The following is a 72089-nucleotide window of genomic DNA, read 5'->3' on the forward strand; positions in this document are numbered from 1 at the left end:
CGCTTCGACCATTTTAGGTCTAATATAAGCTTCTTTCAAATTTCAAATCAAAAAGAAGTCTTCTCTTTATTTGGTGGGCAAAATTCCACAAACATCCATCTTATACGAATTTGGACATCGGCGCACGCTACCATGTTCACAGTTTCCACACAAGAATACACCAAAGGCCAATGTTTTCAAAACTAGGCTAATAATCAAATCAAAATTTTGCTTAATTAATTGGAGTAGAGCTCGATCAATTTGTAATTATTAAATAAATATTAGATATATAAAAATTAGAAATCAATCAAGACAAAAAACAAAAAGAAAGAATAATGATGAATGCACACGGTTGGCTATGCAGCTGACATGACAAGGGTACAGAACCGTACATTTTTTTCCTTATGTATCCCGATGAAAAAGATCTATGGTGCTGTATCCTTGCCGCATCAGACACCTACCAAAACCTAAAAATTTATATAAATAATAAAAGCAAATTAAAGGATCTTTTCAGGTGTTGAGACTTGGGACCCTTCATCGTTATCCTTGATCCTAGATATTTAAAATTCTTTCTAGAGATCAGCATTACTCCATCTCAACCGTTCGCTTGATAGAGAACCTCAAATATTCGTTCAGTGCGCTCTATCAAATGAACGGTTGATATTTGATAATCTTATACGGATTCCCCTAAGTATCCCTAGAATCTCTTTAAATTCTGGAAATGTTACCTTGCAACGCGGAACACTCGCTTTCCGTACGATCAACGAATCCAACGGTGTAGTTTGGATCTGAAATCGATCTCAACATATAGTGTTTCTTCCCAGCCGACTCGTTAGGTACAATACAAGCCTGTAACTCAACAAACTCGTCTTGACCACGTCTGACTCGGACGTGGATCGAGGTCTCCTTCTTCTTGAACGAGTCATGAAGGATCTTCTGCACTCCGTTCTTTCCATTCTTGAAAGGAGATCGAACACACAAATAATTACCGATCCTTAACTCTTCAACAACATCTCCTGTTTGAAGCATATCTCCATTCCATTCGTCTGCTTTAGAACTCCCTTTTAAGCACTCGATCGCTAAAACTGGAACTCCTTTAGCTTCAGAGATCATCTCTATTTGGTTGTTAATTTGAAGAATCGAAGCATCGAAACTAATTTGAAATTCGGAGATTTGAAAAAAACCTACTTAAAAACTATGAAATTCGAGGAGAAATCCATGAATTTCAGCGAAGAACTGGTTTTTATGAAAAAAAAAAAATCGAACCTCTCTGAAACTCGGAGATAGACGAAAACCTAATCAGAAACTATGAAATTTGAGGAGAAATCCTTGAATTTCAATGAAGAATAAGGTTTTTTTCTTTCCTTTTTTGAAGAATTAGAGTATCGAACCTCTTCAGATTCTACCAGAAATGAATGAGAGAGAGAGAGAGAGCGTTGAGTGTGGGCTACTAGAAGTTTCGTTGGAAAAAGAGAGGACGCGTTCAAACGGTCACGCAAAACCGTTGATTTTATGGATTCCGTAATGCTGTAATACTTAATACACGAGCATATACAGCTAAAAGATTTCTAAGCTGCCCAAGCTGAGTACAGAAACTTGAAGCGAAAGGGATTTTAGTAAATTGTGATGTCGCCACGTATGAAGTCATCCACATTAAATCATGTGGGGCCTAGTCTGATGCATCACTGTGTCGGTTGAAAGATACCTTTAGCTGTCCCTTGAGCGTTTGCAAGAATAATTTTCAAATGCCGTACCATTCCTTGAATCATGGGATATAATTGTTAAGTAGCACAAAAGTCAGAATATCCAAAATGGCCCTCACACGCTTCTTTGGCTAAAATTTGGGGAAAATTACTTTAAGGACCTGAGGGAGAGAGTTAGGTAATTTTGGACAATTTAATCGGGTTGGACTCCTTGAATAACCCTAACTTCATTTAATTAGCTAATAAATTTTTTTTTTTTTTTAAATACAACGAAAAAAATAAAATCACTAGTAAATAAAACCGTACACAACCTTCAAATCCATCAATGAAGAATATTTAGATAAATGTTATTTTAAAGCCCATATTAACAATATTCAATTGTCCGAATGCCATATTAATATTAATAAATAAATAAAAATTTATAACTAATATAAAAATATGTATATATTAGTATAAAGTATCGGATTCATGTTGAGTTGGTTGTTTGAACCCTCAACTTGAATTGAGGTTAGATTGAGATATTCTAATTCATGCTTAACTCATCTTTTAAATAACTCAGGTCATGCTCGTCTATCAATCAGGTTGAGTTCAAGCCAACCCACTCAAATTGCAGTCCTATATGAAGCATTCTTAAAAAATGGTCAGTCTCTTTGATATATGAAAATTCAATAATCGTGAATTTTGAAATCCACAAAGAAATAGTGATAGAAACTGGATAGAGTGGAATAACAAATATTTGGTGTTTGATTAAATTTAAATAAAAAAAAAAGGTCAAATGGATTGTCTTGTCCGAGACGTCAAAACTAATTTTGAAACCATGGGCCGAATAGCAAAAAAATACATACTATCAACACCGACATACAAAACATTATGAATGTGATTTGATTGTCACTTCAAGAGTGGTTCTTAGAGGTTACAAGAGAACATTATTTGCCAACATATATATGTAAGAAAATCGTGGAGTGACTATGCTATTCATCGTGTTTCACATTGTGCTAATGTGGAGGTGTGTTTAGAATCATAGATGATTTTCCTTGAGATACAAGTAAGAAGCATCTATGGTTCTGTGCGCACCTCCACATCCGCGTAGTGTTAACCACAATCACTCCAACATGACTGGTACATGTAATCTCTCCCTTGAAGGCTGTAAAAGGGGTAGAAGGAAAATAAGGAAGGATCTATCAAAAATTCATGTAATTTCAAGGGTTATAAAAGAAAAAAAATATGAATTCTAATTGACAAAAAAGATTATTTTATAATTAATGGGTAAAAAATAATGTTTTAAGAAGCTAACTTTTCCCACCAACCATCTTCAACTTATTAGTTATATTTTCCTCATTAAATGTCATTTTCATGAATAGTTCTTCATTCATTTGGGGCTAAGCATGCTCTATTTTAATGATTCATAAAGATTTTGTCTTTTGCTTCATTTTCACTTTATCATTTAGTATATTAAATTACTTTCTACAATGAAATTGTTAATGAACTTTATCCACATAGATAAAGGAAACTTAAAGGAGTGTTTGGTTGGATTTTAGCATTTGAAATGTCAGAATCAATTATAAAAATTGATTTTCAAAATTTAAAATCTCGTTTGGCTAACAATATAATGACGGATTAATTTTATGAACAAAAAAATTATCGAATTATACGTCTTGATTGAAAATAAAAATAAAATATTTATCTTAAAGAGAGATTTACTTTTGAGATTAAATAGTTAAGTTTCCAAAATATTTAAAGCAACCCTATCCCCAAAACTTCAAGTTAATAATTTTACAATTAAAAAATTAAAATTTTTTGATTTTAAAATAAAAATAAGTAATAACATTTACAAAATTCCTTTTACATTAGTTTCCACCTCATATCTCTCAATCTCAAAACAAATATACAATACTCCATCTCTCTCAAATCTCTCGCTTTTTCTTTCTCTCTCTCCATTTTACTATCTCTTTACAAATTTTTGCCAAACCGTGATTTTTGATCAATCTATTGGCATTTAAATTTACAATTATTCATCGATTATTTGATTTTCACAATGCCATTTTCTATCGTTTTTAAAATTTTATATTTACTCATCCATCAAAGTGATTGCATTTATTTGGTAATATTTTGTTTTTACTTATAAATATATCTTCTAGGGTATGAAAAATTAAATAGATAAATATTATTATTTATAATAAAATAATAAATATATAATAAGTAAATAAAAAACCTCATATTGAAGTTTCGCTTTTGGCCTCAATTTGTATCGAACTAGCCTGAGTAGCACCACATGAATGTATTATGAGCAAAAAGTAATTAAAATTCTTTTGATAGCTATGAATGAAAGTCATAGCTATTGAGAAACCAAGCAAACATGAATGTATTATGACACTATGAAATTCAATAGATTCGAATTTGGTACTATTTTATCTAGTGTTGTAGGTATGATTATGCTTTTATCTATTCGAATCTTATCCTATTATATAGTGTAGGATAAATATTGGTGTCAACGTCAATTAGCCTTTTAATAATTGTCCATTTTTCATATTATTATCCATAGTTAACAAAATTTCCAATAATTCATAAACCATCCAATTCAATTCCTCGGAAAAATTTACAATTTTTTCTTTTATATTATCAAATTTTTTGTTATTTATTAAAATTTTAAATTATGCAAATCACAAAAATCATGCAAAGATGAGTAATAACATGAAAGCAATTCGAACCAGAGGCTTCAAATTGGCATCGTATGAACCACTTTTGAACTCCAACTAGCCCAAACTTCAAAATCATTATGCATCTCTAATACACTATTCACCCACTCACAAAAATAAAGGGAATATAATAGGGTGGGGGATAAAAACATATTTAAAACATATTAAAAAAAAAAAAAAAAAAAGGACATAGGATTTATAATAGACATTTAAAAAAGATAAACAGTGATACAGATAGGGACTTCAAAATTCTCTCCAGACTCTATATATGAAGATGTGAACGATGATATTGAGCCCAAATCTTCAAAATGAAGTTCGATTGAAATTTGATTCAGAGGGCTCATCTCTACATATAGAGATTTGAAGCCCGGTTGGACTTGCTCTAAGTCTTAATTTTTATTTTATTTTTCTCTATCAATATCGCTTGGTAATGCCTTACTCTCTTTAAACTTCTCGACTTCATCATTAGATAGATGCCAACCATGATCTAAGTCAAAAAAAAAAAAAAAAAAAAAAAAAACCTAAATCATTATTTTTTCCTCTCATCCCCTTAGATTTTTTGAAAAAGGAGTTTTGATGGAAAACCTAATTCAATAAAGAAAGTCAATGCTTTGCCTTAATGTAGCTTTGAATAAATAGTACGATTAGCTCAGTAAAATTTAATGAAATTTTTACTGTTAAATCTGTTTCATGCCATGTTAGAATACAAGAATTAAAATGTCTTAAAAACATATGTAGAAAAGTATCCAAGTGTTCTTCCATAAGGTTTTAATTGTTCTCTTGAGCTCATGTTCAAAAGATTTGTATTTATATTTGAATATAGTTCAAATTCTTATATGGAGTGTTTAATTTCAATTATACCTAAACAATTTTTTTCCCTCATCTACCTTTATAATCGAAGTTTTAAAGGAATTGTTAATTGCCTATTATGAATGATATATATATATATATATATATATATATATATATATATATATATGGATGGTGTTATTACGATCCCTATTACGACTCACCGTTTGTCTTATATGGGCAAAAATGTTTGGAATGGGCTGATTTTTTGTGAGAATGATCTCTGTGATAAGGGGATCATCCTGGCAAAAAATCATCCCATTCCAAAACTTCTAACCCCATCAAAATTGATTTACAAAAATTGGACGGTCTAAATTTTTTCAACTTGTAAACATGGGGCTAGAAGTTTCATAATGAGCTGATTTTTGGCAAGGATGATCTCCTCACCATAGAGATCATCCTCACAAAAAATCAGCCCATTCCAAACATTTTTGCCCATATAAGATAAAACGGTGTGTCGCAATGTGAGTCGTAATAGGGGTATACGGAACCCGACCCTATATATATATAGGGAAATGTTCAGCAACAAACATTTTGGCAAAACATGGGTTAGAGGCTTTGGAATGGGCTGATTTTTGGTGAGGATGATCTGTACGGTGAGGAGATCATCATCACCAAAAATCAGCCCATTCCAAAACTTCTAACCCCATCAAAAATGGTTTACAAAAAATAGACGGTCCACAATTTTTCAACTTGTAAACTGGGGCTAGAAGTTTTGGAATGGGCTGATTTTTGGTGAGGATGATCTTCTCACCGTAGAGATCATCCTCACAAAAAATCAGCCCATTCCAAAACCTCTAACCCATGTTTTGAAAAATGTGTTTGCCAAAATGTTTGCCATTGAACGCTACCCTCTATATATATATATATAGAGGGTAGCGTTCAATGGCAAACATTTTGGCAAACACATTTTCAAAACATGGGTTAGAGGTTTTGGAATGGGCTGATTTTTGGTGAGGATGATCTCTACACCGAGGAGATCATCCTCACCAAAAATCAGCCCATTCAAAACTTCTAACCTCATCAAAAAATGGTTTACAAAAAATGGACGGTCCACAATTTTTCAACTTGTAAACTGGGGCTAGAAGTTTTGGAATGGGCTGATTTTTGGTGAGGATGAATCTCCTCACCGTAGAGATCATCCTCACCAAAAATCAGCCCATTCCAAAACCTCTAACCCATGTTTTGAAAAATGTTTTGCCAAAATGTTTGTTGCTGAACGGGACCCATATATATATATATATATATATATATATATATGGATTAGGATCCGTATACACACATATCCCCACAAAAAATCAGTTAATTCTAAAACTTCTAACCTCATATTTATGAGTTGAAGAATTGTGGACTGTCCATTTTTTGAAAATCACTTTTGACGAGGTTAAAACTTTCAGATTGAGCTGATTTTTGATGAGGATGATCTCCTCATCATAGTGATCATCATCGCCAAAAATCAACTCAATCCAAAACTTTTAACCACTAGGACAAAACTCATTGTAGATATATGAGTAGACGTGTGTCTACACAAACCCAACCCTATACATATATATATGGGGTGGTTCATGGGACATATGTAAAAGCATATGTAAAAACAATGGTTTTTCAAAATATGGGTCAAAGGTTTTGGATTGAGCTGATTTTTTGCGAGGATGGTCACTATGATGAGAAAATCATCCGCACAAAAAATCAGCTCATTCTGAAATTTCTAAATCTATCAAAAGTGATTTACAAATTATTGACAAAAAATCAACAATCCACATTCTAAATCACTTTTAATGGGGTTAGAAGTTTCAGATTGGACTGATTTTTTTTTTTTTTTTTGGATGATCTTCCCATCATAGAGATCATCCTCACAAAAAATCAGCTCAATCCGAAACTTCTAACCCATATTTTGAAAATTTATTAATGTTACATTGTTTTTACATGTCCCTCGATCCTGACCCTTTATATATATATATATAATCTACAAGTGAAAAAGCATCTACGATTCGTATCCACTTTCACATCAGGGTGTGCCATATGAGGTCCAGTCTTGAGATGACACCCCAGCACGGCTCTTTTTTTTTTTTTTTTTGATAAATTACATTCTGGCCATTTTAATAGAACAGTTGGAAGTAATTTTATCAAACAATAATCTCAATTTCTGCATACAACACAAAAATAGGCGTAAATTCTTATATAACGTTTTACCTTACTCAAGAGGCATCATTACATGGTTTGGCATCCATTAATCTTCATGCTTACAATGTGACTTAGTGCAGATAGTCCATCAAATTCAGAAATAGATCACGTTTTTGTAATCCGAGCAAATAGGTTCTTCACATTTGTTGTGTGTGAAAAAGTGAACAATCCTTCAAATTTAACCCAAAATCAATAACATTTTGCAGTATGAGCAGTTCAAAATCTGTTGCACCGATGGGTTTACATGATGATGCACAGAAAAAAGTGTTGGGTGATTTCAATTCAAATGTAAAAAAATCCGTAGATCGAAACAACAAGAAGAAAATAAAAGCACAACAATTCCGAACATAGAAAAGGAAAAATAACTCGAAAAGAGTTAGTGATTGATCACAGTACGCATGTGAAACGATACTGGGTCTATGAGGACACACAACAGATGGCCTTCCTTCTGCCAGGATCTGGCTCCTGGCCCGGGACAACTATCTTGGTTCCCTTGAGAAGTGCTGAATTCCCCGCAGATTCCGGTTCTTCATTGGCAATTAGGGCTTTCTTGCTGATGATCCGATAAATCTCAGTCAAGATCGTCAAGAATGCGGACTCAACGTTGGTGGCCTCAAGAGCCGATGTTTCCATAAAGAAGAGGTTCTCTCTCTGTGCAAATTCCTTGGCATCTTCAGTGGGGACCGCTCGAAGAGTCCCGAGGTCGGACTTGTTGCCAATGAGCATTATGACGATGTTCTTATCGGCATGTCCGCGCAACTCTTCGAGCCATCTTGCTACGTGGTCGAATGATTGACGCTTGGTCATGTCGTATACCAGCATTGCCCCCACTGCTCCTCGATAGTATGCACTTGTAACTGCTCGGTACCTTAAACCACCATTAGAGGTGTATTAGCAAAGCAAACAAGTAGCTATGGAGATGACTCAGAGAGACCAGAACCAGATGTTAGGATCAATTTAAAGATTACAGCAAAAAAGTTGTAAAAAGAGGATGGAGGAAATATTCATGTACCATGGACCAACTTTAAAAGAGAGATTCTATTGCCACACCAACTTTTGCTAATCGCATCCCAATTCATATGTGAATCACGAAAGAATTTGCACACATCTTGGGGTGCCATTAGAAAAAATTGGTGCTGTTAAAAATGGAAAAACCATGTCACGCCAATTTTCTCTATTTAAAGATTACAGTTAGTTCCCAAGGAAGCAGGAGTACGGTTAATCGAGTACACAAAAGACTTGATGTCTCACATTTCTGTGTGTATCCCAACAGATGGAAAACCTAGAAATGTAAATCCTCTGATGTTGAGATCAACGAAGGAAAAAATATTAATTAAAAAAAAAAAATTCAGTATTAAAAAAAAAAAAATTCAGTATTTTCTCTATCAATTTTCTCTATTAAAAAAAAAAAAATTCTTCAGATATAAATTCAGTACCCAAAGAGGCCAAAGCTAGGAGACCCATAGATATCTTGCTTACAAATATTTGGATGAGAACAAAAACCCCATCCCACATCGAACACACTGTAGACACAAGCATATCTGTTTTTGTATTTAAAACACCAGTCTATAACCCACTTCGAAACCAATTCAAGATGGACAACTCTTGTTACAACTCAACAGGAAGACCAATTGAAGATCCAGATAGCTCTAGATTTTGGAGATGAAGGTAAGGTGAACTGTTCAGAGAGTGAAAAATGCAATTTAAATTTTACATTTTCCAATTTATTTTTTTCGATTCCAAGGTGATACCGCTGCGCAGGTGGGGTGGGGTGGGGCGGCAGAGGCTTACTTCGGTTTAATTTGGATAGGTCCAGGAAATCTTCAGTAAAATAGCAGGAAAATTTCAGGGATTATAAAATATTACTCTAGAGGTTTTTAGGGATTCTACCATGTAAAAGCTATCACTAACTTAGCATAGACAACTATAATAAAAAATTGCTTATCTTTGCATTTGGTGTTCTCTACCATGAAAACTTCTCTGCAGTCAGTTCTTACTGGGTTCTAAAACTAGAAATCCAAAACATTGACATGTTTATTTACCAAATAATAATATAAAAAAATACATATCTTTTCAGACATCTAAAAATAGCGAGACAGAAAGGATGGCACAAACAGTACAGTTCTTGGCACCAATTTCTCCCTAAATAAAGTTTCATTCTTCACTAAACCCCTTAAAATTGAATTAGTAATAAAATAAGGAAAGACTTGTAAGCATCCATCAAAACACTTCAGCAAAAAGAAACAAAAAAAAAAAAAAATTCAGCTTCTCAGCTCAGCCAACTTCTTTTGGCAACAAGGCAACATCAGTGAAAAAGTTGTCTTTTAGTGCAGCGGCAACTTAATGGTGGAAGCTATAACACCAAAACAAGTTTAATATCATTTCCCATAGACCCAAGAATCCTTCTCCATACAATTAACTTCTTTTCAAATTTCCAGTGCACTAGCCAATAAACTGGAAATAGTGTTTCCCCACCATCATTTCTAATGTCACTGAGAAAAGTGCCTATTTGAAATAAAGAGTGGAAAAGAGAAAAAATAATCTGGCAACAGAAAAGCCTAATGGAAAAAAGAAATAACTCACTCCCAACCAATATGAGAAAGTTTGTGTGGAATACTATACTTCAGTACATGTTCTTTGCCATACAATGATTCCATCACCACCACAAAATTAATTACCTCAAAATGTTGGAAACAACATTAAGATCGCTTAACTCAAGAAAGAACCAAGATGTTCTACAATGGATTGTCAACATTTCCACCTGTAGAATTCTAGATTAATAAAGAAGAGGAGAGAAGAAGAAAATTGTAGAATTCTAGGTTAATGAAGAAGAGGGGAGAAGAAGAAGAAAATAGAGGAGAAAAGATATTAGAGAGAGGCCTCCTCTCTCCCTATTATATTAATTTTGGTCAAAAGACCAATATGCCCTTTTACAAAAATATAAATTCTAACACCACCATTCTCAAAATTGCCTTAAAATTTGACTTAATGCAACCCATAGTTACATTGGCAAGAGGTATAGATTATAGCCTGCAACAGAATCTAAGGCCATTGGTGACAGGCTAAACTTGGTGTCCAAGGGGAATGAAGGTAGGCACTAGAGTTCCAGGGTACCTCCATGAATTGTGGACCCTCCAAGGCACCCTACAAAGGGTGTCTTGGGAAAAGTCGCCATCCAGGTCAGGGCACCTCTTACAAGAGATCTTGGACAACTAAAGACATGACCCACAATCAGCAACTCATATACAGAAGGGAAGATGTTTCATAGTTCATACTATACAACAAAGTCATCAGCTGATTTGGCAGTGGTAGCCATTCTTGTGATAGCACTATTTCAATAATTACTAGCTACCCAACAGCTCCATAAATCACTCCGCCTTCCCTCTCACAAAGAAAGAAATTAGTGCTCACACAAACATTCACACAGGGGGCATCTCAATTTGATGGATGGGAAATAGAGACTAGAAGAGAAGGCTCTGGTTTTCCTAACCTAAAAATGAATCTAATGGTGTGGTCAGATGGCCACAAAGACATTCAACGGCATTAGTACGTGTCCATAGGGATTCACAAAAATATTGATATCTTCCGCTGAAGGAAAAAAAGCGAATTTTGCAACTTATGAAGTATATTTCTCTGCTTTGACATTTCCTATTGCGCTTCCCATACCATTATGGAACGAGTGGTCAACCACAAGAGACCAAAATGCCCTATACAGGTTGCAGTTCTTGGAAATGACAGTTACTACCTCAAAACATTATTAGATAGGCAAAATTGATGCATTTTTCCATAAGAGAATGTGAGAGGAACCAAACAGAAGATAAGTGAAAAATCGCAGCAATTGGTTTATATCAGTCTGGTCTTCCCTCAATAAAAATAGAGATGGATTATAGAAGTTCCCAGGTTTAGCTGCTTTATTGAGAACTTCATTAACGCAGTTCAATCTTTTGGAGGGTAAGTCTCCAAGTTCTTGAAGGCATGTATGTTTGGTAGAACTACTTGGCGCCTGATCTACCTCCAATTGGAGGGATATGGTCAATGCCATCTGTAAAAAGTTTTTTTTTTCCTTCTTTTTTTTTTTGTTTTAAACTTTTTCTCAGGGGTGATATCACATGTAGATGTCAAACAAGTATCACGGCGTCAGTCCTACGTTGTCCAGAGAGGAGTTTGGAAATTTGAGCTTGACGACAGCCTTAGTTCGGTAACTGGAGAGATATCTAAGAGATGAGGATCCAGAGACAGGAACCCTTGGGGTCAAGTTAAGGGATCCTGTCTCTTGAGAAGGAGAGCATATTTCTTTGTGAGTGGGAGTAGGAGGTATTGACATAGTAGTTGGGTAAGCATGTTTCAGCACAAGGAATGCTCCACTGCTCTAAAATTCCAGGAAGGGCCTTTTCAACCAAGATAAGTCTGGCCAGTACAAAATGGCCTCTTGTTGATGGGAAGGACATGAACCCCTCATATTGCAGTCTTAACAACAGTGAACAATGGTTTAGTATGCCCTAATACATCAAGGTAATAAAGGTGGTCACCTTCTTATTGTCCCCTGTATTAGTTGCCTCCTATGAGGTCATGTCCCTTACTCTCTTTTCTTAGATTAGTCTAGGATCACATGTATGGGGTGTTGTGGCCCAGGCAAATTGTTCACACAAGGTCCCCAGCCTACAGTATCTGACCCAAAGCATCGTATCAACGCACCTTGGATTTTTTTTTTTTTTTATAGGTAAAATATCATTTCATTAAGATGGTCAAGATGACTGATGAAAAGAAACAATACAAAAGGACTCAATCAAGCAGACGCAATGCTACAATTTGATCCCATCTTACTACAAAATCTTCAAAAAAGACCCCCCTAAACTCCTTGAATGCCTACACAAAAGAACAACAAACCCAAAATCGATATTACAATATTGTCTTCCATCTAGCATCTTCCTTCAATGTACAATTATTGCGCTCCAACCATTTTTTTTATCGATATTGCGCTCCAACCATAGCCCCCAACATATTGCAAATGGAACAACAATGCAAAAGTCTCTTGGAATCTCCAAAGGAATTGCCCCACCGCCCCCAAGCCTCGAAGATGCTTTGAATTGACCAAGGCATGCATCCCTCAACGCTAAATAAACGTAAAAAATACCTCCAAATACAAATTTGCCACGGTGCAATGTATCAATACTTGATTAGCGAACTCCTCGCACCACAAGCATAGGGGACACACATTGGGGTTACCACCCGAACGGCTCATTGGTCACTATCCTTGGGGTTACCATCCCAAAATGACAAGAGGTCCTGGAAGAATTCCAGAACCTTAGCCATTTTGTGGATGGTGAACCCAACGATAGCCTCCATTGGGTACTTTGGATTTCATAATTAGAAGCAGCTCTATGATAGAATTGAAGCATTATAAAGGACTAGAAATTGAGTTATTATACGATTGGATGAAAGATCCTTTGACTCAACCACCCTAAAAGCAATGCTTCCCCATCATCAAAGCCAAGGCCATATCATCAAAATAAGTCCCAAAACCATAAAATTAAAGCTCTAAAATAATAAAAAAAACTAAATAAAAACTAAAATCTACTCTTCAATATTTCATATCCCCATCATAAGGCCAATAGGATAAGGTGCATCCAGTATGGTACCCGGGAATCCCATATTCTATATGTTGTGCTACGTGCGGCAATTATGATGAATGGTATGGAAAAGAAAAAAGAAAAAAAAATTAAAAACACACAAAATTTAACGTGGTTTGGCAATATGCCTACATCCACAGGAGCAAGGGACTGAATTTTCACTATATGTCAAATTAGGGTTACATCATATGAATTTATAGTAAACCCTAGCTGTACAAGATACTACTACAATATCCACCCCTTAGGAGAAAAAAAAAACATAACCTAGAATTCCACCTGGGACAATAGGTTGGGGCGTCTCACATCTAGCACTTGGAGACATTAATCAATCCAAGCAATGCTTGAACTTATCTATGGTAACAGGCTTTGTCAACATGTCTGCTGCATTCTCAAAAGTGTGAACTTTCTCAAGCAAAAGTTCACCAGAAAAAACCAATTCCCTGATTTGTAAAATCTCACATCTATGTTTGATCCTTGCATGATACACCTGGTTTTTTTGCCAAATAAATGGCACTCTGACTATCACAATGCAACTGAACTCCACCTTGTTGAATACCTAGCTCATTGACCAACCTGTAAGCCACAAAGCTTCCTTGGCAGCCTCAGCCACTGTCATATATTCTGACTCAGTTGTAGATAGTGCAACTAGAGACTGAACCATGGACTTCCAACAAATAACCCCCCCCCCCCACACGAGTGAATACATAACCTATGGTAGACCTCCTGTCATCCAAATCCCCTGCATAGTCTGCATCCACATATCCTACAACTGAAGGATCACCCTGTTGTCTGCTAAACATGATGCCATAGTCTGTAATACCCCTCAAGTATCTAAATATCCACTTGACTGCATCCCAATGTTGTCGTCCTGGATTTGATAGAAGCTTGCTCACCACACTGACTACTTGTGCCAAATCTAGTCTTGTACAAACCATAGCATACATCAAGCACCCTACTGCACTAGCATATGGGACCTTTGACATGTCTTGTACTTCATCATCTATCTTCGGGCACTAAGCTATAAATAATCCAAAATGATTCGCCAAAGGTGCTCACTAGTTTTGCATTATCCATGCTGAACCTTTCCAACTCTCTCTCAATATAGCTATGTTGAGATAACCATAAATTCCTGGAAGCTCTGTCCCTCTCCATCCCAAGAATCTTCTTAACCGCACCCAAATCCTTCATGTCAAATTCTCTATTCAACAAAGTCTTCAACTTGTTGACCTCACTCATACTCTTTGCAGCAATCAACGTATCATCCACATAAAATAACAAAATAAATAAATGAATCATCATCATGGCTCTTTACATAAACACAAAAGTCATACTCACATCTCTTGTAGCCAATCCGAATCATGTAAGAGTCAAATCCTTTGTACCACTACCTCAGAGACTGCTTCAGCCCATAAAGTGATTTACTCAATTTACAGACCAAGTGTTCCTGTCCAGATTGACTAAACCCTTCTGGCTGTACCATGCAAATATGTTCCTCCAAATCACCATAGAGAAAAGTTATCTTGACATCCATTTGTTCCAACTGCATATCAAAATGTGTTATCAAACCCAACACTGCCCTGATGGAAGTGTATCTGACCACAAGGGAAAAGATCTCATTATAATCAACCCCTTTCCTCTGTGAGTAACCCTTTGCTACTAAACGAGCCATAAACTTCTCACCCTCTTTTTTTTATACTGCTTCTTTCTTCTTATACACCCATTTGCATCCTATCGCCCTCTTCCCCTCTAGAAGCTCCACCAACTCCCATGTCTGGTTCTTATGCAGAAACTGCATTTCTTCCTTCATAGCACCCATCCATATACTTTTCTCGACTGTGTAATGCCTCCTGAAAAATTGTAGGATCCCCGCTACTAGTAATAAGTGCATAAGAAACCAAATCTTCAAAACCATACCTGGTGGGTGGCCTAATAATGCATCTGGGTCTATCTGTAGTTGTATTGTGATGCTGTTGATCCTCTAAGTTAGAATTTCCTGCATTCTGAGCATTTTCTTCTCTATCATGGGTTTTTAGCTTCACCTGCACCACATGCTCATTGTTGCTGCAATTTTCTAGCACCTGTTTCTCTTCTTCCCGAGTACGCTGCAATATGGCTTTCTCTTTAAAAATCGCATCTCTACTGATCACCACCTTGTTTGCCTTTGGATCCCAGAGCTTGAAACCTTTCACCCCTTTCTAATACCCCAGAAAAATACACTATCTAGACTTCGCATCAAGCTTTGACCTCTCCTCACTAGAAACATGCACATAGGTTGGACATCCAAATACTTTCAAACCAGAATAGTCTACTACGTTGCCTGTCCATACCTCATCTGCTACTTTCCCATCTAGTACTGCCTTAGGTGATTTGTTAATTAAGTAACATGCCATATTCACTACTTCTGCCCAGAAGTTCTTGGCAAGCCCTGCATTCAACCTGAGACACCTTGTTTTTTCAGCTATTGTTCTGTTCATCATTTCCGTTACACCGTTCTGTTGTGGTGTCTTGCATACTGTGAAGTGTCTCTTGATCCCATGCTACTCACACAATTCCATGAAGTTTGACTCTGTGTACTCAGTACCATTGTCTGACCTGAGGCATTTGATCTTCCTCCCTATCTGGTTTTCTACTTCAATTTTCCACAACTTGAACTTGGAAAATGTTTTTGACTTGTGTCACATGAAGTACACCTAAACCTTTTGTGAGAAGTCATCAATGAAAATCACGAAATACATATGTCTTCCCCGTGATGCTACCCTTACAGGCCCCCAAACATCTGTATGAACATAGTCAAAAATCCCATCTTTCCTGTGTGTGGCTGTCATGAATTGCACCTTATTCTGTTTTTCAAGAACACAATACCTGCAGAAATCAAGCTTGCATGTTTTGACACCCTTCAATAGATTTTTCTTATGAAGTTCCATTATCCTATGCTCACCCATATGGCTTAACCACATATGCCACAAGACTGTGCTATCTGACTCAGATTTTATGGCTAGAGGTCCACCTACAACTGTGGTACCTAGTAGTCTATAAATATTTCATGCTAATTTATGCCCCTTCATTACTGTCATAACACCTTTTCTCACCTTCATTACTCCACTTTCAAACTTGTAACTAAACCCATTACAAAATAAAGTGCCTAATGAATCAGATTCTTCCTCAAATCCGATATATATCTAACATCACACAATGTTCTAACAACACCATCAAACATTTTAATTTTGATATTCCCCATTCCAACAATTTTGCATGAAGCATCATTATCTATCAGAACAGAACCAGAATTAACTAACCTATAGGTGTCAAACCAATCTTTATTGAGTGTCATGTGATAAGAGCATGCCGAATCCAGTATCCAAGAGTCTGTGAGATGATCTGAACTGGATGAAACAAAAAGCATATCCCCGTCACCGTTCTCTGAGTCTACTTCTTCCACTACATTCGCAAACTTTGATGAACCTTCTTTATTCTTTGTATCCCCCTTCTTTTTCTCTGGACATTCTCGTTTTATGTACCCCTTTTTCTCGCACTTATAACACTGTATGTCCTTCCTCTTCCTAGATTTAAACCGAGCTTTATTGTTACTCAACCGCTCCGGGACTTGTTTCTCCCACGTTTCTGATTACTCCTCACCACAAGTCCTTCACCTTGTGAATTCTCATCACCGGCTTTCTTCCTCAAATTAAAGCCTAATAGGACACTTGTGATCTCCTCCAATTCAAGAGTTTTTTTCCCCCACATCAGAGTTGTAACCAAATTTTCATACGTAGGAGAAGTAGGTAAGGAATTCAATAATATCAATGCCTTGTCTTCATCATCGAACTTCACATCAACTCGCTTCAAATCACTAACAATCTGATTGAACACATTGATATATTGATTCAGATTTGTGCCCTTTGACATCTTAAGACCATACAGTTTCTGCTTAAGATAAACCTTGTTCGTCAACAACTTGGACATATACCGACTTTCCAGTTTTGACTAAACTGTCGCCAGTGATTCCTCATCCATGACGTGATACATCACGTCATTAGCCAGACAAAGCCTGATATAGTTGCCACAACCTTCGCTTCCAATTCCTTCCAATCTATGTCGTCCATGCCTTTCGGTTGCCTTCCGTATAAAGCCTTCACCATGTCCTACTGCACTAACAGATCCTTCACCCTCTTCTGCTATAATTGGAAATTATCAGATCCATCGAACTTGACCATGTCGAATTTTGCAGAAAAAATCCCAAACATTGTGACTTGAGCTCTGATACCAAATTGTTGTGCTACGTGTGGCAATTATGATGAATAGTACAAAAAAAAGAAAACAAAAAAAACACACACACACACACATAGATTTAATGTGGTTTGGCAGTGTGCTTACATTCACAAGAGTAAGGGGCTAAATTTTTACTATATGTCAAATTAGGGTTGCATCATATGAATTTATAGTAAACCCTAGCCGTACAAAAGGTATTAGAAAATTCCAATGATACCCTTGTACCGTACCGCGGGGCGTTGCCCCCACACCCCCAACTTATTAATCGTCCTTGGCAATAAAACAGTAAATATCCTTACTAAAATGGGGATATTAGGTTTACTCCTCAGAAAATGCAAAATTGAGCTTGCCCCCTTCACCTAAAAGTCAATGTCTCTTTTTATTGATATAGCATGTTCCTATGGCTCGGGCATCCTCTTTGGGGTTAATGAGGTAAAAACGAGAAAATAATAATGTTGGATGGTGTCTTATTAAAAATCTTTAAGGTTAATGAGGTAAAAACAGGAAAGAATAATAAAGTTTGAGAGATTATTAAGAAAGGGGGAGAAAAAGGGAAGACAATAAAGTGATTTAAAGGAATAGAAGAGGAAATATAGTAAAGTTAGATGGGTATTATTGAAAAATGGGGTGAAAAAGAAAGTTAGAAAAGTTGAAAGGATATTATTGAAAAGGGGTGTTTAAATGAAAGGAATAAAGTGGAGGTAGTGTGGACATCACTCCACTCAAGCTAGAAGGGGCATTTATCCCTCATAACTGTAGGTCCACAATTGTTTTTTGTTACATTGATTTTTTTTATTTATTTTTAAACATCCTTCAACAGACTAAATGATTAAATCAAAGTTTGAATAGAATCAAAATTTCATTGTTAATTCACTCCGCTCGGTACGCTACACTCCACTCCGCTTCACTCTCGGCATCAGCCTGCTTTCTCTATATACGTGTTCCACTCAATATGAGCCACATACTACAACACCATACAAATAGAAGATATAATACATGACATAAGAAGGGAAAACTTAGAATGAGGAAATATATTTAGTACCAGCATAGATGAGGGTATATGATGTCACTCCGCATAAGAAGGGAAAAGTCATAAATGCTCATTAAGCAATCGGATCTTCCACTAAGGCTTTGAAAAAGACCAAGCATGTATAAACTTGTGGTGGCATGTCCCCTCTCTGCAATAACTCTTGTTAAGATAGTAAGCCATCCTAAATTATATAATACTAGCAAACACATATTTTTTCCCATCTTGAAATTGATCATTATTTTTTCCTAAATTTCTCCTTAATATATCCTAATATTGATCTACTTTTAATGCTCATTGAAAAGGCGTGTTGTGAGGATTACACCTCAAGTTCTCCTTAGTATATCCTAATATTGATCTACTTTTAATGCTCATTGAAAAGGCGTGCTGTGAGGATTACATTTCATACTTTGGGACATTGAAGCAACTCAACAATGCCTTCACATTTAAAATGTAGTTCTACAGACACATCCTCCTTCCCACTCACAAAAGAACCCCCCTCCCAAAGAACTCTTAACCCTTTTCCAAATCTCACACTCATATCTCGAACTACAAAATATGATTGAATGGAAATTTACCCAGTTTCAATAGTTACACATAATTCTTCTACAATAAAGAGGAAAAGACAAATGAAGAGTCCCTAAACAGGTTTCAATGGTACTCATTAATATTCTTTTGATAACCTATTAATAATTCATTCATGTTTAAAGACCAAATATCAGCAATAGGTTTGAGCTAAGTACACCATTTAGGTATGTGAGTGATATGATTAGAGCATACTTCTGTAGATAAAATCTCTCTTTTTCAGCTGATTGTCCTTGGTGAAGTAAACAATAAGAATACATTTTATACTAGTTAATTGATTATAACTTCTAGGGTTTCAATAGCGATTTTCATCTTAAATTCAAAGATCTAGCATTCCTCTCCTTACATCTATGACAGGTGGTTGCACTGAAAGCTACCACTTTTTTTAATCAGTAAAAATGATTGCATTAAAAAAAAGTGAAAAAAAGAAGCATATGCAAGAGAATATGTTCGAATGAAGATCAAGGAAACCTACCAAAGAAACAATCAAAGCACAACCAACAATAAACTAAAGACAAACAACGAAACTAAAGCAAGAACAAAACACAACCACAAAGCAACTCACAGTACCAAAGAATCCCATCTAAAAACAAGGTCCTCACAAAATATCCTTTTGAAATCATTTTGGATCTTGGACCAAAAAAGTATAATGGCTTTGATTTCCATTATTGAGGCTTCGCCTTTTCCCCTTGAACATTTTGGCATTCCGTTCCTTTCAAATAATCCAGCAAATCACAATTGATAAGAGGCTCCACACAATTTTTCTCTTAGCACTAAAAAGTAGATACAGACCGGCAAGCATGAAGGGACTACACTGAGAAAGTAAGAGTCCAGAGGATACGTGCAACAAGAAGAAGAAATGAGACCAAATGGATTATGCTATAGGACAATCAGGAAGAAAACTGTTAATACACGTCCATCATTCTCCTTACACATAATGCAGAAGTACAGAACAATCATTTATGAACAATGAGAGTGTGAATGATTGGAATTTTTCCAAGAGTAGAAGAGTAAACAGAGAAGGCTAACTTAGATGACACTTTTGACACCCCATATTAATGCATCCAGAAATGAAAAGTATAGGTGCCCGAGGATGGGAGAGTAAAGAGTACAAAGACTTGGCTGAGAATTTACCGTATGGACTCTTTAACCAAATAAGTCTTATCTTCTGTTGAAGAGGAAATTGCATAAGCTGAGATAAGGTCCATCGTTCTTGCAATAGAGTCCACCTCCCATCCATTCAAATTCCTCCTAAGATTAAGATCACAATTCATCTCCGCACTTGCTCCCCCAATAGTATTGTGAATTGAATGGCTCTTTTTGGTAGGAAAGAAAGAGAGGAAATTGAGGTCTAAGAATAGAATTCCTGCACCACCTAGTTTCCCAAATCTCACCCTATCACCCCTCCCTCCCTCAAAACCTAATTCCTCTATTGAATTTATCTTTTTCTCCATCAAGGATGCCATGCTACACTCTGCACCCATAAGGGTACAAGCTTGACAACTCCCCCATCCCAAATCATCACATCCAATCTTTTTTGTATGTCATTTCCCAAAAATTGGAATCCTCCACACACCAAATCTCCATTATTAGCCAAGTAACACTTGATTCAACTCGTTGAGCCACCTAACCCCTAACTCCCCATTCTTCTGGGGAGATATACACCTTCTCCCACCTAACTAAGTGTAACTTAAACGACTATCGGCCCTCCATAGGAAATACCTCACTTTCCTTTCATTGGTCTTAGCCAACTACATTGTCATCAAAAACGAGAACATGATAGACACCAGGAAACTAAACAGAACGCTTTTGATGAGACTATGAGAGTCCACCATTAGAAAGGTCCCTTGTATTCCAAGAGGGTATCATTCTGTCCACTTTTTAAACAATCAGGTCCCATAAAAACTTCACCCAATACCCAGAACCAAGAGACATTCCGGATATGAGGAGGGAAAGGATCCAACCTTATAACCCAAAGCTTGGGCGAAACTTACAACCTCCTACTCCATAAAGCTTGCTTTTAAAAAAATTGATTACCAACCCAGACACACACTCAAAACAACCTAGAAGGGCTCTTAAATATAAATGATCCTACAAAGATCCATTAAAGAACATGACAGTATCATAAGAAACAATAATCAATCGAAAGGTAATGCAAATTTTCAGCAAGTTCCCAACATAGAATACATTTTAAATTCCAAGCAGTTGATCTTGAGTATTAAAGCAACCGTGATCTGTCATCCTAGCTTTATAAGTGTGATGATGGATTCAAAAAGGAAACAAATAACCCTTTTTTGATACCGATGTATCTGGGCCTCTTAGAGCACCCATCAAATCCTTGTCCATCTGCCGTTCTCTCCCCCCACATGCACCGGGTAATTTCTGGTATTGGTGGACCCTAACGGGCGAATTTGAAATCAAGACATCCGCTTCCTAAGACGATGTCATGGCCATCTCACCAACCCTTTTGGGTTGATATTAACCCATTTGACTTGTTAATTAGGAGTATTAATCCAATTAGTCTCTTCTAATTCATGTTCAAGTACAAGCACCAAATAGCTAATTTTTCTCTCTAATAACCAATTGATGATCCCAGGAAATTTGAAATTAAGCTCCAAATACAACAGTAAACCCATAAATTCTGAAGATCAAATAATTTGATCCAACAAACACAAGAACAAAGGAGAAGAAAAATTACACCTTTCTTGCCCAGCAGTATCCCATATCTGTGCCTTAACTGTTTTGTGATCGATAACGAGCGTCCTCGTCTGGAATTCAACCCCAATAGTAGCTTTCGAATCCAAACTGAATTCGTTCCGGGCGAACCGTGCAAGAAGCTGAGATTTACCAACAGCCGAATCCCCAATTAAGACAACCTTAAATACATAATCGATCTTCTGATTGAAATCTCCATATAAATTCGACATCTTTTTGCAATCAAATCTCTTCTCGATCACCCAATTCAAGGAATAATTGAAAAACCCAAGGTCAATCAAGCAAAAATGGGATCATGTGCAGAGAAATTAAGGTTTGATGATTGCTCCGGTGTGAAGAGAAGAGAAGAAATTGAGGGACTTGAAGCATGTCATGAGATCTGTATCGAATTAGGGTTATGTTAGGGTTTCGGAAGAAATGGGGAAAGAAGACTTGAGATGTGATTTTGACGTGGTGACGTTGTTGCAATCTCTCTCTCTCTCTCTAAACTATGGAATTTAGAGAGGAGAGAGAGAGAGAGAGAGACCAACGGCTTCTGCGGGCACAGGTTTAACGGGTTTTTTTTGTTTCTATGTGAGATTCTGTACTCGACGGAGACCAATAGCTATCCAACACCATACATTTCTTTGTGTGCCACGTTGCCTACGCTTTGGGATATATGGCCAAATTTATTTTGGCACCCCTTGCACCAAAACTTAACCTCAGCCCTGCTTGATGAACTACAAATCATTTGCAAATGTAAATGATTTACATTGCAAATGTATTGTATTGTAAAACTTTTGAGATGAAAATTTTAATATTGTCTGGTTGCCACGGAAAATCTCTTGCGAAATCATATTTTATGTGTTTAGTTGATATTTGCAATGCTTTCTTCTTAAAATATGAAGAAGAAAAAAATTAACACATTCAATCTCATCAAAGAAATTATTCCAACGACAGGAACCAAAATCGAATCGAACCAAAATTATTGAGTCTAATTTCGATTCAAGTAAATTGAAATATTTGAAATTTGATTTTTTTAAATAAATATTTAAAAATCATTTATAACTTATATAAACTTGAATTTTGAATTTTATAACTTATATAAATTTACATAAACTTCAATTTTGCTCAAATTTGTTTTTAAATAAATATTTAAAAATCATTTATAACTCATATAAACTTGAAATTTGAAATTTTTAACTAGTATATAACTAGTATAAATTTATAAATAACTTTAAAAATTATTTATATAACTTATGTAAATTATACTAATATAATGTATAAAATAACTTACATAATAAAGCACTTATATCATAAGATTTAATTTTAAACAACTAATTATAAATAATTAAAAAGACATCATAAAATGAATAACTAAAACTTCTACCATACTTGTATTAATAGAAATGTAAAGTTACATTAAAAATAAGTGCATTACATTGATTGATTACATTATATTTGTAAAATTAAATTGTAAAAAGGGGAGGTACTACATGACTATAGTATTAGTACATCTATCTATTATATGCACAACTCAATAAAAAAAAAAACTAATTCTTCAAATGTTTCTTTTAATTGTGTTTGTTTTTCTCTTTTTTGTTCCCCGCTCTCGACTTCTCATCAACCTCTTAAGTAAATTAGAACCTCCACCATTTCTGAAATTAGACAACTTCGAATCGAAGTTAAAACTCTTCCTCTTGCACTAAAAGTCTATTCAGAAGCAACTATAGAGACATGAATTATTGGTAGATTATGTGCCATCACAAATAATGCATGATATTACGCATTATAGCCCTTCCACCAATCTAATACATTATATGTACTCTCATCCCAAATTTCTATAGGATTATAATTCAAATAACGTTGTAATTCTGATATTAGAGTATTTTGAAAATGGATTGTAGGTGTGTTTGTTAATAATCGTTAAAAGTTATATTTAAAACCACTAAATGTTGATGATGGTGGTGGTGGTAAATTAGTTACACAAAATTTAATTTCATAAACTTTATAAAGATTAAATAATTTATTTTTAATTTTATCTAATTATATTTGAGCATCAATTTCAAGATGTAAACTCCAAATAATTTGTAAAATTCTAACTTTATACATATAATCCATAATTGAAGCAAATGCTAATTTTGTAAGAATTGTACCCCCAGTGTTTATTAAAATTTGAAATCATTTGAAATAATTTTAGATTATGAGAATTGCGATTTAAAATATCTTTAATTGAAGTAAAGTGTAAATAAAACTCCACAGATTAACATATTTTACTTTCAAAAAAAATGGTAGTTCCGACAAACTAATGAAAAAATTCACAAATATTTGATGGATTTCTCAATCTTCATCATTTATTTATATTTCACTATTTAATTCGAATAATAAAGTATTAATTAGATTTTTATAAGGAATTAATTTTTTTTAAATAATATAAATTACATTCCACCTATGTGGCATATTTAATAGTAATCTAATAGATTTTAAATGACTTAATTCACAAAGTTCATTAAATCGTTTTTTGTTTAATATGTGATAATCTAATAAAATTAATAGTTTATCTAATATTTTCAATTATTTTACCTATATACAAAACATCAGATTGTACAATTAAGTTTAAAATATGTGCGGTACAACAAACATTAGATAATTTTTTAATATTTTTTATAGTTAATAAATAATCTTTAAGAAAAGATATAATTACATCGTTATTTTTGCATTATCCAAAATAATAGTAAAAAATTTATTAGAAATTTTATATTCTCTTATAATATTATTTATGGTTTTGCCAATTACGACCCCACTATATTTTGAAGAAAATTATTCAAAAGATATTATTCTTTTATTAATAATCGAGTTATGATCAATAAAATGTGTTGTAACACACACACACACACACACACACACACACACACACACACACACACACATATATATATATATATATGGTACATTTTCATCAGAAAATCATAAATCGAAAATTAAACAAATTTTACCGAATACATTTCATAAAATACTTTTTATTTTTATTTTATGATTTAAATATTTTCAGTACATTTCTTCCTTAAGTATTTCTAGAAATACCTTCATGATTAGAAAAATAAGTTTTTTTTAATGTATGATTTAAATGTTACTTTTTCAACAATTAAAACTATCATTTCTTCCTTAATAAAAAATTCCACCATTTCAAATCATGTTATGTGTTCTAAATAAGACCACGTGCTTACATTACCCGCACTTTATCAACTAATTAAATTGTGACAAAGATTGGATTGATGCCTTTAAAAAATATGTTTGTAAACACCCCAATTTGATCAAACAAGCCCGAAAGCTCATTCGAATCTAGTGTTAAGGATCAAATCAATAAAATTTTGACCAATCGAATGGGACCTACTCAAACCAATAAACAAATAATAAAAATTAGGTTTTTTTCCTAGCCTTCAGTAACAAACGGCAATTAAAGCATATGCATAGTAATTAAAGCATATGCATAGTCTGGTTGTTGGGCAAATATGGACAAGTCATGTTTTGTTTTGATTTCTTGTTGTGTAGTGCATAGGTATAAATTGCTATGGTCGTTCCTTACATATGGCCAGATTAGTTAGGTAGTTAGCCTACTTATGTGTACACGAGATTCTTCAAGAAAATGACCTCATCAAACTTCTTAAATTGGATTTTCCCTCATCTAATCCTTTCTTAATTCCTTAAGTACTCATGCCATAAATCTCATAATTCTCCCCCACCCAGGTGTTTTGATAATCTTCATTGTCCCCTAATATTGACTCAAAATCACCTTTGGTCCCTACTTAAGATAAATTAGTTCCTTTAACCTTGATTTATTGAGACTCATTAGAAATAATTCACCATTTTACCCTTCACTATTCCTCAAGAACCAAAAAGATTCCATAACATTCAAAGTAAAATAACTTAATTTTAGAGATTATGAAAATTTTGACCATCTAAAAGAAGACCATAGAACTTGTGGGTAAAAACACTCTTATCCTTAAGTTGTTAAAAGCCAATATAAGTAGACAGTCTAAAATGTCCAAAATTATATGTTATTTGGCCCAATTATCTAAAAATTATTGAGTTTTTACTAACATATCATTTGATCATCTTGATTAGTTAAACTCATGGGTTAGTAAAAAACCATTAAGGTTAAGTTAAGGAAGAGTAAATGAAATCATTCTATATGATTTTCTTGAGAATATTAGGTATTCTAGGTTTTAGAACCAAACTATCTCCAAAGGTCTCTCAAAATCTTATAAATATGAAACCTATCTAAGGCAAAAATGAAGAGCTCAAGTGTGATCTAAAATTCTATCCAACTTGCCTCTCAAAGTTCTCTAGCTTTTCAATTATCTCAAATTTCTCTTAAAATTCATAAAAACTAAAAAACTAAGAAGAAGAAAAAGAAGGCTAAGGTGGGACCAATAAAGCCCCTTCTAATCCTTCCTACTCTCACTTTCTTCCTTTTTACTTTTAAGTATTTTTCCTTATTTGCAAGTTTATTTTCTAGCTTAAAAATGTAATTCTTTAAATTCCTAGTCTAAAGGCTAAGGGAGAGATAGTAATCCCTCTATGAGGTAATCTCCCCCTAGAAGTCTTTTAGAAGCTCCTTAAGAGCCTTAGATGTTCTTATTTTGATGTAATTTAAATTCATAAATTAGTTGTTTTACTTTTACTTACATTTTCTTGCAATTTAATTTCCTAGACTAGATATTTTATTTTTAATTTCCTTGATGGAAACAAAGTTAGAGAATAAACCCTCATTGGAGGTGATCTTCTCTTAGTAAGTCCTTTACGTACATATACATTTGCACACCATCACATCTTATTTTCCAAAGAGGTTAGGAGTCAAAGGTGATGATCTCTCTAGATCACTACCTAACTCTCTAAACCAATACAAAAATAGTCCCACGAGGACACAACCCACGTATAAAGGTCCATAGTCTTTCTTATGATGGTGGTATTCAATTCATAGATACCTTTTAAAGGCTATACCAATAAAAATATGCTCCCAAGTAAGCACATAAGCCTCTAAAAGAGTTTTTGGGTCCAAAATGGTGAAATACAAGTGAATTCCTACTAAAATCCTAATTTCACCAAAATTATAGCAAGCTCATTTTTCCATTTAGCTTGCTCATTAGTTTAATTTGTCTATTTTCTAAAATTAAACTATAGGCAATTTTTTTTAAAACTCTTTATAACTCCATCTACTTTCAAAATCTCAAATAAAATTTAAAATTTCATCTATGTTAATCATCTTTGGATGGGAGGAACAAGGTGCCTGACATCTTCTTTGTCCCTCAACCGAACTCCCTCACCTTAGAATTTTTAAGAAGACTTTTCCCCTTTATCTTTTGGATATGTAAGTCACTACAAGTCAAGAATACCAAAATTTTAAAATATTTTTGTGATGTCCATTCACACTTTAATTGAATGGTGGAACCTCCTTGACCCAAGTAGATGAGCTCAAACCTCCCCAAAGGTTTTGAAACCCAAACATCTACAGCTTGGCAACTCCGTTGGGGAGGTGCTAATCAGGTTTAAACCAAATTCTTTCAATTATTTATGAAGCAAAACAAAATAGCAACTACATTTGTGTTTCTTATTATCTCTTTGTTATTCTTGTGTGGGAATGCTTATGATTTTTTTTGTTTGACACTATATTTTTCAATTACATGTAGTGAGTTATTATTTAAATTTCAATTATAATGCCATACCATACAAATTAAAAAAAAAAAAAAAAAAAACTATGCATTTTTTTCAACTTGACGGAATGACCAGTTGTATGCAAACAACTTGAACTTAGCATCAAAGATTCATAATTGTCTCATTTCATAATGAAAGTAGGGCAAAATACCATAATTTCAGGTTTGGTCATGTTTTTACTAAATTTTCTATATAGTAAAATAAAAAACTATAGATGAGGGTCATACATCATTTTTTTTTATAAAGATTATCCAAGTTAAGATAGACCCAAACCAGCAACAACCTAAGACAAATACTCTTCTTTTATCCCAACTCAAGATATTACAATGTTCGTTAGGCAAGTTACTCCTATCAATAGCTAATACTACCAATGGACAAAGACAAACTAGTTAGACCATCAACCATTCTAATAGCCTCCCTATAAACATGTAGAGAGAAGTCACAAAGGAGATATGGTGGTGGAACAATTTTATGTTCACCAATCATCTTCTGCAGTTGGAATAATATGAATCATAAATAAAATATTGATGATGGAAGATTAGAACTATAGTCATTTCCAATGTTTAATCTCAATCATAATATAAATAGTATTTTGACTAAAAATGATGAATATGGTACAAGTTCTATCAAAGAAAGTAAGCATTATTTTCCCCTAAGATTGATTATAACGCTTGTTCAAGCAATTTCAGTAGTTGTTTACAATTATGATTTCGCTCATATAAATCCTAAACCCAAAAAATAGAAATCTAGCAAAAAAATGGGAGTTTGACACACAACTTCAACTTATTCTCAACCGTTTACTTATTTTTTTTATTTTTAATTGAAGTGTAATAAGTAAAGGGTGCCAATATTAATTCTCTTATATTAGTTTTCAATAATTTCCATTGAAAGAATATCATTCTCAACCATAATATATATCACAAAGTTAGGCAGAGTGGGTAAAATCGTGTAAATCTCTTGAAATAAAAGATTTGCTTGTTTTAAAGTCTTTTTAGGATGATCTTACAAGTTCAAGTTCTAATTTTGTCCCATATGACTTAAACTCTGAGAAACAATTTTGGCCCATGTGTAAAAAAGGGAAGAAAATGAACAATCAAATTGTAGAATAGATCAAATTTTTTTTTTGCAAATATTAATCTCACTTACGTAAACTATGAGGATAGCTTGTCATTATCACATCTATTATGACTTTTCAATTGAGATTTATCATTTTTTAAATTTTACATTAGAAGGTGGCATGTGCAAATGCACATATATTAAAAGGGCTTATTTTTAATTTAAGATATTAACTAAAGGATTTTTGAAGATTATACAACATGCAAGTAGCAATAATCTTGAATTTTAATCGAAACAACCCTGATTATATTAAATTTAAATATAAAAGTGGGGGCATTTATGGCAACTTAAATTTTGATGTCTAGCCACTTCTACTCTACCTTTTCTCATTATGATAGTAAAGATATTATATATTATTATGTTTAGTAGATACAAATATAAATCATATTTCATACAGAATAAATAATTTAACTAATTACATGTAATCGTTGTAAGGGAAAAAAAGAATGACGTATGATTTCAACTCCATCTTATTTTGATGTCTGAAAAAATAATTATGATTCAAAAAACAAAATTAATGAGACTTTGCACAATTTTTTTATATAGTCATTTTACAATATTCCACGTGCACTTTACTACTAGATTAAAAGTAAAATTTATGACACTACCCCTTTACTTGTCCCACCTTTTTTTTGGAAAAAACTTTGAAGCAAGCGTGCTACTTCAACATTTTGAAGAAACCCTCTCTATTGAATTACACATGGTATTCCCAAAGAGGTATTCCAAATTTTGGTTGAAATGTGAAGATGTGAAATAAATTCAAAATGCCATGTGTCTTATACTGAGGAGGGTTTCTTCAAATTTTTGAAGTGGCCTATCCTCTTCAAAGTTAGACTCTTTTATTATTTTCCTTTCCACCCAACAAATACTTTTACTTTTTAATAGCTACTATTTCTTAAATAAAAGCTAGGCACCTTCCTTTGGTAGCGGCAAATCTCTACTCCCATAAAGAGCCCAGATATGCCATTAAAGCTATTATGCCATTAAATAATAGCAAACAGTCAAGTGGACATCATAATTATTACAAGAGTCATTTAGACATGTCCCTCAACTTTTTGGCTTAATGTTAGAGATATCCACAGTTAATATTAAAGTTTCCCATGTGACGTGCCCGACCTAGGATTTGTCTAAAAGACCATTATACAGGAGTAGTGATAATCTGACTTACCCACATGACATATTCAATCGACGACCCTAGCATGACATGTTCGGGAATCGTAGATTTGCATTCCTCAAGATATATAACTGTAGTTTTTTATGGGAAAGTAGAGTTCTATACCTCAAGGAGTGCAGATCAACAGTTCCCAAACATGTCACGTCAAGGGTGTCGATTACATATGCCATGTGAGTAAGTCAGATTATCACAATGCATTATAAAATGATATAAATGCCTTTTTCTTTGACCTCTAATCAAAATCCCTTGATTTTTCTCCTAAAAATGTCATCTTCAAATCTTTAATGTATTATAAAAAGTTCTTGATTTTTTTTTATATACCCAAAGTCCCATTCTTTTCCTCCAAAAATCTTCTTGAAGTTTGAATGAGATAGAATCTTTCGGTTGAACAAAAGGTACAATAAATCTCTAAAAATCTTTTATCTTCAAATTGTTAACATCTTAGGTAAATTATTTTTAACCTATTCAATTTCATCTTCAATGTTCTACAGAAATACTTTAGTTTTCTATAAAAAAAAATTCCTTGATCATTGCCTTCTCTTGAAATTCCATCTTGCTCTTGAGGTTCATGGTTGAATTGATAAGATCTTAAGGTCGAAGAGGAGGGTAAAAAAAAAATACAACTTTACCCTAAGGTTCAAGAATGATTGGTTTTGGAGAGAAAATTAGCTACAAAATTAAGACGGAGGCATTTAGATCATTATGTTAGTCTATCAAAGAAAACCTAGGTCAAGGAGTGATTCTTCCACAATGAAATTTGATACGTGAGATTTTGAGTAAGTGTTTACATAATCTTCTCCTGTCTAAAGAAATGATTCATCAAAAGAATGAGATGCATTCCATTAATAAAGGCTTATTTGAGATCATAATATGCTTGGAAGTTCCTCTATTCATTAATCATTTTCCTTTTTCTTGTTGCTAGATATCTCATGTCAACAATTTGAAAACACTAAGGTATCTAATCTTCTACAAATGTTTAAGATGAGGTTGAAAAAGATGGATTGAAGATGATGTTGGATGGATTAAAAATAATTTTCCATAAATATTGAAGAGCTTGAGGATAGTGTTTTTGAAAGAACAATCAAGGACTTCTTTTAGTCAAAGGTTGAAGATGAGGGCACTTAGGTAATTTTTTATTAGTTTATCATAGAAGACTAAGCTCAAAAGGGAATATCACCGAGACATGAAGCAGTATGTCAAAATCAGAACAAAATGATCATGGAGTTGGTTAGCTATACAACTCCCTGTCCTACAGGATCAGGATTTTCTTATATGAAAGCTCAAACTTCCGTTCCTTCCCACCCCTCACTCTCCCATCAATCTTCTTCAAAATTCAAATTAACGGCTACATATACCTGATGATCCTTCTCTTTCTCATCAGCCATAGGCCTTTACGTTTAATTCCCAAATCTTTCTCAACTGCACTGTTTTCTCATCTCCATACTCTCCTACCACACAAAGAAAAACCCAATTGGAACACAACCCACAGCCTTGTTCTTTCACACCCCCTCCTCTCTCTCCTTGAAAAATGCAAATCTATGAACCAATTGAAACAAATTCAATCTCAAATGACCGTAACAGGTCTAATCCTTGATGGGTTCGCTTTGAGCCGTCTCATTGCCTTTTGTTCAATCTCGGAATCGGGTAGTCTTGAATATTGTAGAACAATTATAAACAACACCCAAAACCCAAACACATTTTCATGGAATATAGCCATTAGGGGGTATTCCGAGAGGGTAAATCCTAAAGAAGCAATAATGCTATACAAGCAAATGTTACAAAGTGGGGGATCCCGACCTGACAATTACACCTACCCAATCTTACTCAAATCTTGTGCTCAGTTTTCAGTAATTGGGATCGGTTATGAGATTTTTGTTCATATCGTGGAATTGGGTTTTGATTCGGATATTTTCGTTCACAATGCGATGATTCATATGTTGGTAGAATGTGGAGAAGTGGAGGTTGCACGCCGGTTGTTCGATGTAAGTTGTTTGAGAGATTTGGTTTCTTGGAATTCCATTATAAATGGTTATGTTCGGAGTGGACGACCTAGTGAAGCGCTAAGGCTTTTTCGAGATATGGAATTGGAGTATGTTAAACCCGATGAGGTGACGATGATTGGGGTAGTTTCATCATGTGCCCAAATGGAAGATTTGCATCTTGGACGAGAGTTTCAACGATACATTGAAGAAAACGGACTGAAATTAACAATTCCGCTTAGTAATGCACTAATGGACATGTATGTGAAGTGTGGGAGTCTAGAGCCAGCACAAATTTTGTTCAACAAGATGACTAAGAGAACCATGGTTTCGTGGACTACGATGCTTGTGGGTTATGCGAAGTTTGGCTTCTTGAGTGATGCTCGGAAGCTTTTTGATGAGATGCCGGAACGAGATGTTGTTCCATGGAATGCCTTAATTGCGGGTTATGTGCAATGCAAGCGTGCCAAAGATGCTCTTGCTTTATTTCATGAAATGCAAGCCATGAATATAAAACCCGACAAAGTTACGATGGTTAGTTTGTTGTCTGCGTGCTCGCAACTTGGAGCACTCGATATAGGGAAATGGGTTCATCATTATATTGATAAACACAATTTTTCTATAAATGTTACTTTAGGAACGGCTCTAGTTGACATGTATGCGAAGTGCGGGAACATCAAAAAGGCACTTCAAGTGTTTCGGGAGATGCCCGGGCGGAATGCTTTGACTTGGACAGCCATGATTGGTGGTTTGGCTCTTAACGGTCACGCTCACGATGCCATATCTTTCTTCTTGGAGATGATCAGTATTGACTTGGTGCCAGACGAAGTCACCTTCATTGGGGTCTTATCGGCTTGTTGTCACGCAGGCTTAGTTGATGAAGGTCAACGATTTTTTGCACTAATGAGCTCGAAATTCAAGATTTCACCCAAAATTAAACATTATTCATGCATGGTGGATCTTCTTGGTAGGGCCGGCCTCTTGGATGAAGCGGAACGGCTAATCGAAAGGATGCCCATGAAGCCTGATGCCGTGGTATGGGGGGCATTGTTCTTTGCTTGTAGGATTCATGGTAATGTTGAAATAGGGGAACATGTAGCGTCGAAACTTCTTGAGTTGGACCCTCGTGACAGTGGGATTTATGTGTTGCTTGCAAATATGTACTTGGAAGCGAAAATGTGGGATAAAGCTAGGAAGGTGAGGATGATGATGAAGGAAAGAGGAGTAGAGAAGACTCCTGGTTGTAGTTCCATAGAAGTGAATGGTTTTGTTCATGAATTTATAGTTAGAGAAAAATCACACCCAAAATCCCAAGAAATTTATGAGTGTTTGATACAATTGACAAGGCAATTAGAAATAGTTGGTTACATCCCTAGTGTTTCTCAACTGAATGTATGCAGATAGCTTGCTCCTTTAGTCTTTCCTGTCAAATAGAGTTTGTAAAGCCCAACAAATGCAGAGGCCTCAAAGTGTAAGTCACCATATGAAGGGCCTTGTGTAGGAATTTATGATGTTATGACTATACAATTGAATGAAGGAGGACAATTCATTCAAACCACACCAATCTAGTTGATATTGGTGGGACATCTGTCCCGTTGCCCTGATTCCCCAATGTTGCGGTGTCACCATGTCCATGGAACTAAATCGACAGAGCCCGGAAAATTATCGAACAAAGAACCACTCCAAATGATTGGGCATCGGGAATCGTCTCTTCATGAAAGTTGAATTATAGACGATGATTCTCTCATCAGGATAACTTATACAAGAGTTGTAAAAGGATGCATTTTCATCTTATATATTTTGGTTTCCTTCATTTAATTATCTCATGTATGACTAATTGGATTTTTATGGGAGAAGAACCCGTAAGAATATACCATAGTTCAATGAAACAAATTATTACAATGAGATACTTTATACAGACATCTCTTCAAAGGAATAGAGCAATAAGGAAATTAAATTAAAACCATGAAACCATTTGTACTTGACTTAAAATAGGGAACGTTGAAGACCTCTCCTGTATTATTCTCATAACATGCTGTCGGTTTTCGCAGGCAATCTCTTGAAGAAATTGCTGGGCACAGAAGGCAACTTACTACGAAATCTGGGGTGACGAAGCATGTATAGGCCAGCAATTAAAGCCATTGCTCTGAATGGTGTCACATACAGCACCACAGCTGCACAAAGACAAAACACAATGAACAGACTACTTGCTCTTGGATCTCTCCAGCTGAGCAAAGACTGGAATCTCTCCCCTTGTGTTGCCATATCTCCCACCACGGTCTGAATCCTTCCCGCGACACTTCTAAGCCTATCATACCGCATTCGTACTATGTCTTGGGGCTTCGACGTCGGGAAAGTATCAAACTCTTCGTCCATCTCATCCGGGTGGACTGCCTCGGCCCATGAAAGTCTAGTGTCCATGTGTGGTGGGTGCCTTGGTCGGAACCTATAGTTCCATATGCCAATAAGGAACATATACAGAAAGATTGTCGGAAGTATTAGTTCGGGGTACCAAATCAATATCAAGAACAGAACATGAACTAACACCGACGTGATTGGGTTCTTCCAATTACACACATCATCGAACCATCTACTGACGGCGATGACACCTGACAGTAACGACATTATCCTAAAGAAGTTAGCTTTACTTCTTCTCATACTCCACATGTGAGAATCGACGTCCAACATGTACTCGACAACCTCTTTCCTAAGTGGCGGTTCAGCCCGTGCTAGCCTCGCCGCTACTATGCTCATCGCTTGGTATCTTAGGCTGTCTAATTGGTTAACTGTGAAGGGGTGGAGATAATGCATCTTCGGTAGTAGTGGATGACCATAGAGGTATATCATGTTAGCGAGAGACAGACACGTGAAACGCACAGCCAACTGGAGATCCCCCATCTTCTTCACCCCTGATGGGTGCAAAACAAGGAGTGGGTACGAGTGTGTGTAAATCTTATCAGTTTGTAGTGTTGATAGTCGAATTCTCACCTTTCCGATCCTCGAGTCTTTTGCAGAGCCACCACCACCACCTGGTTTTTCGCTGGCACCCAAGTGGCAATTATCGAATACTCCTAATGTGATCACTGTGCACGGGTCATACACCTCCCATGTGTATTGCTCATTCCATTTAGGACTAAAGCTGTCGATCATGGTTCTCGTTCGTACCCACTTCTGTCCATACCTCGCTACACAATAAGCATCTGTTGTACCTCTTCCATCCTTCATCTTCATTGGAAGCAATCCTTGTGCACCAAGGATACCTACTTCCAATATACCAAATGGTTGCTTCCATAGTTGTCGTGCAGTTGGGCGTTGATCGCTTATGTACAAAGTTGATTCATCAAGTACATGATAACCCCCTTCGAGACACACTCTTAGGTGGACTCTGCTTGCAAATTGGTGTTCCTTCCTCTTATCGGCTTCCAAGATACCAAACCCAAATTTTTCGAGGTTGAACCAACGGGTATCAACTGGCCGGTGGTCCAAGCGTTTTTCGAACAAGTTGAGTGGCAAACTTATCTTCCCGAGAACCTCGTCTTTCGATTGGTGCACTCGATCCTCAACCGTGAGGACCAATTGTTCTTCAAAGGGTTCTGCCACTACAAAGACAAGATCTTCGTTCCAAAGTGGGCTTGTGGTGCGTGTCGGGCATAGCTTTGTTTTCAGCACTTGGCTACCAACCTGAGCCTTCACAAAGGCCTCTGGGAGACGGCTTTTGTCATTCGGTTGTACGTCTTGAGCTTCAATCACGTTAACCCTAAGGTACCACAATTTGGGTGAGACATAGACCTTAGATCTAATATTGAACACTCCCTCTCCATGTATGGAAGATGCATAGGAGTGCCAAGCCTCTGGAAAGGCTTCATCGGCCTGTGTTCCCATCCAAACAGCTAACATGATCTCACCTCTCACCTTTCCCTCTCCCCGCCGGTCCTCGAGCCTATACCACTGTGGTGCTAACGGGCTGTCAGGTGGCACCCGAGTTGGCACCTCATGCAAGTCGAATACCACTTTCCCAAGATAATCATCTCTCCCCACCATTTCTCTCTCTCTTATGAAAACCTCTAACGTCGATGATTGAATCTTGTCTTTGGAGAAAGCGAAAACTTCATTCCACTCCGGGTTGGTCTTCTTCTCAAAGTGCCTTGTCGTCCCTTTATAGTTCCCGAGTTTCACCTCTGCGTATGGATCGCAACTTCCGGTGATCACATTGGTGGGTAGTTCTTTGGCTTTGACCACTCGAACATACAAATAGTACATTTGTTCAACAAGGTCGTACGTGCTCGTGAATTTGTCTCCCGTCATCCAGCCTCCTCCACCTCGGACTCCTCCGTTTGGCCATCGTTCTCCAAGTTGTGGGCTTGTGTTCTTCAATTGGAAATCTTCTTGGTTGGGATGGGCTTGTGGGTTGGTCTGGTTCATGATGAATGACACTTTTGCCCTTCACTTTGATGGTTTGCACCAAAACAGTTTCAGCTACTGCAGAGTAGCATAAGCATTAGTTCATGACATAGTAACATTAATTATACAAGAGAAACTACTTCTGTTCTAATATGGTACTATTGTAAAGTTTCATTCTTTTTAAATATATATACTTGAGCCATGAATTCTTACCTTTTTAAGAAAACTGCGACAAAGGAACGACTTAGATGAAGAGCTTGATTATATGGGAATGGAGGCTCTTGGTATCGTTGAAAGCTCGACTTCTGCAAGTGGTTTGGATGACCATTCTTTGTTGTTTGTCGTACAAACATGGATGTCTTCTACATGCACAACCAACTTCACGATCCTTCAAGAAATCCGAAGCTCGATTCCAAAGCAAAGGTAAAGAAAGGAATACTTTGGTTTTGGGTCTCTTTAATTTTTTTCTTTTATATATGTCAAGCTTTCTTTCAATGGAGAAGATAAAAGTGAGTGTTTTGATGCAGAAGTTCTCTGAAAATGTTCAAAGCCCACGAAGGCGAAGTTGGAGGGAGATGGAGGGAAAGGTATAAACTTTGTTTAAAAAGCAATAAAGCAAATCGAAAACCCATTTTATTAGTCCATAATTATAGCAAAACAAATGGGTTAGTTCCCAAAATCTCCTTTCTTCCTAACTATTCTAGCCAAATATGATTGAGCTTGAAGTCCATGTTTCATTATCATTGGAGACTCCAATAATGCCCTTCATTTTAGTTTAAAAATGAGAGCTGCTATTGGCACCCCAACTTTTACTTATTACACCACCATTTCTTAAATTATTTATCACACCCCAATTAAAGATTAAAACACACTATTCAAACATTACAAAGGTTTGGCTCAAATTATAATCTCAACGTGACAAAACATCATAACGCTTGTTCAAACAATTCATAGTTGTTTACGATTATGATTAGGCTCATATAAACGCAAAACCCAGAAATCCTGCCCCCCCACCAAAAAAAAAAAAAAAAAAAAAACGAGAGAACTTCTATTGGCACCCCAACTTTTACTTATTCTCAATCATTCATTTATTTTCTTTATTTTTAATTGAGGTGTAACAAGTTAAAGTTGGAGTGCCAATAGCAACTCTATAAAAAATTGGCAATTATTCTCTTTAGGTGGAGTATTTAATACAGGGATATTTGTGGCAATTGTTGGAACTTGTAGTGCTTGACCCTTGTGCATGATTTGGGGGCATTCCTTTCTTCCTTGGACAGCAATGTCAATGTGAGGAAAAGTAAGTTAGAACAAATTAAAGACTTAAAGCATAAGGGGGACGGGACTCCAGAAAAAGCAAAGATGAAAGATTAAGAATTGGTGTACTTGCCAAAGATGCTTTTGCTCTGCTTTATTCTCTTATACTTTAAATCTTTATATTTTCAGGTTAAATTCTCTTTATTCTTCCAATGCTATTAAGTCCAAAAACACCCTTTCTTTGACACCTCACCTCTATAATTTTGTATTATAAGTGTTATCTTTACTCATGTGAGATTAGATTCCATAATGAAATATCTTCTACTTGTGAAGAATCATATTGGGTTGGGTTGGAATCCTTTAAATATAAAGAGTAGAACAGAGGCTGGGAAATTAATGTATGCAACCTGTGGTTTCAAAACTTGTCTGAGACCGAGACATATCAACCGAGTCATCTCAGTATTGCCCAACAATGAGAGGGACAAGTCAATGTATTGAAAACCCACGTTCATTTTTCTCATTGTTGAACGAGAAGTCTCAAACAACTCGTCTGAGATGATATGGACGAGACGAGACATCAAAATGGGTTTTAAAACCATGATGAAACTGCAACTATGGGGTTAATTTGGTTTAATTATGGACTCACCACTTAATTAGATGCTTTGAAAAATGCCTAAGAGTTGATTCTATCACCTTATAAACATGCCATGTGTACGTGATGGAAATTTTTTAAGTCATATGGGTTCATGGTTTAAAACTTGTTTTGACGTCTCGTCTCGTCTGTGAACGAGACAGAGTCATCTCGGATGAGTTTTCCGATACGTTTGAGATGTTTCATTCAACAATGAGAAAAATGAACGTGGATTTTTAATCTTGACCTATACATTGACTTGTCCGTCCGTCTCGTTGTTGGGTGCTACATCTCAGTCTGGGATGAGTTTTGAAACCATGTATGGGTTCCCATTTGTCCATGTCCTTTTGGGGCATTTTCTTGTCGTGTCAATATCGAGAATTTCTATTGGCACACCAATTTTTATTTATACAACCAATGTTTTAAATTATATAGCTCTCACCGAATAAGTTGCCGAGCAGGTCCATATTTTCTCTGTAATCTGTTACCGATTGGAGTTCTGTTTTGAGAAGGGCAGGGCTGAGTGCCAGTCGGCTTTTAAGTTGAAAAGATTGGTGTGTTGATAGAAGTTTACTTTTTTCTAGGCAAGAGTGTCGAAGTTTTATCATAGATAAATTTAGAATCAATTTAATAGCTTGAGGTCAGGCATTTATTTGATCAAACCCATTTATTTATAATTTAATTTTCATAAAAATAGTGATCTATCTCCTTATAATAGGATTTCTTCAAGGGATTTTTCCTAAAATGTGCGCAACTTATGTCCAAATCCTGATTTCGGTATCTGTTCATTTTAATTCCCAAAACATGTTTTTCTAGTGAATTTGTCACTTTTATAATCTACTAAAGAAAACCACCAACTTGTAAGTTATAAGGGTGAGTTTTGTATTTTTTTTTTTAAAAAAGGAAGAAAAAGAAAAAGAAGAAATTTCTACCTTTTGTTTCTTCTAAATAAATAGACAGACAGATAAAGTCATTGTTAGCTTTATTCAATAGATATTTAAAAAAAAAAAAAAATTGTTCTTTGCTGCGTTTCCAAGCTGGACTTTATTCCTACCGCACCAAAAGCTTCTCCCCTACAAAATTCTTTATAATTAAATGCTTCTTTTAGTTTCTACTGCTTTTTTGCTCTATGGACATATCTGGCCCAGGCCATGTTGGGTCTCTTTTGTTGGATTTCAAGTCCAATGGTCCACGATCGTGTTTGACGAGTTTTCCTTGGTAGGATTCATTAATTTCCATTGTTTAAACTAGGCTTGCTTGGTATGACTGCAACTCACTGTAAAACCAAATTATGGGTCTTCGGGTCCATAATTTTTGAAATGAGTAGAGGAGTGACATAAATTATTGGTTTTAGAGGTATTAATGGGCCAAATTAGGGCCCCGCCCATCTATGCTCAAGCTCAGCACATGTGATGAGTCTGATTTTGATTCCATTGATTTGTACCAACCCTATGAATTCAATCAAGCCTAAGTTGTCTATGTCCAATCCCAATCTTAATGGGCCCTGAGCTGGCTCGCGTTGACTTTTGGGTTCTATAAAAGATTAAGAAGAATAATGATTTTCCGACGCCCTCTCACCCCTCTGACATACACCATCATCACAAAACCGTGGATCATTTGCCTAGGGATACAAAAAAATCATAAGTTTTTCTTGTGTATCTCGAGGCAAATAATCTAGGGCTTTGTGATGGGGCATATGCTAGAGGGGGAGTTAGATTATCACGACTCAAAAATTAATTAGTTATGATAAATCAACGTGGCAAAACATACACAGTTTGTACGCGGCTAACATGGCATGAGTACAGAATCATAGATCTTTTTCTTCGGGATACACAAGGAAAAATCAATGGTTCTATGTCCTTGCCACATCAGCCGCACATAGATCATGTATGTTTTATGTCAATTTATCATTAGTCAAAATTAATTTCATGTATTTTTTGAAATTATTTGAAATTTTTTTCTAGAAAAAGAAAAAAAGAGAGTAATATGTTCTAATTGAGAAGGAGTCCCACTTTGAAGTGGGCAGCCCACTTCAAAATTGGAAGGAACCCTCTTTGCTATAAGACACATGACCACCAAAATTAAAAATATCTCTAAAATGCCAAGTGTCTAATAATGAGGAGGGTTTCATCAAAATTTTGAAGCAGACTGGCCGCTTCAAAGTTTTTTCCATTGAGAAGCGGTTAAAAATAAAAGTAACTTTTTTGATAAATAATTTAAATATTAAATATTCAAACGGGCCGGGCTGGATTGGGCATTGTTAGGCCCTAGCCCAGTTCGGATTTGGAAGGTTGAAAATTTTGAAACTGGCCCTATGTTTGTTGGGTTAATTCAATTGACACCCCTACCCAAGAGACCTCCACAGTAGCTATCAACATTCATGCGCACGATAGAAATTCTCTTCTTTTCAAGATAAAAGTGCGCTAGTTTCAATTTCTGTGTTGACTTGACGGTTGAATCCACCGAACACTCCATCAGAACTCAGAACTCGTCGAGTATTAAACAACCTCGAGATTCCCGCGAATTTGCAGCGAGAGAAAGATCTCTCAGACTCCGACTATAAAACTTGCCGGAAAATGACGGATCCGGCGGATATTCGCAATCTTCCGATCGACATAGCTTTTGCTCGTCTCGGTGGTAAACTTTTGCCCAAATCGAATCGCTATTTTTTTTTTTTTTTCCATAAAAAAATTGGTTTCAATTGATGTATATTTGAATTATTGTTTTTATTTGATTCAATTTCGTTGTTTGTTTCTTCTGAATCGGATTTTAGAATGGTTGGCGGATCGAAAGAAAATTCCAGGAGATTGGCGAAAACGCTTGACAGCAGTGAGAGCTCGAATTTCTTCGGCTTTCTCATCGCTTCCGAAGGATCTCGATCCCTATTTTCAAACCCTAAATCCCGAAGGTTAGCTTTACAAACAACGAGTTATCTGGATTGCGGAATTTTTTTGTTTTTGTTTGATTGGTAACATAGAAAACCTTTAGCACCCAAATCATAAGGAAATTTTACAAACCCAATTCCATCTTTGAAAAATACACCTTGAATTCCTTATAAATTTTGCACCAAAAGAACATGAGCGCCTAGGTAGAGATGATCTTCTCGGAAGTGGATTGTTTCCTATCTTTGATACTTTAAATAACTCTCTTAAACATTCCAAAAAACTATATCAATGTACAACCAACACTTGAAGAGGGATACCACCTTCCACGGTGTGCAACCTGAAACTCCAAACAAAGATAAAATGTAGAACAAATTTCACTAGCTACCAAACAATGCATAAAGCAGGCTCCATCGACTTCCCATCCCTCTTTCATAGATAGCAACAACTAGGAACAATGATACCTCTACAGATGGCATTTTTTTTTATCAAAATTGGGTCCTTCATAGAACAACTGTCCATTCTTTGAGGCGAGACACATGATTTTTACCTCAAGTCTTAGCATAAGCCTCTATTGGCTTATAAGAGGTTTATGCCACTCGGGGCTTAAGCCTTGAGCTTTAAGCATGTGGCACATTCGATGTTTACACCTTGGCTGTATAAGCACATAGTGGGCGTGGGACATGAGGCACATGTAAATCTTACATCTCAACTATTGGATTGGCATTTCAGTATTGTATTTTGGTAGGATGCTATGGACATTCCAAGTTATTCGAAAGTCCTCGTTATGTTTTGTAGAATCGAGGTGATCACTCACTTGTGAGTTTCTCCTCCACTTCATTTTGATTCTATGAGCTCCATGTTAGTGGGATATCAAATGTTTGTAAAATCTATGGTCATGAATTGGGTTGTACTGAGGAAGTTTTGGGAATTGGGTTAGGAGTACGAACTGACATAGGGAGGCTGCTTATGTCATCACCGAAACCACCTAAATCATCGTAATGGTTGGTTAATGGCTGTTTTGATCCTATAAGAGAGATGATGAGAAAGTTTGGATGAAGGGCATGAGAGGATAATTTGCGCGGGGGAATAGGTACAATACTATGTTGATGATGAAGAGTGGAAGAATTTTCCTTCCAAGTGTTGTTGCATTAATTACAACTTCAAATCCATTTATAAGTCATGTGAACGAGGTTGTCAATCTGGGTCACCATCACCTCCAGAGACCAACGTATCATTTTGTATGATGGTATGTATCTTGTGTTAGAAGTTAAAGTCGATACTACATTTCCCTTGTGGAACATCATTTGATTTTTGACTATCTAGGGTGGGGTGTGGTAAGGGGATATCATTTGCTGGTATGGGCAAGAGTGAGATGTAGTCCAGATTCCAGAGTACCCTTCTAGATTGTCTAAATTCGTTTTGCGTTGTTTTTTAGCCGTCCAACTTCAATGAGGGTTCAAATTGAATGTGCCTTCTTGACAACTAAATGGAATGTAAAGCGAGCCGAGTTTTACTCAAGTTTGACCAAATCCTAGCCCTACATTTAGCAAGTTTGGATCTTCATACCTTATCTGAGTTAGAAAAATAAGTTGAATATTATTTGGAGTGGTTCAACCCTATTTGAATTTGGGTCAGAAATATAGCCACCCGCTATATGATTGGATCCAAGAACCGAAATTCTTTTTATACTAGAGTTGGGTTTTAATTAACAAATACGACTTGTATTTGTTGTTTGTATTGGTTGTTTTAATTAACAAATACGACTTGTATTTGTTGTTTGTATTGGTTGATATATATATATATATATATATAACCCCAAGGGGTTGGCCTAATGGCAAGCCGAGCCTTGATATGCTCCTCAGGAAGGGTAGGTCAAGTGTTCGAAACCCCATGAAGTAATGAATTCCTTAGGGTCACCCTCTAGGGTCCAGTTTACCCTTGACTCAACCAGTTGCACGTTGGACTTTCCGAAGGGGCAGTGCGTGTGACCGTGGGATTAGTCTCACACGATAAGCCAATATGTGTATATATATATATATATATATATATATATATATATATATATATAGATATATATATATATATATATATATATATATATATATAGGTATACCTTGTGTGAATGCGGTAAGGCTTTACATTTATAAAGAAAAATGGTCGAGATTAAGTGGATCCGATAGTTAAAAGAATTGGAGGATTCCAAGGGAGATAAAGATGAGAGAGAAGATTTTCCCTAGGTAGAATGTGTGTTAAGGTTAGAAGAGGAAACCCCCTTTGTTGCCCTAATAATACAATATATTTATAGGCGAAAAGGGGTATAAATTGTTCCTATCATCTTTCAACGACTTCAATTTACCTTATGCTTTTGATAAAATGTGTTATTGTGTGGGTTGACTTATCCGTTGACCATGATTTGCCACCTCACGCATGATCAGTCTATATGGCGCACACATGGACCAACTCATTTAACAACATTTATATTTAGCCCCCTGCACGACGAGTGTGATTTTGTTGACGCACCGTTCCGTGACCAAATATGACCACTCAATCCTATTGGAGGATTTTGTGAGATACTTTATTAAGATATCTTTTGATTTTTTTTTCTTCAACTACTCTAACTATTGACATATTACAACTACCTCCAACACAACTCCAAACACGGTGATTCTGTTTTGAAAAGCAAGATTTCACTAGAAAATGAAAAACACTTTTCTTACTAACATAGTAAGATTTAATGCTTACTAAGGGTTGTTTGGCTAAATCATATTAGAGGATTTTATGGGATATTTTATTGAGGACACCTTTTTTTTTTCTTCAACTACTCGAACTATTAACATATTACAAGTATCTCCAACACAACTCCAAACACGGTGATTTTGTTTTGAAAAGCAAGATTTCAATAGAAAATGGGAAACACTTTTCTTACTAACATAGTAAGATTTAATGCTTACTAAGGGTCATTTGGCTAAAATGGATTACCACATTAGCAGTCCAACACCACAACCCTCTAAGCTTCATCCAAAAACTCATAATAATAATAATAATAATAACATAAAAAAAAAAAATTGTTTTGAACTTGAGGTAAGATTTTGAAAATCACCGTGTGTATCAAAATTCCTTATAACTCCCAAACTTAGAATTGAAATTCAAAGGTGAAAAATGATTTTTTATTTTAGAATTTCTTTTTTTCAAAATTCATAGAATTTTGTCCCCTACAATAATAAAGAATCAAATCATGATTTTGAAAGCCACAAAGTGAGCTCAAGGACCCTTGGTTTCTCCTATTAAAGGCCAAAATCATGAATCAATTGATCAAACATAACATGAATTAATAATATTTGTTTCCAATGTATATGATGTAACTTCATAATATTTTTTGTCCTCTTACCTATGTTATAAACTAAAATAACGTTTGACGAAATAATGTCATTCACAGAAAGAAGAAAAAAAAACCAAAATGTCTTCTAAGATATAATAAACTAAGCAATCTTCTTTGAATCCTCAATAAAATATCCCATAAAATCCTCTAATAGGATTTAGCCAAACGACCATTAGTAAGCATTAAATCTTACCATGTTAGTAAGAAAAGTGTTTTCCATTTTCTAGTGAAATCTTTCTTTTCAAAACAGAATCACCGTGTTTGGAGTTGTGTTGGAGGTAGTTGTAATATGTCAATAGTTAGAGCAGTTGAAGAAAAAAAATCAAAAGATATCTCAATAAAGTATCCCACAAAATCCTCCAATAGGATTGAGTGGTCATATTTGGTCACGGAACGGTGCGTCAACAAAATCGCACTCCTGCACAACATAGAGGTTATGACGACGTCTACGGCAAGCAAGTCATAATGCAAATCCTATCACTGGTGATACTGATTTATAATGTCTGTATCATAAATAGTTACTTGTATCGATGCTTAAAGAACAATGCTAAAGAGTCAATAATCAGAGGAAAAGATGCAAGAGCTAAAGAAACACAGCCTTTGCCCAACAACAACATTGCTTAAAAGTAAGGTAGTGCTTGAGAAGGATAGCATAGCTAAAAAGTCGTCATTGAACATCTGAAAAGATTAGTGCCTAAATAGACAAAAATTTGATCAAGAGAGTGTCATGGAGCTGGTAAGCGTGTGAGAATATAGGTGCCTAAAAGGCAAACAACTTTGACTGAAAGCATGCCCGAGAGCCAATACGCATGTGAGAAGATTGTGCTTGAGAATGAGAAAGATTATTGTTGAGACTGTGTCATTAAATTGGTGATGTAGCGAAAGCGTGTAAATTAATAGATTTAAAAGGAATTAAGATATGGTGTTCAATGGAACACATAAAACCAGTTTGAATCAATAGATTCAAGCTTGGAAATGGAAGGAAAACCAAAAAATTAAATTGAAACAAGAGAAATAACTAAATTTGAAATTAATTAAATGAACATTATTTCAAAATTCGTACGTGAAGCTCCTTATATTGATAACTTCATCATAACAACTTAGAATCCTTCTAAAATACTAAAAATTAACATTCCTAACCTATTTATAACATAATAACTACTTTCTAAACCTATTATAACTCTATTTGGATACTTCTCAACATTTCTAATTACAGTCTAAATAATAAAAACGAATTTTAAAAATAAATTAGAAGCTAACAAGGAATTGTACTCTTAACATAACTATGAAATATAAATCCTACTAAAACTAGAAAATATAAATCCTACTAGAATTAAGAAACTACTAAGACTCTAAGTAAGATTGTAGATGTCCTACGTTAGGCACTCGTTCTTGAAGAGAATCCGTCCTCGAGTTTGGCATAGATGAAGAAACTCCATCATCGGGATAGTAAGAAAAGATGCCTTACACAGTGAAATGCCTATGCTTGTTGGCAACATGCTTGTATTTGGCTGATTGAGGAGGTTTTAGTTTGGCATGAGGGATGCAAAACAACCTTCACTTTGTTGTGCATGAAGGAGTAGGTGTTGGCTTTCCCACTATATGTGACATCCTTGTCGTGGAGCCAAGGTTGGCCAAAAAGTATGTGGCAAGCGCGCATAAGGACAATGTCGCATAAAATTTGATCCGTGTATACACCTATGTTGAATGTAAGGTTGCATTGTTGAGTGAGTTGCTTACGGTATTCATCATCAACCCAACCTATTAAGGTATAGGGTGTGGACTTATGGGTAGTTTGAGAGCTTCTACTATATGCGACGAGATGATGTTCTCGCTATTCCCACTATCAATGATCAACTGGCACAACTTACCTTGAACTTTGCAAGTGGTGCAGAACAAACTATGTCTTATGGGAGGATTAAGATGTTAGATAGAAAGAAGGTTGTGAATTATGCAAGAAAGATGTTACTCCATCTTCATTATATCCATATGTGTCATAAACCTCAATTCCATCGTCATCTCCAACATCATCCTAATGTTTACATTCGACCTTCGCAACTAGGGTTTGTCGACTATGGCACACCTCGGAGGTGTGTCCAGTTTGCCAAATTTTAAGCTCTTGTTTAGCTTGGGGTATGCATAAGGGTTGGTTGGCTTAGGTTTGGAGGGGGTGGTTGATTATTGTTGTGGGTTTGATTGGGGTAAGAAGGGGTATAATTATTGTTGTTTAGGGGCTGGAATGAAGTTTAGGTTGGTTAGGAGGTGGAGGTGGAGATAGATGGATCATGTTGGGGCTGATTTTGATGTGGATAAGCATCGTAAAAGGAAGGGGCAGATTGAGGGTAATTGGTTCGACGATTATTGTAGTAGGAAGGCTTAGAAAAAAAATTGGGTTTGGTCATGAAAGACTCTACCTTCAATGTGATGTTGATGGCGGGATGAAGGGGGTGTATTGATGTGTAGCAAGCTTTGCTTGTATCTTCCGATTTAGTCCATTAACAAATCGATCAATTATTTGATTATCGTCTTTGTGAAGTTTGTTACGTGAGAGGAGCCTTGAAAACTCGTTTATATATTCTTGGACGGTTTGGGTATTGTAGATGCAAAAACTTGCAATGCCTCGTGATCCGTGTCGATACCTCGTGATCTCCACTCTTCTTGCCCCTGGGTGTGCCTGCAATAACACTTCTCCGACGCCTAAGTCAAAACCTTAGTACAAAAATAGTATAAAATTTAGAGGGGGGGGGACTCATACTTTTTAGTATCTCTGTCCATCTATTTATAGAGATGAAACCCTGAGATCCCTTTAGATCCTATTATCGATTTGACCCATATTCGATCTGGAAGGTTGATCTTCATTGGTGATTTGGAATGTATAAGTATCCAGTCCCCATACATTTCTCTTTTTTGGGACTTTTCATCACCATAATTTTAATCTCTTTTGATCTAATCTATGATTTTCTCCAACTTAGACCTGAACTCATGGTTGGTTTGTGACCGAGCCACCAAGCTTACCCTTGTATCTCCATACCAAATTTGAATTCCTAAGTATCATGTGTCGCCCTTGGTACCCAGCGAGAAATATCCTCCACAATACCCCTTCTTGGGGGTTTGGACTTTTAGTCTAAGCGCCTGAGAATAAATGAACGGTACCATGTGACACGTGGCCACACATCTTATAAATTCTCATTTCGAGGTCTAAGATTTGTTTAATCAATGTCCATGTCATGCGTCATTCGCCTATTTTACCATCGAAGTGTGGTGATTATAATTACCTTGGTTTATTTGAACCGTTGGTTTTGTTATATGGCTCGAGATATTTTTCTTTTACAAATACATTGTCTATTCCCTTTTTTTTTTTTTTTTTTTTTGTCATTTTTCGCTTATCGATTGGGCTTGGTGCCATCATGAACCAAAACTCCTAAGTCAATAGATATAACCCCCTATGGTCAGGCTTGGAATAAAAATCAATTAAACCCATTCCCAATGGTTGGACTTGGCTTCTTACGGACTAGTCATTATTAAAAACAAGGACGAGTTAGCCAGACCCTCATTTGTTAGGCTTGGTTCCCTCATGAACCAAGTTTTAATTAACGAAGGACTGACCCCCAACAATCGGGCATGATTCCCTTACGTGCCAAGACTTTCGCTGTGTGCTGACCCCTTTACAATCGGGCTTGGCTACCCTTACGAGCCAAGACTTTCGTTGTGTGTCGACCCTCTTACGGTCGGGCTTGGCTACCCTTACGAGCTAAGACTTTCGTTGTGTGTCAACTGCCTTACGGTCGGGCTTGGCTCCCATAATGAGCCAAGACTTTGCCAACTCAAAACAGTCAGGCTTGACTCCAATAATGAGCCAAGACTTGCCAACCCCAAACGGTCGGGCTTGGCTCCCACAATGAGCTCATCAATGAACTAAGGTTTGACAACCTCAAATGGTCGGGCTTGGTTCCCGTAATGAGCAAAGACTTGTCAACCTCAAACAATTGGGCTTGACTTCTACTATGAGCCAAGGCTTGCCAACCCCAAACGGTCGGGCTTTGCGTTAAGTGGTCCGCACGACCGACTTAGGATGTAGACTAGACTCCTCAAACGAGTCGGATGTATCACTAAGTAGTCTTATGCAATCGACTTAAGATGTGGACCGGACTTCCCATATGAGTCGGGTGTGGCGCTAAATAGTCCTATACGACCGACTTAGGATGTGGACCGGACTTCCCATATGAATCGGGTGTTGTCAAATTCCTCTGCAATCTGCATATTTTTAAAATAATAGGGACACAAAACAATAATAATTGCATAAAACAATGAGGCAATTAATTTTCATTTTAATGTTGTTGATCTTTATGCTCGCATAAGGCGACATAGTTTAACCAAATCCTAATATTAAATTGTTTTCTCAAATCAAACCCACTTAACTCAATAAGTTGGGGCTAGGTGAATTCCCAACAATTAATCTTGATTCGATAAAGTCCCTCGAATCAGTTGAATTCCCATTATTAGTCGTATGATTCACTCGAGTCCCTTGACTTGATCAAAATTTTGAGTGATAAATTGAATTACTTGACTCAGTGGAATCCCGCGACTCTGTCGAATTGCTCATTAATAAATATAATTTCTTGAATCAACATTCTCTTGAACCAGCGAGTTTCTTATTAATAATGGGACTCGACCGAGTTTATTAATAATAAACTTAACTCGGCAGTTCCTTGGCTTGGCGAGTTTCTCATAAATTGAATCCCATTTATTAATCGATACCCACTAAACTTGGTGAGTCAAGGTCGATTGCCCATTAACAAATTAGTCCTCCGAACCGCACCTTTACTTATAGAATATTACTTGGTGAGTCGGGGTTGAATTGAACCCTCATTCATAATTGGAATATTTAATTCGGTGAATTACATTAACTCGGTGAGTCATAGTCGAGTAACTTCGTCTTTCAAATATCACCCAAATTGGACCTTGCTAACTTGGTTGAGTCAATCTCTTGACTCAATTTGATTCCTTGACTCGGTTGAGTTCCCAACAAACTTTACTTGACAAAGTCCTTGGAATTCGGTTGAGTTTCTAAGATTGGTTCCACTAAACCCCCTGATTCGGTTGAGTTTCTAAGTGATAACTTGAATCACATAAAAGTCATACTCGACTTGGCTGAGACGTTAATTAATTCAAACTCAATCGAATTGAACCTTCCACTTTGGTCATACCACAAGATAAATTCTTTTTTTTTTTTACTGGAAGTTGAAATGTTTAATGTAAATGAATGTGAGGTTGTAAGCATACCTATATGATCCAACATGTGGTGGACTTGTCGCTTTCCAAGATGGGGTAATCCTTGATATCAAAAATATCCACAAGCAAAGCCTTTGTGCAACATTCCAGGGTACACCTTGCAGGCCCAAACACCATTGGTCCAGTCCATGTGTTCATTTCTCGATCATCGTTTCCTCCCACACGTACTTGTAAGGCTAAAATTTCACCAATCCCAACTTTTTTACTTGGCATTTCTTCATGCTATTGAAGTGGAAAAGCTCATGAGCAAGCGTGCAAACAGTCTATGATGCTTCCATCCAACCAAGGCCTTGCCTAGGCCCACCAAATAAGGACATTGGCATGGGTTCAAAACTCAGCTTCCCACCCTTGTCTTGTTATCCCTGTTTCTTTATGCTAGAGTAACAAATCTGATCGTGTTATTAAAGCCCATTCACATGTGCAACCCGATGTATGCCAAGAGGAGCCTTGAGTAACCGACTCATCCCCGAGTTACCAACTCAGCCCTGGGAGAATGTATTGTTGAGGCAAGATTATACATAAAGTCTATCACAGGGCCCCCCCAATTCTTCACTGATTTATGAGCTTCAATAAATGGGTTAAACTTTTAAGAGTTGTATGCCTATACATATTGATGTAGACTTGAAAATATTGATACCTTTAAAACTCTAAAGGCTTTAAAATTGTAAGCCTGCACATAAACCTTATTTCTACACGAATTTGTATTTATTCATGTAGCCCTGGTGTTATCATTTCCTTAAATGCCCTTCATAATTTGATTATGTGCCTCTATAACAACATTTTCACTGGCATTATCAATTCCCTTGTAACCTTTTTCCTCAACGCAACACATCACCCCCAACACTCCTTTAACAACCGCCATTGATCCTTGCCACATTGTATCCCTCATCACATGTTTTACCCGATTTACCCCACGGTTACCATCGATTACACAATTTGAACCGTTGAAGAATCAAATCGGAAAACTATGATTCATTCCTTGATGAAGTCAAATCAAGAATCCTAAACCCGCAATCGATCTTCAGGATCACTTTTCCCCACCCATTGGTCGTTTCTCCTTGTAAGTTTCCCACAGACAGTGCCAAATTGTAAATGCAAAAATTTGTACTGCCATGGGATTCGTGTCAATGCCTTGCGATCTCCACTCCTTGTGCCCCTGGGTGTGCCTGTAACAATACCTCTCCGATGTCCAAGTCAGAACCTTAGTACAAAAATAGTGTAAAATTTAGAGGGGGGAGAACTCATACCTTTTAGTTCTTCTGTCCATCTATTTATAGAGATGAAACCCTAGGATCCCTTTAGATCATATTACCGATTTGACCCTTACTTGATCTAGAAGGTAGATCTTCATTGGTGATTTGAAATGTATCTAGTAAATATCTGGTCCCCATACATTTCTCTTTTTTTGGGATTTTTCTTTGTCAAAATTTTAACCCATATTGATCTAATCCCTGATTTTCTCCAACCGAGACCTAAACCCATGGTTGGTTTGTGACCGAGCCATCAAGCTTTACCCTCGTATCTCCATACCACATTTAAATCCCTAGGTGCCACGTGTCGCCCCTTGGTACCCAGCGAGAAATATCCTCCACAGGTATCTTGTCTACAATTTTGTAGGTTGATAAATAAAGTTTGTACTTATCAATAAATAAATAAAGTTTGTACATGATCTAGAGCAAGTAGCGTTGCTTTAGCAACTGCTTCATTGCAGGCCAAGATTGTGCTTGACAGAAACTTGTACAAAGTCTCCCGTTGTAGGTGATCCCACCATGATGGGGCTGCGCTGATAAGTTTGAAGGCAACCAACTTGACTTGTTTTTCTTCGAGTATCCCAATATACTCGAAGAAACGCTTCATAGTAGATAACCAATCGAGAAAATCCTCAATGCGGAGAAGGCCATTGAATTGTGGGAGGTCTGCTTTAAGTCAATATTTGACATGAGGGCCATGATTACCATTGTTTCGATGGTTAGGGGGCTAATTGTGGAGGAAAATGTGTTCAGCCTCCTCATAATCATGGTAGGATTGAGTGTAGTTTTGATGGTCATGACCTCTTTTTTGGTTTGGTTCGCGATACGATGGATGATGGGTGTAAGGGGGGTTTGTTTGGGACTCGATCCAAAGCGTATTATGGATTTAGGTGGGTGGAGGAGTGGAGTATGGACCTAATTCATCAAGGTAATCAATGTAAGGGGCTGGTTGAGTTTGGAAAGATTTTGAGGGTTATATGGAGGGTTGGGGATGTGGGGAAGTAGGTTGGGATAGGGGATAGGGCTGGTGGAAGGTTGGGGTGGTGTTTTGAAGGGATTTGGGGGGCTGCAGTAGCATAATATGGTTGTCCGTCAAGGGGGTGTTGTTTGGTGGTTACCTCATGGCTAACAATTGGTGGAGAATTCTCTGATTGCCCAGGTTGATCTTTCCTTCCTTCTCCTTGCCATTGAGCTTGTCAAAAGTAGTCAAGATCATGTCTTGCATCTTGGTGAGCAAACGACCTTCAAATTCTTGAAGCCTTTAATCGAGGATGATCTCTATGATGAGTAGAACATCCTCACCAAAAATCAGCCTATTCCAAAACTTCTAACCCCATCAAAAGTGATTTACAAAAATTGGATGGTCCACGATTCTTCAACTTATAAACTAGGGCTACATCACCTGAAGGCGGAATAACCCAAAGGCGACATCACCTGAAGGCGGAATAACCCAAAGGCATTCAGCTACATCACTCAATGGCGGCATCACCCAGAGGTGACATCTCTTGGAGGAAGCATCACTTGAATTATATGGCACTAGGCTTAAGTTCGACTCATGTTGGCTTGAACTTAGGCTCATATTTTTAATAAATAAAATAAGATAAATAATTATGAAGAGGAATGATGAGCTTGGGTTGTTACCCATTGTTTCCTTACTCAGATGGTGGTGAAAGTTTCTAGGATGATGAGAGGGGTTGCTTGTGGCCAACAAGGCACTTGTAGCAGTGTAGAAAATTGGATTTGGGCATATTAGGGTTTTGAAACCCCATTTTCTTGTTGGCTTTTATTTTGTACATCTCCAATATGAGGAGTGCCCGTAGTGATATAGAAAAGGAACACAAGCTATTTGAGGATGAGGAAATGGGAAGGGTAGGGGACGCCTATGACTATGTTCTTTGATGGTTTTAACTCCTAAAACCTTACCACAATTCCGTAGCCCTTTGCTCGATGTTCCCACAGTGTCATTGCAAGAACATTGTGGATGATAGCTTTTGAAAATCCTTCTCTCCTCTCTAATACTCTTTCCTCCAAGCTGATCATGTGCACCACTTCCCCAGCAAAGTCGCCAAAATGTGAATGTAGATAAGGTTTTACATTATGCAAAGAAAAAATGGTCGAGATTAGGTAGATCCAATAGGAAAAAGAATTGGAGGATTCCAAGAGAGATAAAGATGAGAGAGGATTTTCCCCAGGTAGAATGTGTGTTAGGGTTAGAAGATGAACACCCCTCGTGGTTGCCCTAGCCAAAAGAGGTATAAAATGACTAAAATGTCCCTATCATTCAACAACCTGCAATTTACCTTATGGTTTTGATAAAATGTGTTGAATAAGCGATTGCGCGGGTTGACTTATCTTGAGTACTATTTGCCACCTCACACATGATCAGTCTATATGGCGTACACATGGACCACTACACCGTGAATCCCATGGTCACACATGGAAAACTTTTGAATTCATTGAGATTTAATTGAAGAGTTTGGATATTGGAGGAACTTAAACAAGTGGCGACTTTATTGCATTTATCGGTCATTACTATCTCTCTTTGGAGGGAGATTGTCAGATCTGGTCGCTAGGCCAAGATTGTTCAAAAGAATTGTAGAATTGTCAAGTCTCTAATTAAGAGCTTGACAGATATATATAATAATAAAAAAGGTGAATGGACAAAAATGCCCTTACATAGGTGAATGGACATAAATGTCCTTACACAGAAAAAGAAACATAGAAATAACAAAATTAGACTACTACTATCTACTATTTTCCAATAGGTTCTTTCTTAGCCAATTCATGGCTAATAAGGTCGACGCCCTGGTTAGGATTTTGACTATAGACAATATCATGGCTAATATATATATCGATTTTCGTTCAATGTGTAAAGTTAGTGATGAATCTATCAAATATATTTCCATTCATTGTTCTGTCACTCATGCTATTTGGTCATTTTTCATGTCCCTTTTTTTAAGATCCGTTGTATTTGTCCTCAATTCTTATTTTCATTTTCACAAAACTGGCAGTTTTTGACTTTTAAATCCAGAGAAAGGATTCCATGAAGTTTAATCCTCTTTGTTATTTGTTGGGGCATCTGGAAGGAGTGGAATGCCAGAGAAACATCATTCACTCCAGGATGTTATCATTACTATCTTAGGGCTCATTTTCTATTGCTGCAAAACCTTTGATGATTTGTTTTTTCAAGAATTTCATTTTCAGTTGGGATTTTGTAAGGACTAGTAATTTTCGGATTGCAGGTTGTATAGAGTGGTACCATTTTTATACATATATGTTTTGAGAAGTACCATTGTTATTATGTTTGTATTTTTTCTTCACTTTGCATTAGGTAAGTATTCTCTTAATATTTTTCTTCATTGATAAAATCTTATATCTATAAAAAAAGGGTTTGGGGTTGTGTTTTGTAATTCTCATAATCATTCTCTTTGTTATCTGATAACATGCATCATTTCATTTTCAGTGATCGGATACACAGAAGCCAAGAAATATATGACATTCTTCTCAGTCACTCCTATTTTTGCCGGCTCGGTTTAGGATTTGGCTGCTATCAGGATGCTGTAAGATCTATGAAACCATCAGCTCTCTCTCTCTCTCCACATCACTTTTTTTTGGGTGTATGCATCTACTTTGTTTTTATTAGTTATAAAGTGGTTCAATCTTCTAATAGGGTGAATGGGAGTCCATTGTGCGAGCTTTTGAGAAAGACCATATTTACCTTGGTGAGGCTGCTCAGATAATAGTTCAAAATGTTAACTATGAAATGTAGGCCAATCCTTCTACAGAGTTGCTCACTTAGTGCTAAACAATAATATAGGATAAACCCCATGTTTAGTCTTACTAACATTCTTATTACTGAATCAATATTTTGTAGTCCGTATCAGAAGAAGCAGGTGCAGAAGATTCAACAACAGCTAGCAGAATTAGATCGGAAGGATGCTGAGATTAGAAGACACGCAGCATTAGCTGCAACTAAATATGCAGAATCTTGCCAAGAATTTGGATTACTGGTTGTGATAACTGTTTTCCAACTTGGGCTTGTTTTGGTTACTCTATTTGTTGAATTGTTCACGTTATGATTTTCTGTTGCTTGTAATCGTTACATGATCTTACCTCAAACTTAAATTTTTTTACTATGCAGGGGAAAAATGTGAGATTGGAACTTTTAGAGACTGCAAAATCACTTCCAACTATATTCGGAAGGATTCTCGAAGTTATAAATGGTGATTCGGTGTCAGAAGCCATTGAGTGGTATTCAAACTTTGTCAGAGAGGCCCATACAGAGAATGAGGTAGGGTTGGATAGGAGCCAAGATACTGAGACCCTACTTGGTACACTACAAATCATTTGCATTTGTAAATGATTTGCAAATGGTTTGTGATGAAAGATTTATTATTGCTTGGTAACTACTGGGAAATCTCTCGTGAATTTTTTTTTTGTTTGGTTGATATTTGCATTGCAAAATTTTTGGAGTGACTTCTTGTTAAAATAAAACATGGAAACAAGTTTAGCTTATTCAACACCATCAAAGAATTTTCTCAAATTACAAAAACACGTTCAGTACTTGTTACATTAACCTGCTTACGAATTTACAAAAATATCCCTATCAAAAGGTAAGTAACATACATATTGGAATTACAAAAATACTTATCATAAAAGAAACTATTCAAATTACAAAAATACCTTTAGTACTTACTACAATAACATACATATTAATTTACAAAAATACCTCCATGATGAAGGGTATTTCTGTAATTATCATATGCATGTAAATGTATCTTTGACAGATGTATTTTGGTGAATTCATATGCATGTTATTGTGGCAAGTATTGAGGGCTATTTTTATAATTTAAAATTTTCTTTGATGAGAGTTATTTTTTTGTAATTTCAATATGCAACTTAATGCATCTTAGAGGAGAGGTATTTTTGTAAATTTATGTGCATATTACTCTAGGTGTTAATGATATTTTTTGTAATTTGATTAATATCTTTTATGAGGGTCATTTTAGTAATTTTGATATGCATGTTTTGAAGTTGAATAATTTTGCAAATGATTTGCCGTACTTTTTGTGTCGCAAATCATTTATATGGCAAATCATTAGCTGAAATTTCTTAAGAACTTGAGTGATCCATACAAATTTTTTTCAATTCATATCATTTGCATTGTGTAACCAAGTACGCGCACCTATAAAATTGATTTCAGAAAATTATTTTCCTTTGCAAACGATTTGCACCATAGCAAGCAGGCCTCCCCTGCTTGGTGCACTACAAATCATTTGCACTGCAAATGGTTTGCAATGAATGATGTACTATTGCTTGGAAACCATTGGGAAACCTCTTGCTAATCTTTTTTTGTGATTGGTTGATCTTTGCAGTAAAAAATTTCATTGTGATTTTGCAAATGATTTGCAGTACTTTTTGTTCCATAAATCATTTGCTGAAATTTCTTAAGAATTTAGGTGATCCATGCAAAGTTTTTGCAGTGCAAATCATTTGCATTGTGTAACCATGCACCAGTAAAATTAATTTCAGAAAATTATTTGCATTTGCGAATGATTTGCAGCATACCAATCAGGGCCTGAATGTCAAATCATTTGCAGGTGGATACTTCGTTATTATAGAAACATTCTTACTTCTGTCGATTAAGGTTGAGTCATCTTGATGTGTGGTTATAATAATTTCAACTTGTCAATGTGACTGCAGAAAACTTTAGGATCCGTGCTATCAAATTTGAGGAATCTCCTAGAAAATCCACCATCTCTGAATGTATCTTTGATCATTGAAGACCCCAATTCCATAACCGATACATCAAAGCTTAATTCATCTTCTTCTCTGACTGCGGACCTGGTACAAGATGTTGCAACTGATAATATTGATTGGGATATTTCTGTGGACAGCTCACAGATTGATTGGGACATTGGGACTGTTGAAGAAACCGACAATGGTTTGGGGCCTTACGAAATAGTGAACCCCAGTGAGGCCTTGCAGGCTTCTCTAGCAGACGATTGTGGGGATTCTGACCAATCTTTGCCAATTAAAGCAGAAGCCAGTGCCCCTGAGACTTCAGAGATATCTTGGGATATTAGTGTTGAGAATTCTCAAGTGGATATGGTCGATGATGCTGTGTTGGCAGATGCAAGTATGGAAACTCACTTAGTTTTCCCCGATGCGTCAACCCAATCCGAAATGAGTCAACTTTTGGATACTGAGTATAGGAATAAGATTCTTGATGATCTATTTGAGGTATTCGTTATTCTGTAATTCAATATTATTACATTGACTTCTTCCAGTATATGTTTCCTCAAATGTTTGTCTTCACCCTTCATCTCGAGGAAGAATTTTAATTTTATTCCCTTTTCTCTCCTCTCCTTTCCAAGAATACCCATCAATTTTATTGCCTTTTGTCTTCTACCCCTACAACTTTATTACCCTTATCCCCTTCTATCCCCTTCTACCCTTTTTTCAATAATATCCCTACAACTTTATTGTCTTTCCTCTTTTACCCCTTAATCCAAAGAGGATGACTGGCACGGGCAAGCTCTTGTATATGATAAGAACACAAAACTAGCATATGCTTTACAATTAACACAAACGTGATACTGTGTAGAACAATCTGTATAATAGAACACAACTGTGGACCCCACTCCAACTACAATTATTATATATAAACGTCCCCTCTAGCTACAGTAGAGTGGGGTCCACACTGCCACACTTTATACCTTTCCACCTCACCTCCTTCAACTTTATTGTCTTTCCCCACCTCCCTTTTTTAATAATACCCCCTCTAACTTTACTATCATTCCTTGTTTACCCTTTAACCCCAAAAAGGATGTATGTGCCCCTTTACCCCCTTTCTGAATAATACCCCTCCAACTTTATTATTTTTCTGTTTTTACCTCTATGGCATGAGCGAACTCTAGTAGGGTGATACAACAGCTCATTTTTTGCTTGAATCACTTCATGATGTGAAATTTACCTTTTATAAACATCCCTATTATTTTTTGCTTGATTGTGGAATTATTTGACTTAGTAGTAGTATTCTATTCCTCAGATCAAAGCCTTTCTAGATCAACGGTTGGCGGAGTTAAGTGATGAAGAGACCTCATCTCTACAACATCAAGTCCAGGCGGTTTCTCCTTTCATGCTGCAACAATACAATTCCGATGCCATTCAGAAAATGCAGTCAAATATATCCTTGGCCGTTTCCTTGCTTACCAACAGAAAAACACGGGATTTGATCATGATTTTGAACTCCAAAAGGTGTTTACTCAATAAATCGGCTCATGAGTTATCAATTTGATTTGTTCCAATCCCTGCTTATCTTCGTAAGCAATTAAATTTAGTTTTTTTGCGATTATATTTCGTATCTAGATGTGTTCCAAAACCTGAGACAATCAAATGAATGAGGTAGGATCTTTACTAACGTTGGTTCCTGCATTGGAAGACTGGAATCATGGTTTTAAATCTCGCCCAAGACTGAGATGACTCATCTGAGTCATCTCGGTATTGTCCATGAACGAGACGGACGGACAAGGCGTCTCAACTGTGCAAAATCTCGCAAGATAAACAAAATGACTGTCTGAGATTTTGAAAATCTCGACAAGTTAGTAAAAGTCATCCGAGTCAACTGGGATTTTGTAGATTTTAATTAAAATAATTGTTTTTTTAATCAAAATATTTATTATCCAAATAAAATATGATTTTATTATTATACATCTTCTAATCCACCTTATTTTCTAAAAGAAATTATAAATATTTTCATATAAATATTTATGAATAAATAATTATAAACTGAGTTAAAGGGTTTATCTCGTACGAGACGAGATGAGATGTCAAACCAAGTTTTGGAACCGTTATTGGAATTGCAATGTAACTTGCCTTTGAATTAGGTGAAACTGATGATGTGTTGTGAGTGTCTCACTACGTCCAGCATCACTTCCCTTCTTAATAGTTCATGCTTATTTTTCTGTATTGTTCTCTCTGGTATATCTGTTTTGCTTCACAAGGGAGTGGCAATTGTGTTCAGTTTTGATTCTATTTAACTCATTTGGCAACTTGAATTTCAGATTTCTGGACAGACTAGTAGCTACATTGGAGGAAAAAAAGCATCGTGAAGTGAAGTTGAAAGAGAGTTTGAACGATTTGGCAGCAAGACGCATGGAGCTTCAGAATGCATTATCTTCATCTTGGCCAAAGCAAGTGAGTTTCGTATCTGTTTTTTTTTTGGTGTCGTGCTGGAGTGACATTAAAATTCACATTGTTACACACATTAGTGACATGTCGTTGCGCACATAACCATAGAGGCTTTTCCCTTGTACACACCCCACGTCAGCAATGTGTGAAACAATGTGAATTTTAATGTCACTTCAGCATTTTCAAAAGAGAAATTTATTGAAGTAAAATCAAACAGAGTGGCCAAGATGGCCATTTGGCTATAAGCAACTCAACCAACAAAACTGCAAAAAAAAAAAAAAAAAAAAGAGATAAAGCTAAGCTAAAACAAGAAAACTCTACAAATTAAACATAAATTCTTCAAAGAAGGTTCATTTAAACTCTTCGAAAACTCTACTCCAATGAAAGATCAGCCCCACAATCTCTGTAACCACAGCATCAACCTGAAGCACTCTCCACTAACACTTCAGAAAGTGAATGGATGAATTACTTCACTTACTGTTGGTGTCATGGATTAGATGGATGGGATTCACAATCCATGAATAGTACTCACAACACAACATCTCATATTGTTATACTATATTTTGCCCATGCTGAAGGCACGGCATCTCTTTGGGATTAAGGGGGTAAAAGAGGAAAAATGGTTATGTTGGAGGGATATTATTAAAAAACTTTGAGATTAAAGGCGTAAAAGAGGATAAGTAATAAAATTGGAGAGGTATATTAAGAAAGGGGGAAGAAGAGGCAAGACAATGGGTAAATATTAGAAAAAGGGAGTGGGACCCACCGTTGTCTTATTATATATAAGATCATTTTGTATTACATTCAAGTTAAAAGATAAACATATGCAGTATGTATACTTTTAATTATGTTACACAATTACATTTTTTTTCCTTTTTACATGAAGATATTTTACAGCCAAAACTATAATAATTCATAATGCAAGACGAAGGCCTTCTATATATTTTTAAATATGTTTCTCTTTGTAACTATTTCTCCTTTTTCGGTTTTTTGTTTGTTTTTTTCCATTTAACTTTATTTCTTTTCTTGGCAATGTAATAGCCAATTACTTGTTATTACTAATAAAAAGTTGTGTATAAGATTATAGAAATTTTAAATTGATGTAAATATTAATTTTACAATCAGATGTAAATAAATAAGTTGTTTGTAGTGAAAATGGATCCATTGGTAGATAAAATATATACTAAAAGATGATACTGCCTGCATTGCAGGAAGCGGCGTTGGCAAAAACAAGGGAGTTGAAGAAGCTATGCGAGAGTACACTTTCACCCATGTTTGATGGGAGGCCTGTTAATATTATAGGAGAGATTAACAACTTGCTTAGTAGCAATCTTGCTCAATCTTGAAATTTTGCTCGATTGAGTAATCTGATTTTTGTCTTTGTAAACTATTACTGTTGTGATCCTGAAACACCATCACCATCTTCTTTCTTTTGTTTATATAGTGAGATGAGATCACAATTATGATAATGTTAGAAACTAATGCGATCCTCATGGTGGTAACTTTTGAATATGCCAAGTAGGGTTCAAAATGGGTCGGATTCGGCTTGGATCTGAGCAAAACCAGATCTGATCCAAATTTCTTTATCTAGATCCGAATCCGACTCAGATTTTACTAGATAAATTATATGGGAAGCATTTTGGTTTCACTTAATCCAGATCCTACCCAATTGAATCGCTTGATTAGGGTTGGATAATTTGGAATAGTTCTTTTTTTCTCCTATATTTGTTTGTTAATTGCTACACTATTCTATTTTACCATTATAATCATTTTATTTTATAATAATCTATTTTATATCAAAGGAATAGAAAAACATGTTTTGAAAAACCTAAAAAATAAAATTTCAAAGTAATATATAATTCAGATCTAAGTGGATATATAAATGGATTTGTATCTCACCCAAATCTGACTCTGATCGTGGGACTTAGGATAATATTAGAATCATTTATTTTTTTAATATTTAAATCTACTAAGGACCCAAATCCTGTAAATTTGAATTTCAGATCACTAGCATTTCGGATAAAATCCGACCCATTTTATATACTGATGCCAAGTATCAAGGTCTAGTTGGTCCCCATTAATGCTACGCATGTTCGAGAAAGATCATACCATGACAGTGATCTACTAAGGACCCAAATCCTGTAAATTTGGATTTCAGATCATTAGGATTTCGGATAAAATCCGACCCATTTTATACACTAATGCCAAGTTTAAAGGTCTAGTTGGTCCCCATTAATGCTACACATGTTCGAGAAATTCGGATTTAGTTGGTCCCCATTATATTTAAATCTACTAAAGACCTAAATCCAGTAAATTCAGATTTCAGATCACTAGGATTTCGGATAAAATCCGACCCATTTTATACACTAATGCCAAGTATCAAGGTCTGCTTGGTCCCCATTAATGCTACACTACATGTTCGAGAAAGATCATACCATGACAGTGATCTCAACCATATTATTAGTCTGCACCAAGATTTAGTGGGTGTTGTATTTGCTGTATATGTGAGTGCCAAGGAATTGAAGCAAACACTTTGGGACACATTGCTCTGATGCGCTGTGTGGATGGTAACTCTTCACTTTCTTGATTATGCGGCATTCATGCATTTTATGGAGCACACACCACCACCACATGAGGATGTATATATGGAAAATGTTCCGCACCCTACTATTTGCCCTACGTGTTTTGTCCTATATGGGTTAGACCACCACCACATGAGGATGTATATATGGAAAATGTTCCGCACCCTACTATTTGCCCTACGTGTTTTGTCCTATATGGGTTAGAAGTTTTGGAATCGACTGATTTTTTATGAGGATGATTTCTATCAGGGGCGGAGCTAGTAAGGAGCTGGTGGGGGCAATTGCCCCCACATAACTTTGAGAAACCCCTATATTTTCAATTAACTACATGCCCCATGTGTCCCCACTCCTTCGCCTTTCTCCCCATTTGCCCCCACATCCTCACCTCCCTCCAATTTTTGCCCCCACAGAAGTTTGAGACACCCTTATATTTTCAACTAATTACATGTCCCATTTGTTCACATTCCCTCACCTCTGTCCTCATTTCCCCCCACACCCTCACCTCCCTCCCATTTTTGCCCCCACAGAACTTTGAAACACCCCTATATTTTCAATTAATTACATGCCCATTTGTCCCCACTCCCTCACCTCTTTAATTTTTTGTTGATGACATTGCCTCTTGACCGGGACTTCTCAAATATTTATTGGAAATGATCTAAATATCATTTTCTTCAACTACTAACTAAAAACCTCTTAATTTCTCCTTAAAATCATTCATCTTCACTATACAACTAACTATAGTTTGCCCCCACTAAGGAAAATCCTGGCTCCGCCCTTGATCTCTATGGTGGACTTGATTTGAGTCCAATATCTTGAGTTCCACTTTCGAGCAGACCCCAGATCGATGAGAGCATGTATCATGGCCCACCCCTTGGACGGCTCAAGTATTGATTTGTAGCCATTGAGTTGGACGTTTATGAACTTTTGGTATCATGTCAGGCTTGAAATTATCCAAACTGGGCCCTACAAAACATGTACGCCTCAAGGGCTCGAGGCCACAGGCTTGTGAAAAAAAAAATCTACATTATCAAAGATCAGATCCTCAAATCCCAATTAATCTTTATAAGCCCAACAATGAACATAACCCAATTTATGCCTTCCAAAAGTCATTGAGACATTCTTTTGGGCTCACCGACCACATATGAATATCTGAACAATAATTTGCGGAGCATGGACCAGGTGAGAGTGGGAGTGGGAATGCAGGAGCACCAATTACAAAATTATCTTAAGGTGAGAGTATAGTCACTTAAGTCGCCGATTTTTTTAAAAAATCATGTTTAAATCGCGATTTTAAAGACTGATGATTAAATCGTGATATAAACGAAAGTCACAATTTAAACATTAAAAAAGTAGGATTTTTTTTTTTTTTTTTTTGTGCTGAACAAACTATTTTAAAAGGGTCTTTTCAAAGATCATTTATTCTTATAGTTTAAAATAGGATTTGATGATATAAATGATAACACCATTTAGTATTTAAAAAAAAAAAAACATTGCCTTAACACTATTTCGATTTTTTTTCGAATTTTGCTTTTTTTTTTTCGACTTTTATCCTTTGCCGACTTATTCTCGAACCCTAATTTGGTGACTACGGGTAGCAGCACCTTTAGAGTGTTAAATTTGGTTGTTGTATGGTTCCTTTGCTTTACTTCATCAGCACTTGCTTTCTTGAAATTTTCTTCTCTTTTTATAATCCTCCACTATGATCCGTAGCTTAATTATATTTTCACTCTTGTTATAACTTTATTGGCATCACCAATGGTTTTTTGCAACTCACAACATCTAATTAGTTGCAGTAAAATAATTCTTGATCAATAATATTACTTATTAGTAATTAATTATTCAATATATGTTGTAACCCTTGAAGCTTTTCCTACTTTGAAAATTTTAGATTAATTTAATAATTACAATAATATTTTAATTTTCTAATTATTATTAATATTATTGTCTTCTAATCGAATACTCACCATTATTTCATTGGAATATTTTTCTTTTTGAGGGCATATATGATCAAATATCTATTTAAGAAATAAAAATAATAATTTTAATATAGTAGATAGACTGAGATTCTTAATGAAGAGAGGGATTCCAACATTTTAGAAACGAGCTCCCGTGGCTTGGGAGCGGGGATTGGAGAAGGATCAATTCTCAAAGTGCCAAAGACAAATTCGGGAGTGTGAGCAACACCTCTATTAGAAGGATCCTATCACTAAGAATAGTAGAACTAGCAATCCAAAGTGTCAATGAGATTAAATGAGGGCACCAGTGGTGTTTTTTAGTAGGGGTGCAACTTGGTCTGATTCAAATCGAGAACTGAACCAAATCGATAGCTTTGGGGTAGTTTGATTCGATTTGAAACAAGTTGCAGTTCGGTTCTAAATTATGAAAATGGAGAACCGATCAATTTGATTTGGTTCTTAGATCAAGCTTGTATAGAACCAAACCCCTATACAATAAATAAATATATATGTATATAATAATTATTATGAATTATTTTCTGAGTTAGGACATAGATTAGTGATTTTTTATGGATAAACAAATGGCTTTTTATAAATAGATTAGTGATTATTGTATGAAATTTTATGTTTATTATATGTTTGTTTTTTCATTAAAAAATATTATTTACAATTTATAGAATATTGGCAATCCGTAAAATCGAACCGAACCAAACCGACTTTAGTTCGGTTTGGGTTGCAATGGTTCCAATGAAATTTGGTTCAGTTCTGGTTCTTATTTAGTTTAATCGACCTACGTTGGTTTGGTTCCAATTTGACCTCAAACCGAACCAAATTGCACTCCTATTTTTTAGGTAATAGGTAAAAAAAAAAATCAAGACGACTTTCTTATGGTAGTTTTAAAATGAGTCGTGGTGGAGTGACCTCAAGATTGGACCTCATATCACACATCTTGAAATGAAAGTGGATAAGAACCATAGATGCTCTTGAGATCACTTCAGCATTATTCTTTTAAAATTTGACGAGACTCAAAACTTGGCCAAGTCAACTCGAATCGAATTGAGTGGACATGAAGTGACTTGACCCAAAACTCACTATAGAATCAACTCATCGAAACTAGATTGAAAAATAAGTTATTTGTCTATATGTAATATTCTCATGGAGAACAAAAAGATAAATGTTTTTATTTATTTTAAATATTAAATACTAAACTAATTTGAAATATTTAATATACTTTATGACTCATTTGAGTCGACTCTCAAGTTGGACTCAACTCGACCTCCTGGACATTCTAGTTTTTGGGTACTAAAACTATGTTTAGTACCTTTTTTTTTTTTTTTTTTTTTTTTAAGTTCTATACAACCAATTTTGCTTTCTACCGCAATAATTTATGAGTAATGATTACATGAATCCCTCACACGGCATACTCAATCGACTCCTCTTGACGTGACATGTGCTAGAATTGTAAATCTGTACTAATTGGGATACACAAATGCAAATGCCTATAAATAAGTGCAGTCGTGTATCTCAAGACGAACAAATCTATAATTCTAGCACATGTCATGTTAGGGGAGTTGATTGCGTATTTCACACAAGAAAGTCATTTTATCATGACTTTTAATTTATCTACATAATAAAAATTCTCTTTCTGTTTGGCACAGGCACCCCTCTTTCCCCTTTCTCCTCTCTATCTTTCTCTTGAGAGATTTTCACAATCAATTCTCTCTCTCTCTCTCTCTCTCTCTCTCTCTCTCCCTCCCTCCCTCCTTGTACCTCTTTAAGAGGCCAAAGACTATTTCTATTATTTCATTCCCTCCCAACTATTTTTTGCTTATCAACACTCTCAAATTCTTATTATATATTCATCTTTTCAAATAAGTCAAACACTAACCCTAGTCAATTTGTTAGACTATTACTAATAAGAATAACGCTTGAGGAGCCATAAATGCTTTTCATCGTGTTATATGAGGTATAATCTTGAGTTCATTCTAGTACAACTCAATTAATAAATGACACTATGACACTACTGATTGAAGAATTAGATAAAGTTAAAAGATTATCTGCAATTTAAAATGACAAGAAAAGATGATTTCAATTGCTAGAGTTCAGATGGATGGATTTAGATTTAAGGATGAAAGTGATATTTAATTAAATTTATGATTTTAATTGAAGAAATAAGGATTAAATTGTCTCAGGGAAAATTAGAAAAATTTATTCCCACATCTTTGAAATCAATTTAGTTTTTATAGTTAAACAAACATTTATTGTTAAGAAAAACGAGTGTTAAGCTGATAAAAAAAGATGATTGTCTTGTGGTATGAAAATTGGGGGTTTTTTTTATTCTGAATGATTTTTTTTGTTTGGATTTCATGTTAAGCATGTTAATAAAGGTCTTGTTATTTTATTAGCACACTAAATTTTATTTATAACAAACCAATCTACAGGTGAAAAATCATTTAATTTCAAAACGAGCGATGCGTTATAAGTAAAAGTTGGTGTGCCATTAGAATTTTCTATTTTTTCAAGAAATTGGTTTAAGAGGGTGTTAATATGGGGTAGGGAGTGACGAAGACTTGACGTTTATGAAAAAATAAGATAAGGAAACATCAAAGATGTTATAATGGTCAAGTGGGAAACGAAAGCACATGGAGAGAGGGACATTGATCACGTGTTGGAAACATGGCCTCTTTTGTCGCCATACTTCTCCATTTCAAAGCGTATGTTGTTGTAGTTGCCTGTTTCTTCCGCTACTATCTCCTCAATTATCGAAAACATCCATTTTGGAACAAAACCATCAAATCACACCATTAAATGTGTCTTCAAATGAGAGTTTTGAAAACATGGGCCTGTAGTGATCCTACCATGCATTCAAGGCATAACCCTTAATTCCTAAGTTTGGAGCTGAACATTGGCTGGACCCATGTCAATATAATCGAAGCCAAAAGGGGTAGGAGATAATGTTAGGTGCAACAATGCAGTCCAGGCAAAGTAGCAATTTTCTCTCATGTCCATCTCTCTTTTTCTCTCTTTGCGTTCAACCAGTATACGTGTCACTTTGAGATTGGTATATTAAATATTATTAGACAATACATCAAAGATGTTAATTAATATTGTTAGAAAGCCTGACGTGGATGACAGGATGAATGAGACACAAACCAATGAATCTAGTTAAGTTTCTCTCTCTCTCTCTTTCTTTTTTAAGACATCATATTAGTACACATGTCACCTTGAGATAGGTGTATCAAGCATTATCATTGTTTCAGTAGGCAACTAGTTCAAACCAATGACTTGACTAATAGGAAAGTTGGGTACAATATGTCAAAGATGTTAATTATTACTATTAAAGACCCCAAGGTAGATAACAAGACGAATGAGACGCAAGCCCGTGAATCAAATTGAGTCCTTTTTTGATGCCCTAGTTGAGGGGATGAACATCAACCACGATGTTACCAAAATGTGCCCAAGAGATCATTGGAATCATGTTAACCACCCATAGAATGAAAGGATTCTCAATTCCAAATATCAAGGAGGCTAGTTCAATTCATTGAAAAGATGAGTCCCATTGAAAAGTTACAACTTATTAGAACCATAATTTTAAAACTCGACTCAAATGGGTATAGAGTCGAGTCATTTGAAAACTCAAAAGTCAACTCAATCGAGTCAAACTAAAATATTTAATAACTTAAACTATCATTGTAGCCCCACTTGCTTTTTCTCCTCAAAATCAATCATTTTATGATCTATTGCTCATGTTCAATCTTAAGATTTATCTCATCTTCAACCTTAAAAATCTACTTATGCAATCTTTCTAGCTCATAAAAAAAAAATAGAATTTTGGGGGAAGTAGAAGATGGCTTTTTGGGGCATAAGGGCTTTTACAAGAAGTTGAAGTGGATGGATTGAAGATTATGTTGAATAAGTTGAAGAACTCAAAGATGATGGGGTTTTCATTATAATAATCAAGGATTTTATTATACAAGTTAAGGATGAGTTCATGGGTTGAATGTGAGATTTAATTCATACTAAATCTTTAATCTACATAACTATTAGTCTTTAATTTTTCAAAATCAAGAATCATGTATATATCTCAAGACACCTATTCATGGTCCTAAAGATTAAAGGTTAGGGGTACTTGTCTTGTGCCAAAAGTTAAAATCAATGTACCAATATGCTAGAGGTGTGTCTTTCCCAATCCATGTGCTTGTGATCCGATATACACAAATCCCCAAAACATGTGAGCCTTGTTCCACGTCCTCTAATTTTTGGACTCACCTTCTCTTCCCTTTTTCTATGATTCAACTTAGGGCTTTAATGATTGATGGAGATCACCACAAGCTCATCATCACCAAAAATCAGCTTATTCAAAAACTTCTAACCCCATCAAAAGTGATTTACAAAGATTGGACAGTCCATGATTCTTCAACTTGTAAACTAGGGTTAGAAGTTTCAAAATGAGCTGAGTTTTTGTGAGGATGATCTCTTCACCGTAGAGATCATCCTCACAAAAAATCAGCCTATTCCAAAACTTCTAACCCCATCAAAAGTGATTTACAAAAAATGTTTGGCACCAAACTTGGCAAATATATATATCCATCACCACAAGTTCAAAGCCTTGTGTCTCTTAGTCGTTATTCACGTTCTTCTATTATAGGGCATCAATCCACTTAAATAGATGGGAATAGACTTAAAAGTTATTATATATAGGGTAGCGTTCAATGGCTAACTTTTTGGCAAAACATTTTCAAAACATGAGTTAGAAGTTTTGGAATGGGCTGATTTTTGGTGAGGATGATCTCTACAGTGAGGAGATCATCCATAGAGATCATCCTCACCAAAAATCAGCCCATTCCAAAACTTCTAACCTATGTTTACAAGTTGAAAAATCATGGACCGTCCATTTTTTGTAAACTATTTTTGATGGGGTTCGAAGTTTTGGAATGGGCTGATTTTTGGTGATGATGATCTCCTCACCGTAGAGATCATCCTCACCAAAAATCAGCCCATTCCAAAACTTCTAACTCATGTTTTGAAAAATATTTTGCCAAAAAGTTAACCATTGAATGAGACCCATATATATATTGGGATATATCCTTAATTATTAATGTTTCTATAATGATAGAATTCTTGTGCAAGGCAAAAACATAAATCGTGTAGGTCAATGAGTCAAACGATAATTGAGTTGTTATAGTCTCCCACTTGGGCCATTAGACCAATTATGCTAAAGTGAATTTTTGTTTACAAAAAAATTTAATTTTGAAAAACACTCAATTTTAGGATTCTATAACAAAAAAAATTTATATGTAATCACGAATTTTGAAATCTTGTTAATAATCTTAATATTTAATTAGATTTTATAATATTATATTTTGATTAGATATTAATGTGAGTCATAACGATTGTATGTCATCTATGTAATACTTCCTTTCATGTACCACATCATTAATACATTTCCTAATATAACCTTTAATTATGTTATTGTAATTTGTTTTATCAAGACATTTCATGTATTACTTCAATTCAAAATAAAATATGATCATAACATAAATGAAAATAGGAAATAAGTAAAAATAAAATTTTATTATTATAAATGTTAATGTCAATAACCATTCTAAAAAAAAAATTACTCCAAATGCAAAGGAGATTTCTCCAAAAGACTGATCTTGATAACATGTTCTTTATAGGCTTTTAATGATAATCATTTTATCAATAGATCAACTATCATGTGAATAGTATTGACGTTCACGATTGAACCAATTGTTTCTAGACTTTTCTCTGACAACAAAGTACTTGGCATCTATGTGTTTAGTATTGTTTGAGTACTTTTCATTCTTAGATAAGAATATAATTGCGGTATTGTCACAATTAGGGACGGTAATCTCAACACGACCCGCAAACACAACTCAAAAATGGCACAAAATTAGTGGGTTTGGGTCAAACATATTGGATTTAAGTTATAATAATATCAACTCGTCTAACATGATTATTAAATGGATTGGGTTTGAGCTCTGGGCATCAACTCGTCTAACCCATTTAGACACGTTTAGTTATTATATCATTAATGTATAATTTTAAATATATCACTAATTATTTAAGAATATTTTAAATTACTCATTTTTTTTTCTAGAATTTCCTAAATTTTTTTCATAATACATTTTTTAAATCAAATTCTATAAAAGATAAAGGGTATTTTAAAATATTTTTAAATTAATAAAGGATTAAGCTTTAGTTTGAAAAAAAAAATTTCTTAATAAGTTATTTATTTATATTTAGAGGAGTAGTTGAACTGATTTTTTTTTGTCAAAATCAACCTTATAGGTCAATATTGGTAGTACTTGGATCAAATCAATTGACTTGACTTTGGTGAGTGAGATTGGGTTTTTTAAGTCTAGTGCTTTGATTTTTAAATCTTTTTTGGGTTTGGAAACTTTAGAGAAGGATTTTGGAAGTAAAAGAGTTCTCGAGATTTTGCAAAAAGTTGAGAAAATGGTAAACGGTTCTTCAAGAAAAGGGTTTAAGTATTTGGGGGGTGTTGACAACCATTTACACATAAAAAAACCAATCTAATGGGAAAGGTGCTACTATAAATATAAGAGAGTCATGAGTCGAATTGAGGTACGATACTTGAGCACGTGACACCCGGGAGTAGAAATGGATAACACAACACGCATAAGGGTGGAAAATTTATTCAAGGAGACTTGAACCCGTGACTTAAATGAACCTAGCGCTCTGATACCATGTTGATAACCATTTACCTCAAAAGATTGATTTGTTAGAGAAAAGAGAACTATGAATAATAGAGGGTCACAAAATTTAACTAAATATGACTCACCCGAAAGTAAAGGAAAATATACACTCAATAACCTTCTTATCCATAAGGGTGGAAAGATTCGAACTTGTAACCTATACGAACCAGTGCTCTAATTCCATGTGAACCTACCAACTACTCCAAAAGACAGATCTATTAGAGAATGGGAGAACTACGAATATAAAAGGGTCACGGAACTTAACTGGGGTATTACTCACTCAATGAAAAATTTAATTGAGGAGACTCGAACCCGTGACCTAAATGAACATAGCACTCTGATACCAAGTTAACAACCATTTACTCTAAAAGTTCGATCTGATGGGGAAGGTGTAACTATGAATATGAGAGGGTCATGGGTCGAACTAAGGTACGATACGTGAGCACGTGACACTTAGGAAAGGAGGCAGATAAAATAACACTCAACACCCCCCTCACCCATAAGGGTGAAAAATTTATTCGAGCACATCGATCTTGGTGCGTCATTATTCAACGATGGCATCATTGTCATGGGTCGAACTGGGGCACGAACAAGGTGGAAATTTTATTTGAGCATATTGATCTTGGTACGTCATTCTTTGGCAATGGCATCACCGCCAACATCGGACTTAAATTATTGTTTGTTTCCTTTACTATTATTCTAGTTTTCTTCAACAAATCACACCTCTTTCTATATCTTTACAAATCTTCCATATTGGAACAATTATTTTTTACGATCACTTTTATTTTTTTCCTAATCGAAAATCTCTCCAATGAGAATTATTTCATTTAAATCGTATAATTCTACTTTTTGTGCTTTTGGGAAGAGATCATAACAGATTTATACTCATAAATCATTGGATTCGACAGACTTCAAATTCGAGACAACATAAAATCAAATAGAAATCAATTACAAATTTTCACTAAAATACAAGTAATTTGAAATTGAGTATGTGAATACTAACAAGCACTCCAAGAAAATCTTGTTCATCAAGAAAAATCATTTTTCTGAATGAAACTAAGAGTTGACTAGTACAAACTACAAAATAGTGTTTTGCCTTGTGATACAATTATTTGATGGGAAGGACAATCATCATATGCTTGGATTCCTCTCATAAAACAAAATAAAAAATTCATTAGTTGAGAGTTAGAGAGGTGTTGGATGAACTAACTACCAAATAAGTGAGATATTAAACAACTTTTTAGTTGTGTTGTCCTTTTTTCCCTAAGTATGGGGCCCAGCTGCCAGAATTGAACGAGACTTCTCTCCATCCAATCACCCAACTACTTAGCTGTAAATAAAGTCGCGCTCTTCTTGGCGCAGAGTAACGTCATCTATACGCTTATTTTATTTTATATCTCGTTTTGTTAACGTGTGTGCTGTTAAGAAGCATTAAATACACCTCTAAATTTTCTTTTTCTAATATTTTTAGAATTTCTATTGCCACACCAACTTTTACTAATGCCACTCCCATACGAGTGTTACTGGTGATTTACATATGAAATGTGTGGTGTTGGCCAAAAGTATAGAATCCCCCCCTTTTTTTTCTTACCGAACGCCTTCAAACTTTATTTACAAATACTTATTTTCAAAGTGTACTTAATACATCTCAATGTGTGCCTTTCTGACACATGTTAACAAAATCCCTAATGTTATGCTTTTGCACCCATATCACGTCCAATAGGGACCCGATTTGTTTTTTAGTCGTAACGATTAAATGACGATTTTATTTTTGGAGAAAGTACTGGTGGTCCTGTGGGTCCAATACAGTTTTGTCTTAATCCACGTGGAAATGGGGTTTAACCAATGGTAATCTGCCACGTAGCATTGAAATGAGAATGATAAGTGAGGCCAGCTGGCAGCAGAATGGAGTAAATAAAATTATTGG

At 35.6% G+C, this 72089-nt stretch overlaps 5 protein-coding genes across 5 annotated transcripts in view; 2 read left to right on the plus strand and 3 right to left on the minus strand.

Moving 5' to 3' along the window:
* The window catches only part of LOC147386697 (uncharacterized), a 7954-nt gene extending 6476 nt beyond the window's left edge, over window positions 1–1478 (minus strand). Inside the window, exon 1 of the mRNA XM_086422796.1 lies at window positions 708–1478. Coding sequence (XP_086278922.1) covers window positions 708–1092 — 385 coding nt within the window. The 5' untranslated portion in view covers window positions 1093–1478. The remainder of the gene's footprint in view (window positions 1–707) is intronic.
* Window positions 1479–7582: 6104 nt separating this feature from the next.
* Window positions 7583–22149, minus strand: LOC147386698 (ras-related protein RGP1). The gene is made up of 2 exons (XM_086422208.1): window positions 21623–22149; window positions 7583–8279 (listed from the first exon to the last, which is right to left on the minus strand). Exons 1-2 carry the CDS (start codon window positions 21847–21849, stop codon window positions 7829–7831), a joined length of 678 nt encoding a protein of 225 aa, XP_086278334.1. The 5' UTR covers window positions 21850–22149; the 3' UTR covers window positions 7583–7828.
* An 8781-nt stretch (window positions 22150–30930) lies between these two features.
* On the plus strand, window positions 30931–33455 carry SLO1 (SLOW GROWTH 1). Its single transcript, XM_086422957.1, has one exon. The coding sequence runs from the start codon at window positions 30980–30982 to the stop codon at window positions 33002–33004; it is 2025 nt and encodes a 674-aa protein (XP_086279083.1). The 5' UTR covers window positions 30931–30979; the 3' UTR covers window positions 33005–33455.
* On the minus strand, window positions 33369–36022 carry LOC147386700 (FT-interacting protein 1-like). The gene has a single exon (XM_086422956.1). It carries the CDS (start codon window positions 36020–36022, stop codon window positions 33626–33628), a length of 2397 nt encoding a protein of 798 aa, XP_086279082.1. The 3' UTR covers window positions 33369–33625.
* A 4297-nt stretch (window positions 36023–40319) lies between these two features.
* LOC147386701 (CDK5RAP3 protein homolog) lies at window positions 40320–60378 on the plus strand. The gene is given in 11 exon segments (XM_086422600.1): window positions 40320–40523; window positions 40660–40794; window positions 54156–54176; window positions 54179–54252; window positions 54363–54457; window positions 54567–54702; window positions 54834–54983; window positions 56396–56935; window positions 57744–57952; window positions 58759–58891; window positions 60097–60378. Coding segments are annotated over 11 exon segments (1689 nt in total). The 5' UTR covers window positions 40320–40462; the 3' UTR covers window positions 60232–60378.
* Window positions 60379–72089: the final 11711 nt, after the last annotated feature.

This window comes from Akebia trifoliata, chromosome 14 (assembly GCF_017979445.1).
Source record: "Akebia trifoliata isolate Shusen 1 chromosome 14, ASM1797944v1, whole genome shotgun sequence".
NCBI lineage: Eukaryota > Viridiplantae > Streptophyta > Magnoliopsida > Ranunculales > Lardizabalaceae > Akebia > Akebia trifoliata.

Excerpts from the sequence above, each read along its gene's own strand:
- LOC147386698 (XM_086422208.1), bottom strand. The coding sequence starts at position 21,849 with ATGTCGAATTTATATGGAGATTTCAATCAGAAGATCGATTATGTATTT. Across the intron at positions 8,280-21,622 it reads GATACTGCTGGGCAAGAAAG|GTACCGAGCAGTTACAAGTG; the intron begins GTGTAATTTTTC and ends TGGTGGTTTAAG.
- LOC147386700 (XM_086422956.1), bottom strand. The coding sequence starts at position 36,022 with ATGAACCAGACCAACCCACAAGCCCATCCCAACCAAGAAGATTTCCAA.
- SLO1 (XM_086422957.1), top strand. The coding sequence starts at position 30,980 with ATGATCCTTCTCTTTCTCATCAGCCATAGGCCTTTACGTTTAATTCCC.